At 35.8% G+C, this 72,089-nt stretch overlaps 5 protein-coding genes across 7 annotated transcripts in view; 3 read left to right on the top strand and 2 right to left on the bottom strand.

Annotated features, from left to right (window-relative positions):
• The window catches only part of LOC132632769 (probable cyclic nucleotide-gated ion channel 16), a 13,715-nt gene extending 1,459 nt beyond the window's left edge, over positions 1 to 12,256 (bottom strand). The window contains exons 1-5 of the mRNA XM_060348840.1: positions 11,736 to 12,256; positions 10,832 to 11,041; positions 2,421 to 2,725; positions 1,121 to 1,232; positions 2 to 238 (exon numbers count right to left, since the gene is read on the bottom strand). Of these exons, the coding sequence (XP_060204823.1) occupies positions 2 to 238; positions 1,121 to 1,232; positions 2,421 to 2,725; positions 10,832 to 11,041; positions 11,736 to 12,173 (1,302 nt within the window). The 5' untranslated portion in view covers positions 12,174 to 12,256. The remainder of the gene's footprint in view (position 1; positions 239 to 1,120; positions 1,233 to 2,420; positions 2,726 to 10,831; positions 11,042 to 11,735) is intronic.
• A 14,751-nt stretch (positions 12,257 to 27,007) lies between these two features.
• Positions 27,008 to 28,837, top strand: LOC132632768 (protein NUCLEAR FUSION DEFECTIVE 2). 2 transcript variants are annotated; one of them, XM_060348838.1, is made up of 3 exons: positions 27,008 to 27,182; positions 27,279 to 27,358; positions 28,224 to 28,837. In XM_060348838.1, the coding sequence occupies exons 1-3, from the start codon at positions 27,117 to 27,119 to the stop codon at positions 28,630 to 28,632; spliced, it is 555 nt and encodes a 184-aa protein (XP_060204821.1). In that variant the 5' UTR covers positions 27,008 to 27,116; the 3' UTR covers positions 28,633 to 28,837. The 2 variants fall into 2 exon arrangements, with proteins under 2 accessions (XP_060204821.1, XP_060204822.1); XM_060348839.1 differs by lacking the exons at positions 27,008 to 27,182; positions 27,279 to 27,358 and adding an exon at positions 27,427 to 27,981.
• Positions 28,838 to 37,576: 8,739 nt separating this feature from the next.
• LOC132634247 (uncharacterized) lies at positions 37,577 to 38,267 on the top strand. The gene has a single exon (XM_060350528.1). The coding sequence runs from the start codon at positions 37,625 to 37,627 to the stop codon at positions 38,027 to 38,029; it is 405 nt and encodes a 134-aa protein (XP_060206511.1). The 5' UTR covers positions 37,577 to 37,624; the 3' UTR covers positions 38,030 to 38,267.
• A 1,309-nt stretch (positions 38,268 to 39,576) lies between these two features.
• On the bottom strand, positions 39,577 to 48,696 carry LOC132632767 (RNA-dependent RNA polymerase 2). Of its 2 annotated transcripts, none has more exons than XM_060348837.1 (4): positions 48,365 to 48,696; positions 41,758 to 43,661; positions 40,897 to 41,047; positions 39,577 to 40,827 (listed from the first exon to the last, which is right to left on the bottom strand). In XM_060348837.1, exons 1-4 carry the CDS (start codon positions 48,518 to 48,520, stop codon positions 40,069 to 40,071), a joined length of 2,970 nt encoding a protein of 989 aa, XP_060204820.1. In that variant the 5' UTR covers positions 48,521 to 48,696; the 3' UTR covers positions 39,577 to 40,068. The 2 variants fall into 2 exon arrangements, with proteins under 2 accessions (XP_060204820.1, XP_060204819.1); XM_060348836.1 differs by having other exon boundaries at positions 48,072 to 48,694.
• Positions 48,697 to 51,742: 3,046 nt separating this feature from the next.
• Positions 51,743 to 53,201, top strand: LOC132634246 (NAC domain-containing protein 78-like). Its single transcript, XM_060350527.1, has one exon. The coding sequence runs from the start codon at positions 52,353 to 52,355 to the stop codon at positions 53,025 to 53,027; it is 675 nt and encodes a 224-aa protein (XP_060206510.1). The 5' UTR covers positions 51,743 to 52,352; the 3' UTR covers positions 53,028 to 53,201.
• Positions 53,202 to 72,089: the final 18,888 nt, after the last annotated feature.

The raw sequence follows: 72,089 nt of genomic DNA, 5'->3' as shown, positions 1-72,089 counted from the left end.
CACGACGAACAAGTGCAAGGCACAGGTGCCTCTGAATCTGGCGCCTTAGATCCAAGGGTAAGGAACGCAAAATTTCTTCTTCCTCTACACCTCTTGTAGCTAACCATTTATACTGAACAAATCGACGAACACGCTCCTGTAGATCTTCAGGCAGCTGACGGTGCCTCATCCACTCCTCAGTGTCCCTTCTTTTAATTCTCCATTGTTCAAGTCTTGCTGTCATGGATTGTAGATAGCTCTTCACAAAATACAATAGTAGAAGCATTGTCACTTACAAATTCAACAAAATATTCATTTCCACTGAAACAGTACCCCTTTTGCTCCCCCCCCCCCCCAAAAAAAAAGGCCTTTCTACATAACCTCAATTCTTATTTGATGAATAAGTACACAAATCACTAGCGATTAATCCCTACAACCGACCATTTTTAAAATCAATAGCCATCGCCTTTGCAACCTCAACTTAAATAAGTAATTACTGTAATGATGTACATTGATCCTCCACAAAAAACTTCAGCTTTGTTAAGTTGTTTCAAAAGATAATAAAGAACAATGTGCATTTACACTATGTCATTGTCTACCATTTCAGTATCCTGCCACCTTGTATTTCAAAAGGAAATTATTGTTTTAGATAGTATACCACTTTCTGTACCACATGGTCCATGAAAAACAAGAGTAGGGAGGAAGCATCAAAAGTGAAATATAAGGACAGATCTCAAACCAAAAAGTGGTCTCTTTGAGATATTAGGGGATTAGGATAACTCGAACTTTTCAGGTGTTTCATGGCTTATCTATGAAAAGTCTAGGATTCTTATGTGATGTCAGATCTCTTCGTCGAACATCTCCTCTGTCCTTGTCAAGTATATTGCAAAGAGTCTTTTACTAAATCTATATTGCTTCAAGGGTGAATGCATTTATTGATCTTTCTTGAAAGAAACTAACATTGTCTATTCAAGTTGTCCTCTTTGAAATCCAACCAAGTTTTCCTGCTTTTAGTCAATATACAGTAGCTTAGATGTAAGTTTATCAACATACATCAGTTTAAGGTAATAGTTGTAAAAGAATAAGAAGAGAAGTAAATAAGAAAGCACATCGCGATTTAGTCTTTCACATGAGAAAATACCTGCATGTTGCCTATCAGCAGTGCAAAGAACACCAAACCCAGAAGACAAATAAGACTGGAAAGGAGTGTCTCGACAATGTTCGTGCTTGTTTCAATACTTTGTGCATATGAACTGCAAATGAAGATATTGAAGGATCCATTAAGCACAAATCTCAATGAAATGTGGGAAAGAATACTTTTATAATAAATATCTTGCTCTTGTCACCGATAGCTTTTAAGGATGAAACAAAGAACCATTTAAGCTAGACTAGCAGGTCATGGACTTTTCGCCATATTTTACTTCAAAATTGCTCCATAAGTCATATTACCAAAGAAAGTTAAAGAAAAAGGTTTTATCGAAGAAAATTAGCTTTAGTGTTACAATAACATCAACCTTTCTTTTCTATTCGTTCTCAAAACAGTTGGTGCAATGCACCACACATTTTTCTGCCACGCCATCTATCGTTCACCATTTAATCAGAAAATGCTATGCTTCACAAGCTATTTATAAAGTCCTACAGACAGATAAAAGACTGATAGGGAACACAAATTTGTCATAAGAAAAAATCAAGTGAAAATTAAATTTAACATTTACTTCTACAAGTTCTGTAATAACATAAAAGATGAAATGTTTCATGCCACATTGAAGACACCTTTCTTTTTTCTCGTAAGGAGTAAAAATGGTGGTCCAGTTCTTCAACCTGACTACATGAGCAAATTAAAAGTTGCAACTCAGATACTTAAAATTGAGAAAGAGAAAAATCTAATATAAAAGTCCCAATATCAGAACGGATATAAAAGACCAAACCCGCTGTCTAAGCCAAGCTTCTATTCAGGGAATTATCTATATAATGGTCAAAAATCGTACGGTTATGTACGCAGTATGGCAAATATTCTTCTTCAGCAAGCTTGGTTTAAATGAATGCACAACTCTGATATTAGGTTCTGCTTCAACTTTAAGGACAACCTTTCGAAGGTGAAGAATTTGTTTTACAGTTTTCTGACAACAGTTGAAATAAATCTTTCTGAGGAGAGAGTGTTGTCAGCAAGCTGACTCAGGAGGAGTAGTTCCTGAGCTACTTATCTCTTTCCGCTAATCAACAGACAGCACAAACAACTTTTTAAGCCCTGACTCACAATCTACCCCCACATTGTTCCGCTAAGTATATTTGGACCACTTGATATGAATTTATGGAGGCACAAACAAAGTCCATTAGATCGAGAAATTTTAAAATTGATATGCAGATTATCTTCTAAATAACTTAAATTAGAAAACAAATTAAGAGAGAGACCATAAAAGATTTGATAACAAGGAGAATACCTTAGGCTCTTTAAACCCCACCATAAGCAGTAAAAGTATCGAGCAAAGAAGGCAGCAGATGTAACTTCTTCTTTATTTGCATCACCAAACATTCCAAACTCAAAGCTTATCTTGTTATTAGCACTGCAATTACCGAACACGCCAGTGGTTTCCGCCCACTCCTGACGCCCAGGTTTACCAAGTGATGAGCAATCAAGGTAGTCTTTATTACAATCTGGAGCACCTTCCTGCTTCTTTTCGCACTCATCCTTCCAGCATGAAAAGTGCCTCTCAATAGACATCAGATACCATATAGCTCCTAAAACCTGCACTGACAATTGAAAAAATAGATTAATCACTGTGTAACTGATTAATCCCCAGTGAATAAAAAAAAATAATGTCACAATCCAGCTTAAGGAGAAAAGGTGATAGTTGTGTCATGGATCATAACTGTTAGGAACTCGCATATATCAAAACAAGACAGATGTAAATAAGCGAGAAAGAAATTTGAAAATGCAATAGATGACATAGAGATTTAACGTGGAAAAGCCCAAGTCAGGAAAAAATCACGGGCAACAATGAGCAAAATTCACTATGTAGAAGGTAGAGTACAATCAAGTCCTCAAGAACTTGAAAATGCAGGAATTAGGACAAAAAGAAACCTCAGTATATTCCTACTGTCTTTCTACTTCAAGCAGTAGAAAAAGTATATGAGCGTAAAAGAAAATGACCCAGAAAAATAGGCTCCACGTCCAGGAAAACAGTTGGCCAATAAGTTGCACAACCTTCACCATGATCTTCTCAACTATCCTAAAATTGTGCAAGCGCCAAGAAGAGCTGACCAAGTCTTAAATAAAGAACTGGAGCATGAAACACTTGGGCCGGACTGGAATATGTTGACATAACGGGGCAGAATAAGCAGTAAGAAATTTGAGGCAACCTTGACAATCTCCACCTTGGATCAAATTTTATAGATGCCCGTCGTTACCATAAAAGCCTCGAAGGGCAATCAAGTGTTGAAAACACCAGCTAAGTTCAAAAAATGTTTGAACTTAGCAATGGGAAGTGGCTTAGTAAGCATGTCTGCAGGATTCTCCAAAGTGTGAACTTTCTTAACTACAATCTCTCCCGCAATCATTGTATCTCCGATATAATGATATTTCACACTAATATGCTTAGTCTTGGAATGATAAGCATCGTTCTTTGTGAGATGCATCGCACTCTGACTATATGAAAACACAACAGCAGTATCTTGTGAAACACCAAGCTCAAGAATAAGACCACGTAACCATGTACCCTCCTTTACACCTTCCGTGGCTGCAACATACTCTGCTTCTGTAGTGGATAGAGCAGCAATGAATTGCAAAGATGCTTTCCAACTGATAGCACCAGAACATAAAGTGAAGATGTATTCGGAGAGAGATCGGCACATATCAAGATCACCGCCGTAATCAGAATCAACGAGCCCAACAACATCATTAGATGTCACCTTTTTCCTGTCAAAAACCAAACCGAGATTAACTGTACCTTTCAAGTACCGAAAAATCCACTTCACCGCATCCTAATGATACTTGACAGGATTGTGCATATATCGACTCACCATACTCACTGCATATGCAAGATCAGGTCTAATGAAAACCATGGCGTACATAAGACTACCAACTGCACTAGAGTAGGGAATACTAGACATCCTTTCAACCTCTTCCTCAGTTTTCGGGCAGAAATCAGAAGATATCTTGAAGTGCGCAGCAAGAGGAGTTGAGACAGGATTGATCTTACTCCTATTGAACTTGTCAAGGATCTTCTCAGTGTATTTTTTCTGAGACAAGTATAGCTTACCGGCTTGTCGTTCTCTATGGATCTCCATTCCGAGAATCTTCTTTGCTGCACCAAGATCCTTCATCTCAAACTCATTACTAAGTTGAGACTTCAGCTTGTTGATCAAAGACATGTCTTTTGAAGCATTTAACATGTCATAGACATATAATAAAAAGTAAATAAAGGAATCAACCGACACCCCTTCGTCGGAAAATTACACTGTGTAGCTAGGAATTTTTTTTATTTTTATGTATATATACTACATATTGACACTCCTTAGCTTCTTTGTGAATTTACTTCTTTATATTTTGACGCCCCTTAGTGAAAATTCTGGCTCCGCCACTGCCGTTGAAAGTACACCCAATTATCATATTGACTCCGTGTGTAGCCTTGATCAACCATAAAAGCATCAAATCGCTTGTACCACTGCTTAGCCGCTTGTTTGAGTCCATACAGGGACCTTTTCAAACGACAAACACATTGCTCATTGCCAGGAACAACAAAGCCCTCGGGCAGCTTCATGTAAATTTCTTCCTCCAATTCTCCGCGTAGAAAAGCAGTTTTAACATCTAATTGCTCCAATTCCAAATCAAATAGTGCAACAAAAGCAAGAAGCACTCTAATGGAAGAATGGCGAATGACGGGAGAGAAAATTTCATTGAAGTCAATACCTTCCTTTTGATCAAATCCTCGAACAACTAATCAAGTTTTCCATCTTGCTTCTTCAACCCCAGGAATTCCATCTATCCATTTGTAGATCCATTTGCAGCTTAATGCATGACGACCTTTAGGAAGCTCACATAAATCCCTTGTCTTATTCTTATGCAAACTTTCAATTTCTTCTTGCATTGCTATAAGCCACTGGGATGAATTAGAACTAGAGATTGCCTCTGAATATGAAGTAGGTTCAACTCCTTCAGAATTCTCGTGTGCAACTGTTAGTGCATAGGCAATCAGGCCATCATTATCACTGTATCTGCTCGATTTTCTAATAACTCTCCTTGGTCTATTATGAGCAATTGAATAATCATCAGCAGATTGTGGTTCAATACGTCCCCTAGATTTAGATCTGAACTTCTTTTTAGATGTACTTCCTTTGTCTTGTGATCTACCTTTAACAAACAATCCCTCGGCTTTATTCTCAGAATGAACTTCATGATCAAACATCTCTTTGGACAACAAATTAGATTTAACGTCTTCATAAGCCAAAGTTTTATTGTTTCCATATAACATAATCTCCTTGAAGTGTTTATAGGTAGATGGTAGAGAGACAATTAACAACACAGCCTTGTCCTCATCCTCAATTTTAACTTCTAAACTTTCCAGATCTATCATAATTGAATTGTATGCATCAAGATGAGATTGAATGGAAGAACCTTCAGCCATACTAAGCGTGTATAAACGCTCTGTGAGACGGAGTTTGTTGGCAAGGCTTTTGGTCATATAGAGAGATTCAAGTTTCAACCAAAGACTTGCAGCAGTAGTCTCAAGAATAACATCTCGTAGAACCTCTTTGGAAAGGCTAAGTTGAATTGCGGAAAGCGCCTTTTCATCCAACTCCTCCCATTGCTCGTTGTTCATAGAATCGGGCTTCTTGGACTTGCCTGCTAAAGCCTTCTTCAAACCATTCTGTGTGAGAACAGCCTTCATCTGGATCTTCCAAATACTAAAGCTAATCTTTCCATCAAATTTCTCGATATCAAACTTGGTTACAATAGACATCCTCGAACCTTGCTCGGATACCGCTTGTTAGGAACGCGCATATATCAAAACAAGAAAAATGTAAATAATCAAGAAAGAAATCTGAAAATGCAATAGATGACGTCGAGAGTTAACGTGAAAACCCCAAGGCGGGAAAAAACCACGGGCAACGATGAGCAAAATTCACTATGTAGAAGGTAGAGTACAATCAAGTCCTCAAGAACTTGAAAATGCAGGAAATAGGACAAAAAGAAACCTCAGTATATTCCTACTGTCTTTCTACTTCAAGCAGTAAAAAAAGTATATGTGCATAAAAGAAAATGCCCCAGAAAAATAGGCTCCAGTTCCAGGAAAACAGTTGGCCAGTAAGCTGCACAACCTTCACCATGATCTTCTCAACTGTCCTAAAATTGTGCAAGTGCCAAGAAGAGCTGACCAAGTCTTAAACAAAGAACTGGAGCATGAAACACTTGGACCGGACTGGAATATGTTGACATAACGGGGCAGAATAAACAGTAAGAAATTTGTGGCAACCTTAACAAAAACAATATCACGGCGTTCATAAGATCCATAACAATGAAAAAGACATCTTCGACATAAGAAATTTACGCTGCATGTTAGTCTCTTTACTTTTTCCTCTCTTTGCTAAAGCACAATCAGCCAATGCAACAGGCCACATTGTTGACACCCAATTTTGTCCCTCTTTTATTTAGTTTACTCGGATTCCTAAATTTACTGACGAGCTAAATACTTTATTTTTCACAATATTTTATTGCTACTACTATTAATGTCGCTACTTATATTTTTGACATTATGAGCATTACTTTATCATAAATTTTGAACAGTTAGTCATCGTTTTCGTTTCAGGTTCGGATTCGTTAAATTAATTACAAGACAACACTTTGTAAAATCCTTACTTTCTATATACTAATTACTATTTATCTTCACATAATAAATATTGTACTAGTTACTAAATTAGAAGCCCAAAGATAATTAAAATAGCGGAGGAAGGACCAACAATTTTCAGCCAAATTAATGGCCCAAAATACAAATACAATATCATTTTCATACCCAAATAATTAGGCCACATCTTTAATACTTAACCCGCATTTTCAACCCACATTTAAATTAATAGGCCAGCCCAAACGGACCAGCCCATTCTTTTGACCCGACCCGGCCCAACATACTAATACCCTAACCTATCATCTCTTTCTTTTTTCCTCATTTTTTCCGCCTCCTCCATCTTCTTCATCTCTCTCTTCTACCTCTCTCTCTCCTCACGTTTCTCCCCACCATCGCCATCCCCACCCTCCCTGCCATTCCACTCGCCCTTGTCCCCCACGCCTCTGCCATCTCCACTTTCCCTTGCCCCCCACACGCTGTTCCCCATTCCTTCTCTCATACGCTCCTCTCTTTCTTCAATATAAATGAAACCCTATAAATACAAGGCGGGGGGAATCATTAAAGAGGGGGGATGATTCAGTGTTTTTTTTGGGGAATTCCATTTTGTTTCTTGACATCAGTTCGAAATTCAAAACCTTATTTTTGTTTGCTCTTTTATTATTTCGGGGTCGAGTATGTAAAAGTTTTGGGGGATTGTTTTAGAAAGTGGGGATTGGGAGTATTTTGAAGGATTTTCGGATTTTTAGGTGATTTTTTTTTCCAGTATTTGGAGGGATTTTTCAAATTTTGAGATTTTAGGAATTGATTCAGTATTTTGGGGGCAGAACAGATTTACTTAACATTTTAGACGAGTTTTACTTAGCGATTTTCAGGAAACGATTATTCGGCGTTTCCCAGAGCTCGCCCTCACATTTCGTACACTTTTGATCAATCATCATCTGTTCTTGAACATTTATTCAACATAAAATTTCTGGTCTGTTTCGATCTGAGGTTCGAATCGTTCGTCGTGTTCGGGTCTATTTATAACGAGAGAGTAGAATCGACGACCTCGACACCCCAGTTCACTGCACCAACAAGAGCAATGAAGAGTCTCACGAAAGACTCGACGAGGACGCTACATCGGAACACAACCATTGTATTTCCTCTCGTGTCCAAATTCATTTCTTCAATGGATCACATCTTAGATATCCAGGGCTCTTACTTTGGGACAGCCTATACAAAGGCCTTCCTGCTATTTTGTGTCGATCTCTTTTAATTGCTTTATTTGCCCTGCCTGTTATGGGACCTTTGAGTGTGTAATGGGTAACTTATTCACAGTCTGTTCACCTAGAATTATTATTACGGTTGAGATATAATCCAAGAGCTTAATCAGTTAGAGGTAATAAAGAATTAATTGGTTAGTATCACCTATTCTACATCTATTCATTCATCCCTTCAGACAAGTTCAGAAGATTTTCTCATAGGTGATTTGAGTCACATTTTGCATTCATAATTTAAACTAGCATGGAATTCTTGGTCTCAAGTTTACAGATAATCTCAATGTCCAGAAAGGGATTTTGTTTGGCCTAACTTTCAACCAATAATTTAGTTAGTCCTTTTCACATTGTTTAAAAAGATTAATCTTTAGAATGACATTTTTTGCTAGCTAGGATTAATTCTCGTTTAAACGTAACGCTGATTTTCCAACATATTCGTGATCGATTACTTGGAAAGTGATGTTTAACTATTGTCTTAATTTAACTAAAAGGGTACTATTCATTCTATGTGCTATATAGTTTTATATACTTTATATAACTCACGTATAGTCAGCTTTAATTAATTAATATAAGTCATATTTTTACATAGCATTGGAAATACTCTTTTATATAAATTATTACCTTTTACAAATCTTGTTCAAACAATATTTCTATATATATTTATCTGTGACTTCAGTTATATTTACAAAGCTATTTTTCTTTCCTATAATACTCTATTTATACTTAGCCTAACTAATCATAAGTCCGGTCGGTTAATCATTGTTAATGGGTCTTAAAGGGTGCCTAATACCTTCCCTTTAGACTAATTGAACCCTTACCTAGAATCTTAAGTTTCGCAGACCTTAAACACAACCAACTTTAGATAACTACTTTAATAAACTTTAGGTGTCCTAATTCACCATAAATAATTAGGTGGCGACTCCTTAACAACACAAAAAAAACAGGAATCTCCAATATGTCGTACTTCTACTTTTAACTCCCGGGTTAAAATGGGGTGTGACACACATAACCATCAAATTTCATGCAAATGCAACTGTAATTTTAGCTACTACCACCAAAACCGCTGCAACATCTATTACCACCTAACACCTACTTACTACACCAGATAGAATTCTAACCTCCTCTAGCTCAAACTATCCCAGATACTGACTTCCTAATTCACTGAAAGAGCAAATGTATATAGACACCCTGGTGCCATTATCCTTCGATTACCAGCAGGACTTTTTTTAAGGCATAAATCTTGTAGATATTCCACCAGCATCGGTGGTGAGACCTAAACTTATGACATCTATCTACTTAATTGTATATTGAGTTCTATAGTTTCACATTAGTTTTCTATAAAGTTTCTAGTTTCCACATCATTTAATAGCTTGAGTTGTTTGGGAAATTTTAGACTTAAAGCTTGAGTTATTAGAGAGGATTTTTTTTTTTTAATTTACTTATTTAATCAGTTCTTCAGTAACAACCCTGTGGCATTTTCATCAGTAGCCTAATTCAGCGACTTGCCATCGTCCAGGAGTCAAATTACAAAAGTATCACTTCTTCCTAAGGTGAGGTGTTTTCACTATCTGTTAGGTGTTGAGAAGAATCAAATCTTGAAAAAGAGAATGAAACTATGTTGACAGGGATTAAATATGACGAGTCAAGCAAAAGTGAAATCTGGTGTTTGGATAATGGATAGAATAGCTTCTAATTTGTCAGTTGAGAATATCAAGGAGGGAGTAATGCATGGAATATGGGTAGCCAAAACAGGTAACACCACCAAAATGTGGACTTGGAAACATTACTTGTAAATACTAGTTTTGTTTCTCTCATTTAACCAATTTCCTAAGATTTTTCTCTAGAGAACCTTTACTTAAAGGCAAAATCTTTTAAAACCTGGGAGATTTCCCAACTATATACACAGTAGAGCTCAGCTCATATCGGCATTACATGAGTAAGGAGAGTAACAAGACTTTACATTGTACAAAATTGCTCCTTAAAAAACGAGACATCACTAGTCTATGAGGAGTCGTATCATTCTTTATTTGTTTTTAAGTAATAGAGCTTTGATTTAAGGCAACAAGGGAGGGATAGGCTAAATTGTAAGACCCTCCACATCCAAGGATTCAAGTCACAACCAGGCAAAGGGGGAAAGGAACAATTGGGAATGAGCACCAAAACATTGCATTTTGAAAGATTGGTTCACTTCTCAAAACTATAATTCATACTCTGAAAATTTGTAGTTGATGAATTCAAAGCCTCTTTATTGCCCTTAAAAACGCATTTTAGGTTGATTAATGTCCAGACCTAATTGTGCACTCTTTATCACCATACAACTTTCTTCACAGCCTGCTGGTTCTCAAATTCAAAGACAAACTAACCACCAAAATTCAAATGTTTACTCATTCAATCTGAACTTGTCTCTTTTTCTAATCGATCAATTACCATTTCACTTTCATCCAATAAAGAAGCTGATTTTCCCCCTGCATGCTATTGTGTGCTAGTGACACCTTTAACCTGTCCTAAATTAGTTATGTCTTGTTTATGGGTATCTAAATTAGCTAACAGGTCTATTTATTAGTATCACTTCGAGATTAAAATGGGATAAGCAGTATATGGTTTATCGACTTACTTTAGCTTAATCTCTTGTTGACAACTCCCACTCTGTACTTTCTGGGAATACCAAAACAAGTATCTGACTTTACGAAGGGAGTTGTCTTTTGCACTGTTTTGATAAAGAGGAAAAAAAAAATCAAAGAATGCAGAACTTACATGACTTGCTAGCAAATACAGGAGGAGATTGTATGCGGCACCGGACCAAGCTGTCTTTGCCACAACACCTGTATTCCTAATAATCTTTGAATTTAAGGGGAAAATGACTAACAATCTTGGCACGTACTGAAGCATAATAATCAAAGAGATGGCATGATTAGCATGAGTGGCTGATGATCCATTCAATGGCATAATAAACCAAATAACAATCTGCAAAATCAAAAATAAGACAAAGTTACTAGTCAACATGCCCCCTAAACATTCTTTTCTAATAAGAAGTTCATAAAAACAGAGTACATTCATAACCAAAAAATTGAGTCCAGCCTTGCAAGTCCAACAAGATGAGAACATTTCACGAAAAGAAAATGTTGGGTGTGCGGACAAAAGTCTCACGTTGGTAACCAGAGGTGGATCCAAGATTTAAACTCTATGGGTTCAATCTTAAGATTCTTAGCATTAAACTCATTATATTTTTAAAGCTATGGACTCATATCTACTACTATTTATTACTATTTTAGTAACTTTTTACACAAAAATATACGCTCCGCGTCAAAAGTTATGGGTTCAATTTATCCCCTACCCATAATGCTGGATACACCTCTGTTGGTAGCTGAAAAGAGAATGAAGCTACATAAGGTGTAGGCATAATCTTGATGATATGAGGCCTTTTGGGGAAAACGTGCGGTCTTGATCCAAAGCGATAATATCATACCATGCTAAAAGTATCTTTGGGCTGACTTAGCCTAATAGACCGTTGTAACTATGGATTCATGCAGATGCTAATAATCGATATACCATGTTTTACTAACATAAAACCCAAAACTACATTACAAACAAACTATTATGATTATAAAGAAGACAAAGAAACATCATATAGTATTATAATGTAATGTAATGCACTGACTTGTGGGAGTGGGAGGGCAGCAGCAAGATCAATGACAAAGTCGTTTTTTAAATAACGAATAGCAATCAAGCGGTTATCCATCACCAGCTCACCCTTGCCAAAAACCCGTGTTTTCTTGGAAACATAAGCTGTACGAAACTTCAATATGATCTGAAGGATGGCGAAGAGATCAACCATAACGCGAAAGGCTACAATGAAGAATCCCAATAATTTGTCTGTGCTCATGCAGGTTTCCTTAATAATGGGAAGCAACAAAAAGAGAGGATCGACAAATAGACCGACAAAGGAAGTGAACAAGAAAATGTGGTTCCATCTTGTAACGAACTCGCCATTAGGATCATGAATCTTCCAAAAGGACTTTTGTTGATGGTCGTATTGAAGGTCGTAAAGCAACGAAGGCTTTTTGAAACGGTGGAGATGGTGTTGGAGAGAATCCATTCTTTGGTTACAGAAACCTTAGAAAGATGCATGGCAATGGAGATTTTAGTACATTAATGGTTGGAGAAGGAAACGGACAGCCATTACCATATGTTGCTGCATTGTCCCCGATAATAGTTGCGATATCTACTTCACTTTTAATTCAAATCAGCTCAATTAAAAGTTTATGCTTGTTTAAACTGTTATGTGCCCATAATTAAGTCATAATTAAAAAAATTATTACTCTCTCCGTTCAATTTATATGACATTATTTCTTTTTTAGTTAGTTCAAAAAAGAATGTCATATTTCTATAATTAGAAACAATTTAACTTTAAAATTCTTTAACAATTGATATCACTTGATAAGAATCGGGTTACTTGAACAAAACAAGATTATAATGTGAAAGCGAAAATACAAAGATTAAAGACAAGAATGTAAAGATAGGCGAAATTCAAGAATAAAATCCCCAAATTTCAAGATTAAGTGATAAGAACCCTAATTGGTCTTAGTATTCAAAATTTGCGGATTAAGACTAATTAAGATATTAATAGAGTCAATTAAAGAAGTCATATCAAAAGTTGATCTAGACCCTTGTTTCAGAACATGCATCTAGATATTTCACAAGCATGATACTTATTAGTACTAAGATACAATATTTACACTAATACGCACAAAAAAAAAAAAAAGAATAGCAACATATCAATTGAACGCAAATTCCGTATTACTTTAATTTTTCTAGGCTTAAGAACCCATCTTAACTTGGTAATCATCAAGTCAAAATTTCATTGTCCTTTAAATGCATAGTTGAAAATCCAAGCCAGCGAAGCCACCCTTATATTTAATTACCTCTCGCTCGATCACATATTGGCATATTGACGATGCATCATAATCAAAAGGCTTTAAAGTAATAAAAAATAAAAAAAACGTATGCATCAGTGTGTCTGTTGGGTGTGCGAACAAAGTATCACATTGATAGCTGGAACAAAAAAGAGTTACTTATAAGGAGTTGGATACTCTTAATGATGTGAGGTCTTTTGGGGAAAATCGTGCGGATTTGGCCCAAAGCGGACAATATCACATCATGTTAAGAGTATCTTTGGCCGTTTTAGCCCAACAACTGGTATCAGAGCCAATGGTTTGGCGGGACGAGTATGAAGATGGCGGAGTGTGGCGTGGGGCCCGGCTTAGTGTCTTTGCCCGTCTATGGGCCGGTTTCCGACCTTTACCCGTAGCTTAGAAGACGCATTCACAACCTTTAGGCTTCGGTGACCGTAAATACTCTGACGATGTGGATGGCACACAGACATGTTGAATCTCTAACCCGTGGTATGAAAATGAGCCACGTGAAACTTAATTCGAGGGGGAGATTGTTGGGTGTGCGAACAAAGTGTCACATTGGTAGCTCGAAAAAAAAAATGAGTTACTTATAAGGAGTTGGATACTCTTAATGATGTGAGGCCTTTTGGAGAAAATTGTGCGGACTTGGCCCAAAGCGGACAATATCACATGTTAAGAATATTTTTGAACCGTTTTAGCCCAACACTGTCATGATCACATATTAGCTCGATTTTATTAGTGGCTTGAAGGCGAAATTGTCTATTTCTTAAGGCAAAGGACACTCCATCCCCTTTTAACTCCTTCCACTTCTCCTGGGAAAAGGCATTGCGTACGAATTGACTTTAGTGAAAAAGTTTGTGGGAACCCTTCTTCCAGGACGGATAGATAGTGAAGGTTATTCCTTTGCAGCGTTGAAAGCGCAAAGTCAAAAGCTGGCTGAAGAAGAAAAACTACATAAAATGATCTCTGAAATTATCTTAAAATGTCTTTTATAAACTTATAAAGTTGCAGTCTACCCTTTACCCTCTTATTCTTGTTTGAGGTGGAACTAACAACTCTTTAGCGATGATTTAATTAAAAACGCATGAAAGACTGGAAAATCGTAAAAACTAATTGCATTGTCCAAGTAATTTTCAATTGCTTGTTAACAACTAATTATAAGACTTAATCTCAAGAGAACATAAGACTAACTTTAAACAAGAAGATCACTAATATAAATATTTTTTTGGGGACAAATTTGAGATGTAAAATATGTATTTTTAATTTCCCTTGATATAATTTTGGGAAAAGAACACGAGTATTCCTAAAAGCAAATTATTTACACACTCATACCCCATTACTTTGGCGTCTCTATACATTTACCCTTGTGCCCCCCATTTCCCATTTTCTTCTTCGCACTGACAACATCGTGATGTCATCGTTGCAGTGTACTATGTTGGTCTCTCCTTACGCAGTACTTTGTTTGCTTTTTGTCCTTTTCATCCCAGTTCTTCCAAAGAAATAGGATACATATTTTTTAGAGTAATTTACTCAATTATTAAAAGAGTGAATATTTGATACAGTTCACGCGTAGAAAATAATGTTATCAGGTGTGGTACAGTGGTAGACAAACAAATTGCTGAATTTATAGTTATTTATTTCGCCGCCTTCCATGACTTTTTCCAAAAATTGTTCTTTCTTTTTTGTTACTTTAAATTTTTGTTAATTTTTCCTTTCTTTTTGGTCTTTTTGTTTTACTTTTTAAAAATTAAAATTAAAGATAAAAATAAATATAGTATCTGAATATTTTTAGATTAATAAAAATATTTTAAAAAAATAATATTTAGACTACAACAAGAAGTAATTAAGAAAAATACTAAAATCGCTAGATTATTTATTAAAACCTAAAATAATAGAAAATATATTTGTATAGATCAAAATTTTCTTTTTTCTCCTTTTCTCATTTCATTTGTTTTCCAAATTTTTTATGTTTTTTTTCATAATTTAATTCTACATACCTTTTGGCTTTTTTATTTTCGTTCTTTTTTCTCTTTTTTCTACATAAAAAGATAATTGATCTAGTACTTTTTTTTTTCTATATCTCAAAAAAAAAAAAAAAACTTATTCTAGCATATAGTATACCAAATCAATAGCAATTGAAGTATACTGTTGCAGTAGATTATGATACCCATATGATATATATCATATAAGAATGAATTGTTAGTCCTTTATGATACCTTATATACTATATGAGTAGCATAGAGGATTGAGTAGTCTATATGCCTACACGGTATACCATATACTGGCAAGGTATCATAGAGGACTGGTTCATTTCTTAAAAAAAAAACACTCTTTAATCCTCTTTCATTCCCACATGGTATATATCATATATTATATACTTATAGAGTGTCATAGCGAACTGGTCCATTCCTTCAAGAGAAACATAACTCAATCCTCTATGATATCCACATGGTATATATCATATAGGGAATGAACTGCTAGTCTTTCATGATACCCTATATACTATATGAGTATCATAGAGGATTGAGTAGTCTATGATGCCTACATGGTATACCATTTACTGACAAGGTATCATAGAGAACTGGTTCATTTTTTCAACAAAAACACTCTTATTCCTCTTTGATACCCACATGGTATATATCATATACTATATGCTGATAGAGTGTCATAGCGGACTGGTTCATTCCTTTAAGAAAAACATAACTCAATCCTCTATGATACTCACATGATATATATTGTATATACTGACAGGGATCATAAATGATTGACCCATGATATATCATATACTCAACAGATATCATAGAGGACTGAGTATTTTTCTCGAAGGAATGAACTGTTAGTCCTTTATGATACCTTAAATACCATATGAATACCATGGAAGATTGAGTAGTCTATGATATCCACGTGGTATATATCATATACTAACATAGTATCGTAGAAGATTAGATCATTTATTCAAAAAAATATACTCGGTCCTCTATGATACCCACATGATATATCATATACTGAAAGGGTATCATAGAGGACTGACAGTTCATTCCTTCAAGAAAAGCACTCAGTTCTCTATGATACCAACTTGGTATGTACCATATACTGAAAGGGTATCATAGATAGCAAATTCATTCTAACATTACTCAGCCCTCTATGATGCCCACATGGTATATACCATATACTTCAATTTTTTAAGAAAAATACAACTCAATCCTTTATAATGCCCACATGTTTATCATATACTAACAGGGTATCATAGAAGACTGATTTGTTCCTTTAAAAGAACTGGAGTCTTCTATGATACCCACATGGTATATATCGTATACTGATAGGGTATCATAGAAGATTAATTCATCCCTTAAGAAAATACTCAGTCTTTTATGATACCAACTTGGTATACCATATACTGACAGGGTATCATGGAGAACTGGTAGTTCATTCTTCATGAAAAGCACTCAGTTCTATATGATACCAATCTGGTATATATCATCTACTAACAGGGTATCATAGAGATTGGTTCATTACTTCAAAAAAAAAAAAAAAATCCTCGGTCCTCTATGATACTCACATGGTATATTCATATGCTGACTGGGTTTCATAGAAGACTTGTTCATTCGTTCTAAAAGAAAGCTCAGTCCTCTATGATACCAAGTCTGGTAAATGTTATATACTTATAAGGATTATAGGATTGATTCATTCCTTGAAAAAAAAGTTCAGTGCTCTATGATACCAACCTGGTATATGTTATATACTTATAAGGTATCATAGATGATTGGTTTATTCCTTCAAAAAAAGCTCGGTCCTCTAGATACCAACCTGGTATATGTTATATACTTATAAGGTATCATAGATCATTGGTTCATTCCTCAAAAAAAGCTCAGTCCTCTAGATACCAACCTGGTATATGCTATATACTTATAAGGTATCATAGATGATTGGTTCATTCCTTCAAAGAAAGCTAAGTCCTCTAGATACCAACATAGTATTATCATATACTAACAGGGTATCGTAGGAAACAAGTTCATTTGATATTTAACTTTTATATTATTTTTAGCAAGTTTTAATTGTGAAAAAAAAGAGTCATATTTTAGATATACGTTTTATTTGCATTTTTAAAATAAAATAAAATTATAAAAATATGTTTCTATCAACTTAGATTTTAATGAATTAGCTAGTGACATTGTCACACCCCATTTTTAACCCCGGAGGGCTAAAGTAGAGTACAACATATTGGAGATTCCTGTTTTTGTTTTGTTTATTTTAAGGAGTCGCCACCTAATTATTTATGGTGAATTAGGACACCTAAAGTTTATTAAAGTTATGTTTAAAGTTAACTCTGTTTAAGATCTGCGAAACTTATAATTCTGAATAAGGGTTCAATTAGTCTAAAGGGACGGTATTAGGCACCCTTTAAGACCCATTAACAATGGTTAACCGACCGGACTAAAAGTCAATTAGGCTAAAATGTAAATATTTATCTTATAAGGAAGTTGATTTAAACTAAAAAAAGTGGGAATTAGCGTTAAAGTGAAAGGCGATGACTAAAATGTATTGTGGGATTTTAGCTCCTTGTTGGCAAATTTCATTCTTCATAGGTATGAAAACCTTTCTAACTTCTCACAAGTAATAGCAAAACACAAAATCCCTTCAATATGTCCTAACGGATGTTGAACTTAACTTCCAAATTTTCAATCTTCTTTGCTTTTAGAAACCCGACAGTTTAATCTGTTTTCTTGCTCACAATTGTGAAATAGGATCTCCTTTTAACCTAGTAACAGTTGTACACTTGCAGGAAGAGCAGTGTATATGTACTTCAGCTAAAAATTTTATGCTCACATAGTTTTTGGAGTTACAAACCTTAGTCTACAAAATTAGAAAGAATCTAGTAGTTTGTATTTCTCTAGATATCTAAACTGGTTTCAGTTAATTTCTAAGGCTTTAAGTTCGGCCAGGTCACTGAAAACAAACAAAGCAACAAGTATCTACTATAATCACAGAAGAGAAAAAAAAGAAAGTTTTTGAGTATGGTAATGGAAAAAGCATATTTTGGTTGCTCGTCATTTCCTTTCACCCTTCGCTTCCTTTGGTTTGGATAAGTTTCGAAAAGGATGAGAGATATGAGTAGCATGAAGGAGGAGGTAGATGCGCATTTCAAGCCCTCGCGGGGTGACGTCGAGTCTTAAAGTAAGACTCTTCCACTCCGGTGTACATGTCAAAACAAAAGAAATAACGGAGGATTAGAGTAACGATATGATTCTTTTACGAAATAAGTAAGCGAAATAAAATAACACTATGGTTCAATTCACAACCCATAAATTCAAGAAAGTTATTACAAACATATACGTGAATGAGGACCTTAAAGATAGGAACAAATAATCAAGTTTTCATACCACAATAAGCACGGAACATGCTCCATGTGAAGTTGCAAATGTATGAGTAACCTTACGAATTTATTAAACTTTCAGTGAATTTAATATTCTTACATTGCTCTCATGTTTTCTAGTGCCCAAACAAAATGCTCATAAAACTGAAAAAGACAACATTTTTAACTGATATTCATCTAGAAATTAACTGGAGCTATGGGTTTAAGGGAACGTTATCCTAGTTTTGTCTCCAGTAGTCTAAAAAACAAATATTGCTACAATCCAAGGTGTACAGTCATTGGAGTTTTGGTAGTTCTGGTTATAGTGAACATAAAAAAAAAAAAAAAACCAAACCAAGTTTATAAAAAAGAAAAGTTCACAAGTTGTTCTGACAGTAGTCTTTCTTGTCCATACTTGTATTGAGTCAGATTCATAGGTGAAATACATCTAAAGAATGGACAAACATCCCTTTCTATATACACCAGTATACCAAACAGTGACAGCAGAATTAACATAGGGATTAACTATCCTTGGCGATGTCGAGAAAGAAATAAGAAATGACCATGAAATCATAACAATCCTGTGAGACATATTAACATTCATGTCACAACCAACAGTCCAGCAGCATGATTTATATACCAACACCATATACTTTCTTTTAAAAACAGTTTCGGATCTCGTTTACGTTTAAATATGTTCGGAGATTGAATTTTAACAAACTATAAGGCCTGAGAGATACTCTTTTTGAAAGGGGTGTAATTACGGCAATTCATGACCATAAATGAAACAGAAAATGGCTAAAATGCAACGGCAATTTCGAACCCGAAATACCGCGGCAAAACGGCTGAAATACACCAGCAAATCCAGAACAGAGGGACAATATACCAGACAAGTTCAGTTATGCAAAACATAAACAGCCTCAGTCAGCAGATACAGCAGAATCATAAAACAATAAATTCTTGTAAACGAAATATGCCGGCAGGTTTCGATTAATTCTATTATTAATAGATTTTGACTTCAAATGGCATGTCAAAGTATTTATTGGACTCATCAATCAAAGCAGCAACATGTAATGCTTATTTAATCACAGCTTCTAAAATAGTAAGGATACTTAAACAACTTTCAGATTTTCAATCCCCAAGTCCATTTTTAGATATGACTTAAAGCCATTTCTATCAATACTGCAAACATGCTAGCAATATTTTCCAAGTTATCCAAACACTTAGTTAATAGTTAAACCATATCTAGATAGTAGAAGAGGACTGGATGGGATTAGCAGTCCAAAACAAGCTCAAAATACCCAGTTTCACCAGAAGTGGCATCCAAAGTTGACAAATGACTTCTTATCTTACTTTTAGAGGAACATATCACTCAAAACAATGCTTCACATATCAAGTAAGTGTATTGCTTTAAAATGAATCAAATGATACATGCTGATCACATTTAACTAGACTAAAACCAAAACGAACCAAACAACTGCAAATACTAATTCCAGATTTTCAAAAAAAAAACAAATAGCCTCATTTTAATTAATATAACGTCATCTTAATGAAACAACTCGAATATCCAAGACGTTAGTATTTAGACCATACTCCCACCCCTTTTGTTTTTGTCATTCTTTTATTTTTTACGAATCTGACAGATTATAAAATTTACTTAGCACTATCTACAAGCACCTTGATATGATTAAACAGGAACTTCAACATGCATAAACACTACTTAATTACCAATAAGACCTCTTCGATTACACCCACATAGCAGATTGCCTAAACTCACGAAATTACTACTAAATCGATTCACAAAAAATCCCAAACAAACTAAACTACTAGAATGAAAATAAACTAAGACGAGGCAGAATTTACCCTTTTGTGGTACAGTGAAGTGGGTCTCGAGATCTCGAATCTACGCTCGAACTCGACGAGCTCGAAATCGATTGAAGAAACTAAAGTTTTAAACAGAAAATGAAAGGAAAATAGAGTAATTGTTCGCTGTCTTTGTTGATTAAAACTTGTGTTTGTGGGGGGTTTTCGTTTCCAGATCTTCCTCCTCAGTTCCTTCCCCCCATTTGCAATTCAATTCCCCCAGATTTATAGGGTTTCTTTTGGTTTTAAGAAAAGAGAGAGAGAGGGGAGCGTATGAGAGAAGGAGTGGGGAACAGCGTGTGAGGGGCAAGGGAAAGTGGAGATGGCAGAGGCGTGGGGGGACAAGGAGAGTGGAGAGGAGCGTGAGGGAGAGAGAAAGGGGAAGGGGAGCGGATGAGAGAGAGAGGTGAGGGAAAGCTGAAGTGGGGGGCTGCGGTTTGAAGGAGAAAGAGAAAGAGATTAGGGCTCTTTTGGTGTGGATGATGAATAAGTGATGGTGGGCCGGGTCGGGTGAATGTGGTTGGGCTGGACCGGGTAGTTTAGGATGTGGGCTGAATTATTTTGGGTAGGGGAATAATGTGGGCTGGTTATTTGAGATCAAATGTTGATCCGAAAATATGGGTCCTTCTTCCTTTATTTAAATTATTTTGGGCTTCTAATTTAATAACTAGTACAACATATACTATGTAAAGACAATTAATAATTAAGATGTAGAAAAATAAAGGATTTAACAAAGTGTTGTCTTGTAATTAATTTAACGAGTTTCAAACCCAAAAAATGAAACGATGACTAACTGTTTAAAATATGTGATAAAGTAATGCTCATAGTGTTGAAAATAAAAATAGTGATATTAATAGTAGCAGCAATAAAATATTGTAAAAATAAAGTATTTAGCTCGTCAGTAAATTTAGAAACCCGAGTAAATAAAATTACATAAAGGAGGGACAAAATTGGGTGTCAACAACATTAGTCTAATTATTTTTCTTAATTACTTCTTGTTGTGATTTAATTATTTAATTTTTAAATATTTTCTTAGTCTATAAATAATTGGCTTTTCACTGGGTGTGTTTTTGTTGTATAAATAATAAGCTAATAGTTATATTATTATATATTTTTTTAACCTTGAAAAGAAAGACAAAAAATAAAAGGAAAAAGATCAAATAGAAAGAGCTAAAAACATCTAAAAAAATATGAGTAGGCGTTTGGCCATAAGAATTATTCACTTTATTTCGGAATTTTTTTAACTTTTTTCACTTTTCAGCATTTGGCCATAAGAATTCCGAATACAACTTGAAGTTGTATTCCGGAACCAAAAACTTATTTTAAAAAAAAAATCACTTTTTTCACTTTTTTACAACTACATTTTATCAAAAACTACAATTTCAAAAACTATGACCAAATACAACTCCAACTCGACAATTCCAAAAAAAAGTGATTTTTTTTTTATTTCTATGGACAAAAGGAGTCGTAGAAAGAGACAAAAAACATATAAAAAAAAGAACATACAGAGACCATATGGGCATTTTCTCCACGTGTTAGTATAAGGAAGGAAAAGGCCTCATCAGTCGGTTGGGTGGGGTAAGGCTGGGTAATAATGATTAGGGAAAAGCGTCAAATTTACCCTCCAACTATTATTTATAATAGTTACCTCTTTCGTTAAGAAACTTATTACATATGCCTTTATAACTAACGAATTCCTGACTAGAAGATCTTATTTATCCACATAGACACTATATGTGTATATAATTTTTATTTTTATTTTATATCATACAAATTGAATTTTACCATATAATTTTTTTAATAAAATAATACAATATCTAATCTTCTTCTCTATTAAACCACCACTTCTCCTTCTTCCTTTCCGTCACTGTCACCGCCGTCCACCACCCTCCACCGCCGTAATTTACTAAAAATTAACCCACTACTTCTTCACTTTGTTACCCAAACCCAATCTAGGTTTATCAAGTAATCTTCTTTTTCCCATCGTTCATTTTCACTGCAATACACACACACAACACATATAGATACACACACCACTGCTACATAAAAGAAAAACACCATTAACCGTCCGACCCATCATAGGGAATTCAATACCCGACTTACCATCAAGTCCAATTCTAATTCCAAGAGAAGTCATAGCTGGAACAAAAATTGATGAACTTGGTGTTGAAAATTTTACGGAATATACTTCATCACGAACACTTGTAGGGACTTTTTTTTGTCACGACCACTTGTAAGGACTTCTTCTAAGCTTGAGGAAAATACTTAATCACGAACAATTGTAGAGAATTCTTCGTAGCTTGAGGCATGCCAATGACACTGTCCTTAAGGATATTTCACCCGGTATGGGTGTATCCCCCAGGATTCAACAAGCTATTCTAGTACAAAACTAGGAGCCAGAATCTAACAAAGATTTCACAAAGTAGAAAACCCAACATAGAAGGAAGAATATATCTTTGTATGAATGTGTCTCACTCGTTTCTTTTTATCCCCAAAGCAAAAAAGTTGTACTGTTTACTTATAGGTAGAAGAACCACCAAAATAGACCAAATAATGTTAGAAAACGTTCATTCTTAAAGACATTATAGTAAAGGTCATTCAAGTCATAGTAATAGTAAAGACCCAAACATTAATCTGATAGCTAACGGCTCCAATTGTTAACAAAATAATGATTAGTCAAAACAATTAAGTAGTATATTAAAAACTAATTAATATGATATTAATAGTATGAATGTAGATATAATTTGGACCATTTCTTTTTGAGATACTAAATTCATTTTTTCACAACAATCCCGTACTATCTCAAAAAGAATAATAAGAAATAGAATGAATTAAGAAGTTTTGTTGGGTTTTCACATAAGAGTATAATGCGTCGAATCTGGTGTCTCGTAGACTATGAACCAGACCTAGATAAAATAAGATTAAACTTACAGAATAATTGGTGAAGTTTAGAACTTCTATAAACCAAAAATTCTTTTGTAAGTCTAGGGTCTTATTCTATCACATTATACTCGCACAATCTTTGTCGTTATCGCGATTTTGCGCTAAGAGATCATGCGCGTGTCCTGGTATTCATGAGTGCTCTAGAAATCTGTCACAATTTCATAGAAGCGGCACCACTCCACACTCATATAGGTCCACCCATCAAGTGTACTCTGCAGAGCAATACACCACCTATAAAGGATATGGTAATGGATTAAGAGTTTATAACTCAGCCTTACTTTACCTTGCAGAATTGCACTATATTCACACACCATAGGAAGGGATATAATTTTATAGTGCACACTTGATCAACTAATGACTTGTTATTACCCATATGAACATAATTCATGGGATCTCCAATCATATATGTTGGGTTACGATCATTGTTGATCTTCTCAAATTGACTTAAAAATCCATTCCCCTCGATGTTTCTTATAGTCTGTGAATTGATAAGATTCACCTTCGACTTCACATAATTTACATAATTAATTTCATTTCATAGCAACTGCTTTAACACATTATGTCTCAAATACATATATCTATTTTTGCCATTCAAAAATTTATATTTCACTACAGTTATTGTCGCTTGACTACCACAATATATAGACACAAAAGATGTTGACTTTATTCCAATTGGAATACTCACTAAGAGGTCTCTTCAACATTTAGCCTCATCACCAACCAACTCCAAAAATTCACTATATTTAGTACCATAATTATAGTACCTCTCAAATATATATTTTTCCAAAATCGAGGAGCATAACATTATAAGACACCCCCTCACTCTCAAATATTTCAATCTAAACATAAATATATATAGATGAAAATTTGCGAACATCTTATCATCTCAAAACGTCTGATAATATTTGAATATAATGAAGACCATAAAAACTCATCAAATGGTGATTTAATTTGTCAAACTAAAATTCAACGGTCACCTTTTTTTCCTCATGTTTAATAAGAGCCATTAACGCCAATAAAACTAATCATTCAACACAAAAGAGTCAGTATGATGAACATCAAATTCTTATCTTTAAATTCAAATGTAAAACTGTCACAACTATTACATTTAAAAACCATTCAAATGATTGCAGACTAATATAATATCCAAATAACGTATACAATTAGGCATATAACAAATAATGATTTCATCATTAACACCACATAAAGATTATTGAAGGCGATTTAATATATTAAATATTCTGTTATAACTTTGCACAATTTGAATAGAGAGACCATTCAACTGGTTTGATAAGCTTTTAAAGCTACGTTTGAATTGTAAAATAATGCTCCATTAATATAATATTAAAGTAATAAATCTAGACAAAAACTCTGCAATATCAACTTTATCTATTTCAACAAGAGAAACTTGAACTTGTATTTTCTTAGATAAGAAAAACTAATATATCCAAGTCTAACTTACCATAAACTAAATGAAATAATCATGTAAACACAAGTACTAGCATTTTCACCTTGGAAGATATTAGGCACAAACAAATCATGATTACAAAATTCTTTGCCAATAAAAACATTGTTTTTGGTTAACACAATTACGAGGCTCAAAATAAACTTTCACCCCCACTTTTCCTAATAATCTCATAGAAACTAAATTGGTTTAAAAATCTTAGGAACATGCATATACCACCTCAGTTAGTGTCAATGTTTTTCCAAATATGTGTTCAAGAAGAGAATTTTACATTCCAAGAACTTGAGTAGTTCTAGAATCACCAACATAAATCAATCATTCTTTTTCTTCAACTTGGGTGTAGAACACAAAATTATTTTAGCACAAATATGCTTAGTAGCACCAAAGTCTAACACTCAATCTCTCACACTAGTCACAAGACTCGTTTGAGAAATGACCACAACAATTATATCATCCGCTTAGCCACACTTATTTTACTCAGCGGGATTATCATTTCTCCGAATCTTCTTTTACATTGAGAGATATAATGGCTTAGTTTGCCACACATGTAATTATAGAGCCCGTTTGGATTGGCTTATAAGTTGGTTTATAAGTTATTTTCAGTTTTTTTGAGTGTTTGGCTGGCCAGCTTAAAGTCATTTTATGCTTAAAATAAGCTCAAAAAAATAATTGGATCCATTTGACTTAGTTTATCTAAAGCAGCTTATAAGTTGAAAACAGCTTATAAGCCAAAAAAAATAAGTTGGACTACCCCAACTTATTTTTTTCAGCTTATAAGCTGCAAACAGCTTTAAGCTGTAAGCCAATCCAAACGGGCTCATAGTTATTTTCACAGAAGATTTTCTTATTGACTTTGTGTCAACTAACCACGTTTTCTTTTCTCCAAATATAAACATAAAATATTGTCATACCTTATTAGCCTTTCCAAGACATGCACATATAAAGTTCTCAGCCTCTTCTTGGTACTTCCCAAACACGGGTGCATGGTTACTGACATTTTCCTTGCCTTAGGAACTTAGCAGCAAGAGGCTGGCCAGCAGCAACATACTTGACGTCCCAGCCAAACTTGTCGTGGACCAACCGATTCTACCAAGTGCATCCCCATTGTCCCCCAAGTAGTTCATGTAATATTTATCGCTAGATGCCTTGTTGGAAATATTATAAACCGTATTCTCCGTAAGAATAGAGTATAAAAATATCCTTAAGATTGTTGGAAATTTTACGGAATATACTTCATCACGAACACTTGTAGGGACTTCTTTTTGTCACAACCACTTGTAAGGACTTCTTCTAAGCTTGAGGAAAATACTTGATCACGAACAATTGTAGAGAATTCTTCGTAGCTTGAGGCAAGCCAAGCTCTTCTAGTACAAAACTAGGAGCCATAATCTAACAAAGATTTCACAAAGTAGAAAACCAAACATAGAAGGAAGAATATATCTTTGTATGAATGTGTCTCACTCGTTTCTTTTTATCCCCAAAGCAAAAAAGTTGGATTGTTTATTTATAGGTAGAAGACCCACCAAAATAGACCAAATAATGTTAGAAAACGTTCATTCTTAAAGACATTGTAGTAAAGGTCATTCAAGTCATAGTAAAGACCCAAACATTAATCTGATAGCTAACAGCTCTAATTGTTAACAAAATAATGATTAGTCAAAACAATTAAGTAGTATATTAAAAACTAATTAATATGATATTAATAGTATGAATGTAGATATAATTTGGACCATTTCTTTTTGAGATACTAAATTCATTTTTTCACAACACTTGGAATAGAGAAAAGATGAAATGACTATCTTAGGAATCTAAGTTAGGAAAATGAGAAATTGTATTTAAATAGCTGTTTGATTGGAGTTTTCTAGTTGTAATTTAAGAGGAGATCAAGAGGGAGAGAGACAAGGGAAAAGAGAAATGTTTTTTTATTATATATACACACACCATTAACCAGCAGCGGTGGAGGGTGGTGGACGGGGTGACAGTAGCGGAGGGGAAGTGGTGGTTTGATGGAGAAAACGATTAGGTATTATATTTTTTTTATAAAAAAAAAAAAGAAAATTATAAGGCAAAATTCAATTTGTATGATATAAAATAAAAATAAAAATTATATACACACATGGCGTCCATGTGGATAAATGGGGACTCATAGTCAGCAATTCGTTCGTAATGAGGATAAATATAACAAGTTAACATAAGGGTAAATATGAAACAAAGCTCAAAAGGAGAGCAAATCTAAACTATAAATAATAATTGGAGGGTAAATTTGACACTTTTCCCTAATGATTAGCCGAAGGAGCAGGTAATGTAATGAGTTTACTTGAGGGCAAATACGGGTAAATATTTTGATGTCTATGGGTATTTTATGTTGTTTTCCCTATAATAATTTTGGCATAACAAATGCCCAAAGTAGTATAGTTTTCTTTTGTTCCTTTTTCATCCGAAGAGTAAAGTGGATTTACCCAATTTTTTCACCTCGACTCTTGTCGCCATCGACTAGGAAACATGTTCCATCTCCGGCAATTCATTTGCTTCATCTTACTTGCTTTCGTACTCTACTCTTCTCTTCAGGTAAAACCCTCTTTAAAAAATTGAAGAATAAAGTCTTGCTTATTCTTGTTGTAGTAATGTTAAACCCTAACTTGTATTTGACAACTTTCATTGCAGGCACAGGCAAATCCCTCTATCTCTTCAAGACCCACTTCCCGTTTCTCAATCGCTCTCCAAACCCTTCAAAGTCGAATCCAGTAAATTTCTCTCACTGTATTAATATCTATTACTCTCTCTATTTCAATTTATCTGTCTTATTACTTGCCTTTTTAGTATTTTTTCAAAAAAAAAAAAAATGTCACTTTCTATATCCAGTACTTCCTCTGTTCTACTTTATGTGGCACGATTCGAATTTTAGGAGTCAAAACAGTTTAATTTTGATCGTGAATTTGAGCATGACATCTTTTAAGTTTCTTAAAAATAAAATTTACATATTTAGAAACTACCGTAGAAAGTATTTTAAGTCACGATAATTGACAATTCAAATGTTTAAAAGATATATGAAAAAATTATGGTCAAAAGAAAGACTTGTTTGAATCTTGAAATCTGAAAGGTGTCACATAAATTGGGACAGAGGGAGTAACTCCTTAGCTTATTCTTAGTTTTCTATTACTACTTGCTGTCTCTACTGCTACAGTTTTCTTACTATCCTATTGTGTTACTGCGTATGTTTTATGATTGTTGTGTTTCTGCTTTACTTGAGCCAAGGGTCTATCAGAAATAACCTCTTTTTCTGCCAAGATCGGGGTAAGGTCTGCGTACACTCTACCCTCTCCAGGCTCCACTTGTGGGATTACACCGAGTATGTTGTTGTTGGGGAGTAAGTCCTTACACCTATCGTACATGACATTTTTAAGACCACTAGATTCAAAGGACATTTTGGTACATTACACACAAGATTCAAAAGTTTTTTTTATTTTCTTAAACTCCATGACGAGTCAAAATAAGACAACAAATTGAAGAGGAGGGAATCATAATTTTAAATTTTATTAATTGCTCTGTTCAGTTAGCCATACCCTGGTTGAAAACTGAGTTCCTGTGTATGAATACTTTTGCATTAAGGTACACATTTCAGGATGTGGAGTTACTGCGACGTGCGATGACGCACGCATCATACTCTGGAGAGAACAACAGAGCTTTGAGCATTTTGGGTGAGAAGGTAATTGAGGGTTCGGTTTCTCTGCAATTGCTCAGCAAGAACATCGATATGTCACCCAAGGATCTCAACCGGGCTATTGTGGATCTATCTTCCAATGTGGTAACATCGTGTGTTGCTGACGGAGAGCGCCTAGATTTGCAGAAGATAATCAGGGTATCACGGAAGACCAATTCGTCGGCTCCTGCAGTGGTTTGTGGTGCTTTCCGGGCAATGTTTGGAGCAATTGCGATTGACAAGAGTAGCTTGGATAGTGCTGGAAAGGTATTCTTGAGCGTTCATGGGAAAGGCATGGAGAAAGCTGTGGCGATGTAAGTAAAGTGATGTTGATGTTGATGTTGGCTGATATATTTCTAGTCAGAGGGAACTTTGTTTATTAGAATGTCTTAATGAGTTGCCAGCCACTCTGTGTTTAGCTTAGTATGTGCTATGTAACTAGTTGACTTGGTAATATTTAAACTTATGCTGTGTATCTAAATTGTTTGTGTGCACTGCAAGTGGAGACCTTTTTTTTATATAACCGAGAGATCCGCTGCGCATCGTTCAAAACACTCTGGTTCGAAGTTAATATCTTTTGAGGCGTAAAACTAGTATACATATTGACATGAGCCATCTGGGATAAGTGCATGCCCACTGTCTAGCAATCTTTTATTCAAACAAATGTTATTTTTCACAGAGATCATCCGGGTTTTATAATTAAGATATTGAAGCAGGTATGCTTTTTTGAAGTGGAAAAGATTACATTCTTCTCTTTGTTAATATTTAGAACATACTGGGGGCAAATTCCATTATTCCATATAATGGTAATGCCAGTAGGAGTTTGACATGATTTTTACTGGTGATCACAAGATTAGTCGAGTAAATTTATCATCAAAAAGATTAGTCTGAGTAAACGAATACTGTCTTTCCTTGTAATTTTTTAATTTATCAGATTTTCTGGTGCATTTTGCCAACTAATCTTGTCAATCAATACGTGTATTTTGATCATTTCGTAGATCAGGCTTTTATTACTATTTGAATCACTGAACATGACTGGAGGCGATAAGCAAGTGCCGAAATGCCCTACTCTATACATACATGAGTTGCCACTTTTCTATTATACTAGCAATACATGCCCGTGCGATACACGGGCCGAACATGCCTATTCACTTTAATTAGCCAGTCTCTAAGGTTTGTATTTTGAAAATAACATTTAAAAACATTCTAATTGTTATTATATATAGCAACATATACAAAATGTATATGATGGAATTAAGTCTATGAGATGGAAAGAGTCGGATTTTTTTCTCATTGTCATAACAATTTAAGTTGTTCATCGATGTGAAAAAGAAAATTAGTAAGAATATGAGGGAAAATTAATATTTTGATTCTAGATTTTTTCTTTTAAATTATTTAATATCTTATATGTATACCGACATGTTGATATCCATCTCAATTAACTAACTGTTCAGATCCAAATATAAGAACCATTGTTGTATATATTGGATTTTTTAAAAGCAAAACTAATAAAATATTTTTATTAAATTAATTAAAAAATATATTATAATTTTTTATATTAACAATTATAGATAAAAAAAAATTGTTACAAAGAAATTGAAATTAGAAAGATATATGTTATATCGAAAATCACCAAATTTTAATTCCGAAATGAAATATAAAGTAATACATTTTATAAATGTAAAGAAACAATAATCAGAGACTGCAAAAAAGTAAAATAAGTAAAGTATTGACAAAGAAAGAAAATGGGGATAAAAGTCACTCCCTCCCTTCACTTTTACTTGTCGACATTAACATATCAAGAAAAAAAATCTTCTTATTTTACCCTTCACATTAATTACTCATTTCCAAATCATTTTCTGAGGCTATTGAGACTATACACCAATAAATATGGATATTATGATAAAATATATATTTCATTTATTAATTCTTAAAGAACATGAAAAGTCAAAAGTGGACAAGTTATGTGTAGGAAAATTAAAATTGAAGTGCATACGTGTCTACATGAGAAGAGAATAAATACTCAGTAATATGACATATGTCCAAGTAGGATAAAAAAGTAGTTGGTTAAAGTGTATAATTTATATAATTTTTGGTACAAATTTGCATTGCTATTGTTCATTCTCTCTTCATGTTTAAAGTATTGACAAAGAAAAAAAATAGGGATAAAAGTTACTCCCTCCATTTACTGTTACTTGTTCACGTTAACATATCAAGAGAAAGAAATTTTATTCTTATTATTAATTTTACCCTTCACATTAATTACTCATTTTTAAATCATTTTCGAAGGCTATTGAGACTCACACCAATACAACAACAACAACAAAAACCCAGTGAAATCCCACAACGTGGGGTCTGGGGAGGGTAGAGTGTACGCAGACCTTACTCCTACCAAGGTAGGACGGCTGTTTCCGGGAGACCCTCGGCTCAATAAACACATAAAAAGAGGTCAGATAAGGCTAAGAGATTCAAAGCGATATGAAAATGAAGTAACGCAAGCGAAAGAGACTCACACCAATAAATATGAATATTATGGTAAAATATATACTCCCTCCGTTTCATATTACTTGTCACTTTCCCTTTTGCATGCCCCTTAAGAAATCATAAATAAAAGATGTATTTTACTATCTTACCCTATCTCTCTCCAATAAATACATTCTAATCAAAATTGACTATTTTCAAGAACATTTATTAGTAAGGGTAAGATGGGAAAGAATTAATTAACTTCATCTTGGTTTTGTAAATGAACAAGTAATTTGGACATATATTTTTAGTAATGTGGCCAAGTAATACGGGACAGAGAGGATAAGATGGGAAAAATTTAATTCATTTTATCTTGGTTTTGTAAATGAACAAGTAATTTGGACATATATTTTTAGAAATGTTGAGTACTTCATTTAAGAACAAGTAAAAGTGCACGGAGAAAATAAATATATGTCGGAGAATTAAAATTAAAGTGCATACGTGTATACATGAGGAGAGAATAAATATTCAGTATTATGACATATGTCCACGTGACATAAAAAAGTAGTTTAGTAATGTGGCCAAGTAATATGAGACGGATGGAGTACTTCATTTATTAATTCTTAAAGAACTTGAAAAGTCAAAAGTCAACAAGTATAAGTGCACGGAGGAAATAAATGTGTCGGATAATTAAATTTGAAGTGCATACGTGTATACAGGAGAAGAGATAAATATTCAGTATTATGACATATGTCCATGTGGGATAAAAAAGTAGTTGGTTAAAATGTATAATTTATATAGCTTGTGGTATAAATTTATATTGTTGTGTTAGTCCTCTCTTCACACTTATATATATTAGAAATATAAGCGTGGAGGAGGGACGAACATCGCTCCTCCAGCTTGTACCATGAGCTTCGCAAATTGTACACGCAATGATTTCTTGTACCATAAGCTATATAACTTGTACACTTTATCCAACTATTTTTATATCTCACATAGACATATGTCATAGTACTTAATATTTATTCCCTTCTCATGTATAGACGTATGCATTTCAATTTTAATTCTCCGACACATTTATTTCCTCCGTGCATTTTAACTTGTTCACTTTTAACTTTCCGTGTTCTTGCCGAATATTTATTCTCTTTTCATGTATAGACATATGCAGTTCAATTTTAATTCTCCTACACAAATTTATTTCCTCTGTGCACTTTTATTTGTTCACTTTTGACTTTTTATATTGTTTAAGAATTAATAAATCCCACGTGGATATATGTTATAGTACTGAATATTTATTCTCTTCTCATGTATACACATTTGCATTTCAATTTTAATTTTCCAACACATATTTATTTCCTCCGTGCACTTTTACTTGTTCACTTTTGACTTTTTACGTTTTTGCTGAATATTTATTTTCTTCTCATGTATACATGAATGCACTTCAATTTTAATTATCCGACACATATTTATTTTCTCCGTGCACTTTTACTTGTTCACTTTTGACTTTTTACATTATTTAAGAATTAATGAATGAAGTACTCCTTCCGTCCCATATTTCTTGGCCACATTACTTGGTTTTTCACGTTCTTTAAGAATTAATAAATGAAGTACTCTCTTCGCCCCATATTACTTGGCCACATTACCATACTTGATTTTTCACGTTTTTTAAGAATTAATAAAAATAAAGTACTCTTTTCGTCCATATTACTTGGCCACATTACTAAAAATATATGTCTATTTTTCTATTCTATATATTTTTCTTCTTTTCTATTTCTAATTTATGTAAGTGTGAAGAAAGGACTAACACAGCAATAGAAATTTGTACCACATGCTATATAAATTGTATATTTTAACCAACTACTTTTTTATCCCACGTGGCCGTATGTCATAGTACTAAATATTTATCTCTTCTCATGTATACACATATGCACTTCAAATTTAATTCTCCGGCACATTTATTTCTTCCGTGCACTTATACTTGTTGACTTTTGACTTTTCAAGTTCTTTAAGAATTAATAAATGAAGTACTCCCTCCATCCCATATTACTTGACCACATTACTAAACTACCTTTTTACTGAATATTTATTCTCTGCTAATGTATACAAGTATGCACTTCAATTTTAATTCTTCGACACATATTTATTTCCTCCGTGCACTTTTACTTGTTCATAAATGAAGTACTCAATATTACTAAAAATATATGTCCAAATTACTTATTCATTTACAGAACCAAGATAAAATTAATTAAACCTTTCACATCTTATCCTCTCCGTCCCATATTACTTGACCACATTACTAAGAATATATGTCCAAATTACTTGTTCATTTACAAAACCAAGATAAAATTAATTAAATCTTTCCCATCTTACCCTTAGTAATAAATGTTCTTGAAAATAGTCAATTTTGATTAGAATGTATTTATTTGAGAGAGATAAGAATAAAATAGTAAAATACATCTTTTATTTCTGATTTCTTAAGCGGCGTGCAAAAGGAAAAGTGACAAGTAATATGGGACAGGGAAAGTATATATTTTACCATAATATTCATATTTATTGGTGTAAGTCTCAATAGCCTTCGAAAATAATTTGAAAATGAGTAATTAAAGGGTAAAATTAATAATAATAATAATAAACACACACAAATATTCAGTCATTAATTCCATGGAAATTAATGGCCAGCCCCTTCTGCATGATTCTCCCCCCCTCTTCTTGCGTTGCGTAGCTTAATGGTCCCCATGATAAATAAAGGAATACAAGAAAAAGGATGACATGTATACAAATATGTACACCTATAATATATGCGTAATCGTTATCTTTATACACAATCAACATAATTGAAGTTTCATACTAATTAATAATTATCATATTGGTTTCTTTCTCTTGATATATTAATGTGGACAAGTAAAAGTAAACAGAGGGATGACTTTTATTCCCGTTTTCCTTCTTTGTCAATACTTTAAACGTGAAGAGAGGACGAACAATAGCAATGCAAATTTGTACCAAAAGTTATTTTAATTCTCATGCACATAACTTGTTCACTTTTAACTTTTCACGTTCTTTGAGAATTAATAAATAAAGTATATATTTTATCATAATATCCATATTTATTGGTATATAGTCTCAATAGCCTCAGAAAATGATTTGAAAATGAGTAATTAATGTGAAGGGTAAAATAAGAAGATTTTTTTTTTCTTGATATGTTAACGTCGACAAGTAAAAGTGAAGGGAGGGAGTGACTTTTATCCCCGTTTTCCTTCTTTGTCAATACTTTACTTATTTACTCTCCTTTGCAGTATATGATTATTGTTTCTTTACATTTATAAAATGTATTACTTTATATTTTCATTTCAGAATTAAAATTTGGTAATTTATGATATAACATATATCTTTCTAATTTTGATTTCTTTGTAACAATTTGTTTTATCTATAATTGTTAATATAAAAAATTATAATATATTTTTTAATTAATTTAATAAAAATATTTTATTAGTTTTGCTTTCAAAAAGACCTATATATACAACAATGGTTCTTATGTTTGGATCTGAACAGTTACTTAATTGAAATGGATATCAACCTGTCGGTATACATATAAAATTAAAGAATTTAAAAGAAAAAATTTAGAATCAAAATATCAATTTTCCCTCATATTCTTACTAATTTTCTTTTACATTGATGAACAACTTTAATGGATTGGACTCCTCTCCATTTCTCTTCTCTCCATTTTCCCCAAGTTCTATCTTTAATTAGAGACACATGGCATGAGTTAGAATTAATGACTAAGATTTAATTGACTAAAACAAGGTCCTAACCATGATTACATAATTAATAACTTATTCATAATTATATTAGAATAATTTTCTCTCTCTTCCTATTTACTTTTCCTACCCAGTAAAATATATTTTCTGATTTATCCGATTAGTTTTTGCCACTTATTTTTTTCCCCCTAATAGACCCAATATTCAATTGGTGATATTTTTCATTTTTTCAATTATGATGCTTACTAATTTACATAATATAGAGCCCATTATTCAATTGGTAATTATATATTTTCAAAAGAGTTGTCTATATTCTGGAAAATATCACCATTAAAGTGTTGTCATGATTGCAAAAAAAGATGGAATATTAAAATAGGAAGAGAGAGAAAATATTTTAATATATTTATGGATAAGTTATTAATTATATAAACTATGGTTAGGGCCTTGTGTTTAGTCAATTAAATCATAGTCATTAATTCTAACTCATGTCATGTGTCTCTAATCTAACATAGAGCTTGGGGAAAATGGAGAGAAAAGAAATGGAGAGGAGTCCAATCCAACTTTAATTGTCATGATAATGAGAAAAAAGTCCGACTCTTTCCATCTCAAAGACTTAATTCCATCAACTCCATCTTTTAATTATAACTAAAGACATGGTACATAAAATACATTTTGTATATGTTGCTATAAATAATAACAATTTGAATGTTTTTAAAAGTTATTTTCAAAATACAAGCTTTAAAGACTGGCTAATTAAAGTGAATAGACATGTTCGGCCCGTGCAGCACGCGATGTATTGCTAGTACACTTGATATTGCTTTTCAATATTTCCTAGCACTACTCTAGTACTCTGTAACAACAGGAGTTGTCTTGCCTTCTAATTAACAAAATCCATTAAGAAGGTCGGGCTAACATGAAGAAAATCAGTATTATTGTCAAACACATTTCATTCTCAATAGATGTTCTGCTAAAGCACTATTTTGTTCAAGCAGATCGTTCAGTTTATGGTTAGTCAATGGACAATCATTTTTTTGATAGCAATATCCGGTAGGGACAAGGTGTAACATGTTACTACTAGTCTATTTGAGTTTGGTAACACTTACCATCTTTATGGGCAAAGTATGTCCAGATGATGAGACTTGATAGTTGCTTTTGCTAGCTCGGGATGTAAGTTTGAGTCTATAGAAATATCTTGCTTCAAGACTTATCACCGGCAGCTTAAACTTGTCTTTATGTATGAGAGAGATTAATCAAAATTCAGATTTTGGTCGCTTTCTTGACAAACAACCTACGTCGGATCTTTTGTAATCCTTGTGAAACATTCTTGCGTTTATTTCAGATGTAGTTCTATGTTTCTTTTCTCTCTGTTGACAATGATTAGACCTTTTTTGCTCGCTATGAATAGGCTGGATGCCATCTTACTCATTGCTTATTAGGTACATTAGAAATGTAGTACAATTTGAGTATCTTCACTTGTAGCATTCTTGTTATCATTTACCGTAAGCTTTTGCTAACTATTCAAAAGCTTTCAAGTACTATCAAAATGAGCAAGAATCTGTGACTACTCTAAGCCTACTTGCCTTTTGAAGTTTCAAGTTGATGATTGATCTTTCAAGTACTTTACTCACGGTTAATTTTATGCACCCCCAACTTGATAGTTTTTGATGCTTAGGTGGCCGGTGCCATCTTTTAGCATCAATATGAGTTGGAAACTAAATCACATTTACAAGCTGATAAAGTAAAAAAGATTGATATCTTTGTCCTTGCTTTCTATGCCATTGGGAAAAAAGATTGATATCTTTGTCCTTGGTTATTTATGCCATTGGAATTTGACATCACCTGATACTTAGTGCATGTCCATTTCACATTTCTCAACATGGTGTGCTTTTCTGTGTTGTTTTAGGCTTGTACTGACTTAAATAATGTCTCTGCTAAGGATGAAAAGCCACATTAGAAAATCATCTGAACGTCTTTATGGTTTAAAGCAGGCCCTTCTGTTGTTCGATCTTATCTGTTTGTCATCTGAACCTTAAGCAAACCTTGACTTCAATTGGTCGGGAATCTGACGAGTGGTTTCTTCTTTTCATTTTAGATTTTTTTTTAATAAGGGTGACGTCACCTCGTTCTGTTGATTTTACATTCTAATCAAAATCCAGTGAGGAGGATCCACAAAAAAGAAATTAAAAAGCTGAGCGAAAAAAAAAAGAGGCCCCTTCATCAGTTAGAAAAAGAAGATTATCCATTGAAAGTTTCTACAAAAACACTTGATTCCTTGTGCATAATGCATAATTATGTGTTGGAGAAGCGTAGCAGAATATTGTGTGGTGCTCAACCCATCTTCAATAACAAGGCTGGATATTTGTACAAAAAGCCAGGATTGATATTTAATATTTTAATAATGGAACAGCACTCCATCAAATTTTTTTTTTTCAGAAGAAAAGAAAAAAAAAAAAGTGTTCCTAATCTTACACGTAGCCAGGGGCTGATGCCACCATTTGGCATAATAATGAGTTCCGTATTTTTTTATGCAAACATAAATTTATATATGAAAATTTATTAATATATAATTTACTTATATCTATTAATGTTTAAAAAATTATATATTAACAAATATTAGATTTAAGCTTATAATTTATGAGTATAATAATATAATTTTAAAGACTTTAAAGATAGAATTATCAAATTTAAATTTTAGATTCGTATCTTTTCGAAACACTGGAGATTACATTATTGTTGTCGTGGTCTTTTGGCAACACGAAATACAATTTGAGGGAATAATGTGTGTTTGTCCCTAATTTTGCAAATAAAGCCACTGACAGGTGGTGACAGCTGATTAGAGTAGCTGTACATACGTGAACTACTTGAGTGAAGTCCCCTTAAAAATATCCACAGAGCCGGTCATATCTCCAAGAATATACTCAAAATAAGCAGTAAACCTATATTATTTTAAACCGGCAATTCCCAGTGCCAGTCACCCCTTGACAGTTACAGCTTTACATAGGACAACCCTCCCACTATAAAACCCTGAATCCTATGCCGCTTTATATAATAAAAAAAAAAAAATATTCCTACATTGAAAAAAATATTTAGCTATGGAGGGACGTGAATTTACACACGCATATGCAGAGCCAAGGGATGAGACAACATCAGAACAGCTATTCCAAAAACGGCGTTGCTGTTTTTTCTTCCCGTCAGTAAAAGAAGGTACTGTTTGGCTTAAAGGAATTAACGTTGTAAAGAAGTTACGTGAGTGGTCGGAGATTGTAGCTGGTCCAAGATGGAAGACTTTTATACGGCGTTTTAATCGGAATAAAAATGGGACACATGCGAAATACCAGTATGATCCTTTAAGTTATGCATTGAATTTTGATGAAGGGAATAATGGAGAGGAAGATGATGAGTATGGGCTTAGGGATTTTTCGACCAGGTATGCTTCTATTCCGGCGTCGGCTAGAGGGTCCATGGATTTGGGCAGAGATGGGCCTAATTTTGTCTGATTGGACCAATAGCCCACAAAGAGTTTCAGTGGGGGAGAATGTGTGGTGGTGAAACATCAGAGTCCACAGGTCATTATGGCTGGTCTTTTTTTCGTAATTGAACTGTATAATCGATTGATATACTAGTATATTTTAGTATTAGTTTTATACATTGCTAATGAGTTGGTCATTTTGTGCATAAATAAAGATATTGAATGATAAATGAGGGATTGGAGGAACATGCAAGTTTTGTACTTTATTATTGCGGTATTATTTATTTTTGGGAAATGGTTAGATTTGTCCCTGCACTATTTTAGATTGAGTAACTGTGTTCTTGGACATAGGTTAAACTTTTAGTGTAATATTACCTACAACATTAGGAAATAATTTCATTTTTTTCGTTGACCCTTAATGCCTAATGGAATTCCATTTTGAAGGAATTTTTATATCATACTAGTAAGAAATTGAGGGGTAAAGTTTGGACCTCTTTCTTTTTAAGAATTTAATTAGACATGTTCGTTCATGTTTGAGCTTCATTATGGTAAGGGGAAATATAAGATGATCTGATGACGTTAAGAGTATGAGGACAGCCCGGTGTACAAAGCATCTTGTGTTAGCGAGGTTGGACGAAAGGTCACACCCCAAGGGTTTTGATGTCAACCTATCCTAAATGCAAGTATTAGTGGTTGCTCCCATGGTTCGAACTTATGACCTACAGGTCACATGGATATAACTTTACGTTGTTCTTAGGCTCCCCTTCAACGATAAGGGTATGAATGAACAAAACATAATACAAGGATGAAACTGAATAATTTCGAATAGCACGACAAATTTGGACCTTTTAGCTTTATCATTCCTTTTTTGTTTGGAGATAAAGATTTAATGGATGAAAATATAGTGTTGTTCATGGAGTTATCAATTTTACGTAGTATGAATGGACAAAAGTGCAATGAAATTAAGTAATATTGAGTGATTTCGACTAGACAACGATAAATTTGGGTTTTTTTGCTTATTGTTCCTTTTTGTTAGGAGATAAAGGTTTAATGGATGAAAAAAAGTGTGCAGTTCATGGAATTGTCAATTTTACAAAGTGGAGATAGTCCACCTTATCCAAAAGAAAAAGAACACAAAGTGGAGATAAACCTTTGCCTTTCTCCCCTCCTAATTTCTATAATTTCTTTTTGGGGTTTTTTCTCTACTCCACCAACTTGTCAAGCACTAGCATTGCGCAGTGTTTCCAGTTTTTTTATTTCTAAAAAATTAAGTTCATTCGAAGAAGATAAGGAGTTCTTGGTAAGATAATATAATTTAGAAACCTGGATAAATAGTGGCCCCTCAACTATAACATAAGACTTCCATTTGCTTTTTTACAGTTATTATAAATGAAAAAAGGCACGCAATAGCTTAAACTATTGTTCCCTTGGAATAGTTTAAATGTGCTCAAGTTGATTCGAACATTACTGCTATTAGAAAGATAAGAAAAAGAAAGCGAGCACGAGCTTCCTTTTTGTTTAATTGGAACCTACACTTGAATTCAGAAACATTTCTGACATGTTTGACAAAAGAAATAGCACGAATTTCCCTTCGAATGGATGGGTCTTTAATTTTGCCTATCAATACTAGGCATGAGTTCTTTAAGAACAAAAGTCATGCAGGCATAATTTATAGAATATTATGATGCGAAAATATAAAATTATGCGAAAAAGTTACTTGTTATGAGGGAAAAAATATTAAACATCAGCACAAAATAGGGGCATAAGTGCCACTGACCCCGTCTGACATCTATGAGCACAGAAATGTTGCATGTCGCTATCATGCTCATGTTTGTTCCATTTCGAGGGTCTCCAGGAAATTAAGATCAATTTTGTATGAAGACTGCCGTGATTCCAAAGCAATTACACATCTAATTGTTAGGTACAGGTGCATGATTGCTTTTATAGTGATCAACAGCAGATTTGAGTTGATGGCACTTCTGGCATGAGAGTTAAAAGTCTACATTAGGATTACACATTTTTCTTGGTAAGCCAGGATACACAAAAGTTTGCCAGCATGGTTGAAAACTAGGGGTTCATTTTGCTGGTATTACGCGACTTTATATCCAGCAAAATGTCACCAACAACCCAGGGAAAGCCCAGACAATTAGCACTTCCTTGGCAGTAATTAGGATGATAAGTAACATGATACCATGCTGATGCCAATTTCTGATGATCATCCTCCTTGCAGCAACCAGTGAACCATCCTTTGACCTCCTTCCGTAGACTTTTGGCAGAAACCAAGATGCGATCTTTTAGCTCAAAATACCTCCTGTTGTCCCGCTTCAAATACTCAGACTTCTGGCACAAGTTGCCCGTCAGTATCTCAACCTCCTTCTCTGCTCCATAGTAGTTGAGTAAGCTGCTCATTTTATCCAAGTACATTTCTTTGTGATTTTTAGCATTTTCAAGGAAATCCTCATAACCTTCTACTAAAAGGTCATGATCATAAGCATCCTGGATAGTGCAAAGGTCATCTGCGTTCCTACGAACAAAAGACTTGACAATACCACGATAAAGCTTTCCTAGTACCCCTTCAGAAATATACATGGGTTTGTCCCACCTCTCCATGAAATCAGGAAACTCTCTTGGTTTTAAATACCTTGGCATCTCAGCTGCAGCTCCAGTTTTTGCAAAGTCCACAGCCATAGAGTGAAGGGTTGCTAACTGGAGGCATTTTGGATTCAGAGCTTTATCTGGTTCACGATCTGCATGAACCAAATGTGCGGTAGAGATCGCACCTAGAGTATCGCTAATCATGTAATCAACGAAAAATCTCTGAATTTCCTGCAAAAATCAGAGAGGTATTCAGAAATAAGGTTTCTTGACTATTTGAAGAAATAGTGTTCAAGCTACCTCTAGAGTGACTTCATGATCCATTATACGAGGTCTTCGCCCAGTGTAGTCCATGGGTGTCACAGTTTGTTTAGGAATGAGATTTTCATCCCAGCTTATGAAATAAAGATCTCCATCAAGATCACCACCAGAGCATTCATTTGGATGAGGCCTGTACATGACAATTCACTACTCTAAGTACTCTACAAGAAAAAATGTCGAAAGCAGACCTCTGCTCCAAGACTAGCCAACTCTCTATTCATGCCTCTTTTCAACTCTTTACACATGCTAAAATTTCACGATGAAATATTTTATGACGAAAAAACATGAAAGACAGTCTTTGTGAAAGGGCAACGAAAACAAACGTTTCAGTGTTCAAGCAAGCCAGTTATCATTAACAAAAATCTATCACGGAAGTGTGGCAGCTGCATATACACAATAGGGTAAAGTTTGTGGTATAGCTTCATGATACCTGAACACCTCCAAAAAAAACATTGTAAGTAATATCATAGAATACATGAACCTCTAGCAAAAAAACAATAAAAAAAAAAAATTATATTCAGTGCAAATTTTTGAGGAAGATGTATTCAGTGCAATTACTAGAACCTATTAGTACTTACAACAAGTACTACACCTCAATCCCAAGGTAGTCAGGGTAGGCTACTAGAACTGATTTAAAAAGAATAATAGAACCTATTAGCACTAGCCACTTACTTTCTGTCCTAGTTTTATGATTCCAAAACTTTGCAAAGAGACTGGAAAAGGGCAGGGTATGGTAGACGAATCAAATTATGTAAATAGTTGGGATATGAAAGTTCCACTAAATATAGTGTACTGAACATTTTCTGCTCAAATATCATACATTGAGCATTTAAACTCTACCTTTCTCCTTTCTGAGGAAAAATAATGCAATCCACCCAGGCCTTTTCCTCTAATGCCACCTCATACACAGCATCCAGTACTCTTATATCTCCTGGATGAAGACAAGGGTTTTTTGTTACTACAACCTTGCCTCTTACTACTGCAGTTTTTTCATCCACCTTCTCAAAGAAATTCTGGGGACCATTTTGTAGCTCGGCCTTATTCATGGTTATTCGTACATAAACCTGGCCATAATCCAATATACCTGTTTCATCTAGGCATCCTACTAGAACTCGCCCTTTTGGGATGAATATACGACACCTACTTCTTAGGTCAGAAAGCTGATTCTCAAAATGTGATTGAAGCATCATCGAAAGATAAGGCTCCAAATTGGGTGCGTATCCTTGAAGCAACATCCTCATCAAGATTTTTTTTACGTCTCCACCACCTATACTCTCCAAAACATCTAAAGCTGCCTCGTTAGTGGTCAACATCTTGCCCAGAAGAAGGAGATGATTATCTAGCAGTTCTTCTAAAGCTTTATCCTCAACTCCCAAAGTAGATAAAAGGATAACAATCTCCCGGTTGAGATAGCAAGGCATGGCGTCACTCCACTTGGTAATATTAAGCATCCTGTTCTTTGATTCAAATTTGAGCATACTGCCACGAAGTGACAGCTTGCGGAAGGAATTACGGTCAACAGCTATCACACCTTTATAACCACCATATCGTATTTGAAATGCTGATGGGATATCATCCAATCCACATTTTTCAGCAACTTGTCTGGCAAAAGCTTGGGAAATCTTTCCAATACCATCTGAGAAGCAATAAGTAACACCATCAGAGGTTACTTCAATATCTGGAAGAATCTCAACATGCTGCGGTTGGACCTCCATTGTTTGAAAAGAGGTGCTAAACAACTGACCCATCCTTGCAGCACATTTCGAGACACTACGAATCTTGTTGAAGCACCCCATCCACTCTCTGATATCTTCTGCCTTGACATATTCATTAGAAGCAAACATCCAAACTGAATTTGAGCGTAGCTGACTGGCCGAGAATGCCAGGAAAAAGAATCTTTTAGTTCCAATAACAATCCCTTCTCGAAGGATAGACAAAATCCGATGATATATTTTTGTTCTGTAAGGTTTTGCAAAGATACCTTGTTCAACACTCATAGAAATGGCATTAGGAGAAAGTTTACTCCAATCCTCTTCTACAAAAGTTACTCTCAAGAAATCAGAAGCATGTGATGCAAAGTTCTTCACGATGTAATTGGAGGTTTCAAGCTCTGGACCCAAGCAGTAAATCTTTGATGGTGTTACTAAGACTCTGTGAACACTCATCATGTTATGATTCACTAACCTGCTGTAAGATGATGAAGGTTGGTTCTTACTGCTTTTACCCGAAACATGCAATCGTGTCTTGATGAATGTCACAGGCTCGAAGCAGGTTGACTGCAACTTCTGCATTTTTTGAAGGAACATCACTGCAGTATCCAATTCTAATTTGCTAAGAACTTCAATGAGATCAGTATCAACAGCACCAAGACTAATTTTTTGAGCATGTACGAGGGAGTTAAGCTGGAAAAGGATCTCGTATGGTAGCTTCAGATCTGATCGGAAACTCACAAGGGGAACGAATTCAGAAGCAGAATAAATATCTCCAACTTTAACCAGAAATAGATGTATCACATTGTTGTTGTAATATGGCAAACTAGAAAGCAAATCTGAACTTAATAATCTGTCTTCAATTTTCCAACAAAGAGAAGATGAACATCCGATAGACTTTATGCCGGAAAAATCAGTTGTCCGAACCCAAAGGAACTCACAATCTTCCTTGCAGATATGATACCGGTCAGCACTGAACTTGGAAGCAACAGCGGTTCCAGAAACTCTTTGGTATAGCTTGGGTGCATGTTTTAGCTGAAAGCAAAACTACTGAAATGAAAATGACAAACTTGATTTGTTTCTTTTTTCTAATAGATTTTTATAGAAGATCGTAAGCCAATTCTAACCCATCAAGATACAATACATACTGGAAGGTAATAAGTGGTCCAATTTTTCAAAAAAAAGAAAGGAAAAAAAAAAAGGGAAGGTACATATCGCCCAAAGAAATAGCTTTTGCCTCAGAAATAAAGGTTAAAGGATCGAAAAATTCAGCGATGCCAAGATTTCATTTCAGCAAAATGTTACTCCATTACCCGTCAGAGGATTTTCACTTTATCTTTTTGGTTTTCTTACGAAATTTTGTTTCTCTTTTCAAGGTTATGTCAGGGGTATTTTTACACAAAGTTCACTCAGGATAGGATATCATCTATCGTTGTATTTTATTGCATGTATCACATACATAAATGAAAAAAAAAAAAAGGGTTATCCCTTTGTTCTAATGGATTATTGGAAAAAATTAAACTCAGACTTCTTTAGAAGTCGGAGACTAGTCAATACATAATAAAAATGTTCTTAGACCAAATAGTGACAGAAGCATCCATGACACATGCACAATCCCATCTAATATAACATGCCACGACTATAGCCTTATTAGCCCGAGTTATTGTTAATACTTTTACTGATCCTTCCCTACCTTTTCAATTTAAAAAATGGCTTTTAGTGATCTAGCATCCAAGTACTTCAGACTCCTCCTGTTCATTAGTCAAAGCTGCCGCAGACTTTTGGTAGGATCATTCGAAAACTATTCAGAAACCATGCAAATTGCGCAAACTGTATAATCTGTATACAAGTTTCGTTAAAAAAAATCAAAAGGTAACTGGTTCCCTCAATTCAAAACAGCAGAAGAATGCTCTGAACAGTATTGATTCCTCTTTCTAAGTTTTACCTCTGACTTTCTATATAATATAACTTTTCCTTCTCTTCACTATGTAATATCCTTGACGTTGCAATGTAACTAAAGGTCTAAAAATGTCGTAACATCTAATTTTAGAGTGAAAGTGAAACACACTACAACATAATATGTTTTCCCGGAACACACTTAAGTCACATCTTCCCCAAAGCATGTGCAGCTCACAATCTGCACAGATTTTGCAGCTTATTTTAACTTATGAATGACTATTAGAGGTCATTTGGTAGGATGCATTAGAGAAAATAATACATGCATTAACTTTGTGTATTACTAATCCCTTGTTTGCAGGGCCGAATCTAGGATTTCTGGAACATGGGTTCACCACTTAAAAAGGAAAGGAGGAGAAAATGTATTAAGAGGGACTTGATCCCTAGTCCTTTAGGTAAATAACCATTTAGCCTTTTAATAGTATGGGTTCCAGCAGATAGTATTATACTAATTTTAGAAAATATATACATAAAATATCTAGTTTTTCAGAGAGACCATGTGTTCACGTGGCCCAAATATAGTACCTAAAATCGCCTCTGCTTGTTTGGTATACTTTTTCAACATATGTATAACTAAAGTATTAGTTACTTTAGTTATACACTCTATTTGGTACTATCCTATGTATAACTAATACATAGCAAACCATGATATTAGCAGTACAAGGGTTTTTAATACATGCATAAACATGATTAAAGACGCAATTGCCCCTGAAGTCCCTCAAAACCTTTTCCAAATCCTTTCCACCGTATGATTGCAGCCTAATCATCTTCTTCTTCAGTTTCTACTTGGGTTTCCTCTTCAGAAATCAAATTCACAAGGTCCGATTTACAAATTTAAAATAAAATTAAATGCAGAAGGAAATAGGGAAACTTATGAGGCAAATCTATACACCCACATAGTAAATCTAGTGTCTTACAAAACATAAATGAAGGCTCAAAAGAGAGAGAGGAGGAGGGGGGGGGGGGGGGGGGGGGGAGACAGAAGAGGTCACGGTCAAGGTGCGTGGAAAACGAATGCATTTTTTTAAAGCGAAGTTCATGCCAATTTGCACTTTGATAAGTTAAGAAATCACGCAACTGTTTTGGAAACCTACTAGTTCAATTAATTAATTTACGGTCGTTCTAATATAACTGCTACAACAAAAATAGTAGTGGAAGAGAGAGTAAAACTGCTGCAATAAAAATAGTGTACAAAGCTAAAGAATGTGGAGGGTATTTTTGTGAACAAACATTTTTTTTTCAGAAACTATGCAAGTCGTTAATACACCAAACTAAACAATAGATAAGAAATAATGCCGGCATAACTAACGCCACCATAACTAATCCCAACATTACTGATACACCTTATTCAACGCTATTCTTCTACACCCTACCAAACGACCCCTTAATTGCATAGACAACCAATACTGTCCTTCTCCTTCAAGTTGGAGATTCTCCCAAAAGAAAATGTGCAACTGCAAGTGAGGAAGAAGAAAAACATTTTTTATGAGATATAACTTTATAGGCCACTCCATAAAGGTTATCCTTGCATCCTTACTAAATCATACAATGTGCTTTTGGGCTAATTGATACAAATAAAAAATGGAACTGGATGTAGGAGGTTTTGACTAGCGTGCAAGGGTGGTACGTTCATGTAGTTGTTGGGTTCAATAAGAAAACTCAGTTGGTTATACGTTTGGGGATTTAACCTAAGTTGCTCGGACTCGGGTGTCCGATACGGGTGAGGATCTAGAGGTCGGATCCTTCATGATCTAAATTTTAAGATTCGGGGATACGGAATCTTATGAGGCAAACCTATACACACACATAGTAAATCTAGTGTCTTACAAAACATAAATGAAGGCTCAAAAGAGAGAGAGGCGCCGGGGGGGGGGAGGGAGAGAACAGAAGAGGTCACGGTCAAGGTGAGTGGAAAACGAATGCATTTTTTTAAAGCGTAGTTCATGCCAATTTGCACTTTGATAAGTTAAGAAATCGCGCAACTGTTTTGGAAACCTACTAGTTCAATTAATTAATTTACGGTCGTACTAATATAACTGTTACAACAACAATAGTAGTGGAAGAGAGAGTAAAACTGCTGCAATAAAAATAGTGTACAAAGCTAAAGAATGTGGAGGGTATTTTTGTGAACAAACATTTTTTTTTAAGAAACTATGCAAGTCGTTAATACACCAAACTAAACAATAGATAAGAAATAATGCCGGCATAACTAACGCCACCATAACTAATCCCAACATTACTGATACACCTTATTCAACGCTATTCTTCTACACCCTACCAAACGACCCCTTAATTGCATAGACAACCAATACTGTCCTTCTCCTTCAAGTTGGAGATTCTCCCAAAAGAAAATGTGCAACTGCAAGTGAAGAAGAAGAAAAACATTTTTTATGAGATATAACTTTATAGGCCACTCCATAAAGGTTATCTTGCATCCTTACTAAATCATACAATGTGCTTTTGGGCTACTTGATACAAATAAAAAATGGAACTGGAAGTAGGAGGTTTTGACTAGCGTGCAAGGGTGGTACGTTCATGTAGTTGTTGGGTTCATTAAGAAAACTCAGTTGGTTATACGTTTGGGGATTTAACCTAAGTTGCTCGGACTCGGGTGCGGGTGTCCAATACTGGTGAGGATCTAGAGGTTGGATTCTTCATGATCTAAATTTTAAGATTCAGGGATACGGATCCAGTTATGGATACAGGTGCGGGGATTCGGCTACAACAAATTCAAATATCTAAAAATAGAGTTATAAAACCTAAATTATGAGATATTATGTCGAAAACTTGAGGAAAAAATATTGATCAAGGGGAGAATCCAGGAAGGAGATAAAAGGAAAAGGAGTGACATAGAAATTTCTAGATACAAGGTATCCATTTTCTTCAATTTCACCTTAGCTTTTGTTTTGATTAAAGAAATCATTGAATCTGTCCCCAATTTCTCCGAAGATTTTGGTCAAAGTATCCAAAATCGGTTGAATAGATCGGGTACGGATCCCACACCCACACCCGTGTCGGCGGCACGGAAAGTGAAGAGTCCGAGTAACATAGGATTTAAAGCCTTAATCCCGGATACTTTCACATTAGTAGTTTCCATTAACCATTAATCTCAGTTGATTTTCTTTTATTGAGACTCCGTCCTCGTGATTTAGTGATTGTGTGTGTTCAGCTGAGCATGCTTTGAGCTCGTGCTACTCATCTATTTCTTCTTATTTAAAGCATTGTAACTCAATTTGTAGAGCTATAAACAGCTCTTACCAATAGTTTCTACAGCTGATCTTATACTCTTCAATTTTTATTTTCTTCTTCAACCCTTGAGATTGTATCACTATTAATAGACAGATACACACACAAAAACTCATACTATAAACAAAAATCACAATACTAAGAAAGCACTGAACTCCTAGCACTTGCCACATTAACTCTTGCCAAACCCTAGATGTGAAAAATAACTAAAAATTCCAAAAATGGGTAACAGAAAAATCAAACCTTCAAAAGAAGTGCAGGTTTTTCATCTTCCAAAGAACACTCAGACGCCTCAGCAATGTCACTAAACTGTACTTCCAACCTATAACACTCCCCAGCATCACTAACCCAAAATTCAAGACTCTTTCTTTCAGGCATAATCAATGTCTTAACATCTCCCCAACTCTCCAAAACCTCCATTAAGTCCTCCTTCACCATTACCCCACTATGCAAGATTCCATTTTGAAACCTGTATTTAGGTTCAACAGGCCTGGAAATAATATCATCAAAAGAGGAAACAAGAACGAGTTTGTAACCTTTAAATACAAGCTTCCCTTGTTCTGATAGTAATAAAGATTGTGACTTTGCTTCCAATGTTTCAAATTGGACTCTACCATGACCTCTTGATTTCCAATTCTTGTGTTCTGAGAATATATCGCAAGCAAAGACTGCTCCTTTACCAATTGAAGCATCGAAAAAATCGAAAAGATCTTTGGCTATGGCAGATTGAGGTATGTTTGTCACCTTTACAGTTGTTGTAGCTCTCTTCTCTATACCCATGGTTTGGCAATGGCGAGTTGGAAAGCTCAATGGGGTTTTTAAAGGGTTTCTCCTTTTTCTTTTCGTCCCTTTTCTTTTTGTTTTTGTCCAAACAAACATGTGTCAAAAAAGTAAGAAAGAAATATTACTCCCCATACTTTAATTTTTGGATGTAATATCACTTGTGGAATTTATTTTCCTCATTTTCAGGGACTTATTTTCTTACAAAAAATGATTTTTAAAATACTTTGACCAACAAAACATGAAAAAATTGAAATCAAATGTTTTCCTCCCAAACACACCCAGTATGACTAAATTCACGATCAAAATACAAAAGTTTAACTCTCGAAATCTAAAGTATATATTTAATCGTTATTTGCTAATAATTTTTTTTTGGTAAGTAAAGATTTTATTACCAAAAGTAAGACACACACAGCTCAAGGAAAAAACAAAATTGTACAGGGATATTGAAATGCACTGAGACTGGACATTGCACCCCAGCACTAAGCATTCACTAGCTTTCACTGTTAATAACTCCTACCTCCTGCCATCCTAACTACAAAATTTTACTGCATGCTACTCTCAACTTGCTATTATAGGACACTACCTAAGAGTGTTCACTAGCTTCAAATTCTTCCTTCCTTTAGCAAAGATCTCTTGGATTACCATTGCTCACAATTTGATCACCTTGTTTCTGCTTTGCTTGGAATATCCTGAGATTTCTTTCTTGCCACACGTAGTAGATACACCCAGCTAATGCCATTTTGTATATCTCCTCCCTTGGCCTTCTTCGGTTCTTCCTTTCACTTGGCAAGTGGCCCAAGCTAGCTCATAATTCTATTCCATTGCTCTTCTTTGGATACCTTGCCATTGCAACAATTCTCCCATACTCCAGCTGAATAGACACATTTGAAAAATAGGTGGTGAACATATTCTTTCTTGTCATAACATAATGGGCATATCACCTCATTTGTTATCCCCCATCTCACTAATCTATCTCTCGTAGGTAGACTTCCATGAGCAGCAAGATAGAAGATAAGAAACCCATCTATGCAAGCCTAGATTATGGCAAAACAGTTTCCACCAGTAGATTTTCTGAAATTTCCCTCTCATCTTCAAATATGTGGACTTTATAGAGAATGCAGGGATGCTCAGGAACTGTTCAGTGCTAATTCCAGCATCCTGCAAGTACTTCTTCGCATGAAAGATTGTCCTAATAATCACCCATGATGCTTGTTTGACTTCATCCTCCCACGAGTCCTATTCTTCCCATAATAAGTGTGAACGCACTGCCACTGCACCCATAATTTGTCATTTTTCTGGTGCAAGTTCCATAGTAGTTTGGTTATTTGCTAATACTAAAACTGGCAATTTTTACCTACTTCATCGAAATTTTTGCTCTTTAGAAATATTGATAAACAGTGAGGTGAGGTCGGTGGTGGGGGAGGGGGGTGTTGTTTTATTTTGCTCTTCTTAGATTTGTGATACTTTGGACTATACAAGCAAATCGACTTAAAGTAAATCACCGAATAAAAGGAGGAACTATACTCAACGCAAATTTAAATTAATAACTTCTAAATATCGAATTGTTAATAAAATGTTGCAATTAGCTTTGTCCACAATCTAACTCCATTTGGTAGTTGTTGAAATTTGTGATATATCGTATATTCACCACTGGTGATAGCATATTTAGCATGGACATCTCATGACATCATGTTGCACTTCATATGGCAGTGATTAATGTAGCAATTAGCTTTTGTCCACAATTTATATAGTATTATGATATCCCTTAATTCCATGTTATTGGCATGACCACTCCTCAGCATGTTGGCATATGTAATTCATGATCTGTTATTGGTTAGAGTTAAGTTAATTTCAAGAAAAGGGTGTCTCAACAAGTATATACTCATATATAGCTAGCGATGACAAAACTCACGTTTTCTTTTTGTTAATTTTTCTTAAAATAATTACTACAAGATAACACAACATTTTGCACCTACGTAGTCATATTTCCAGTTTATATTCGCATAGCTAAAAAAAAATATTTATAACAATGTTTATTTATCCATATACATTTACATTAATATTTGTATACTTCTATAAACAATGAATTTACCTCATATAAAAGTGTATATAATAGTGGGTTACCTTTCTAATATGATTTTATCACCAAAATCTTATAATATTGGGACTCTAACCACGAATTGAGCTCTTTTAAACACAATAACCAATCGAGTTTGTCAATTAGAGGCTGATGGTTACAGTTAAAAATTAAAAGAGAAATAGAGAAAGTAACTTACCTTTCAAATTATATACAATCAGGGTCGGCTTAATATTTTTGGTGCCATAAAGTCAAACTTTAACGTAAGGCCTAATTTTTTCTAAAAGACAAAAGGGAACTTCCATACATAGGATAGAGAGGAAACAAATGTTCAATATCACTTATGGAACTTGTTTTTCTACTTCCACTTGGAAGTTATTTTTCTCATTTTAAGGAATTTATTTTCCTATAAAAAGCTATTTTCCAAAATTTGACCATCAAAATACGAGAAAGCACAAAAAATATTCTATGAGAAATGTTTTTCTCTATACCAAACACACCCTTAATCTTTTATTATTTGTTAAAATTATCAAGAGTTCATTTTGGAAATTGTATTGAAGATTCATTTTTTTCTATTTGTTTGTTATTTTTAAATAACCGAATTCATATTTCTAGTTGAAATATTTAAACTGTAAAAAATAACTTGTACCTACGTAATAAAAATATCAAGAAAAACAAATTTTAGATGGAAAAAATATGATTTACACTTGAAAGTATTTATATATTTTTTTTTAAATTAAAATCTTATATTGGTAAAAAGTGTGGGTGCTGGGAATCTTAGTAGTTCAGTTGGTTAACTATCTGAATTTTTATCTTGTTGATGAATATTCGATTCCCTACCTTGTAATCCCCTTCCCCTACCCCAATTTAAAAAAAAAAAAAAAAAAAAAAAAAAGGCGGGGGCCCAAAAATTGGAGCCTAAAGCATGGGCTTTGGTGGCTTTACCCAATAGTCGGCCCTGTATACAATATTGGCCAATTCAAATAAGAACCGAAAAGTATGGATCTTTTTTGTTATAAGGTTGAGCTAGGTGATTGAGAATGCATAAATCTCTTCTTTTTTTTTTGGTGGCATAAACTATTTTTCCATTTCTTGTAAAAAAAAAACTGTTAATTTAGAAATTTCCCATCCGACACATTAATTGAATTTAGTTAAAATAAAGGCTTGAAAATGAAAAAGCGGGACGTGTAAAAATAACCTTTCCCTTTTGTTGAAAAAAGGGATGAAACGCACAAAAATAAAAGCAAATACCTATCAAAAAGAAAAAGGAAAGTTAATTAACTTAGAGCCCAAGTGTAGCCGAACCGCCAAAATCAAGAATTCCCCTGTTTTTCCTAATTACCGAGCTTAATTGTAACCAACAATTTCCATACTTTCCATAAATGTTTCCTAAAATTAGTACTCCGCGTGAGTTGTTTTATGGAAACTTCACATCTTTATAAAGAACCTCAACAAACATTACTTGTTGTACTTGTTCTTGATTAATTCTTTCTCTTCTTTGTAGCGTACTACTGTTCTTCATATTGCTTACTACTTTCTTTCTTCTCTGTTCTTTAACAGTGAGTCAATTTCTAATTCATTGATTAGAGAGTACTAGCGGATCATCGATTATTAAAGGATTTTCTCTTGTGATTCTTGACTCGTTCTTGTTTTAATTTTTTTCAATGCGTAACATAAAATCAAAGACCATGTCACGGCTTCGTAAGGGTGTTCGATTTCACCCAACTGAAGTGGAGTTACTCAATTATCTCAAAAGGTTCTTGAGGGGTCAATCTTTACCGAGTCAATGCCCTATTCGGCATGCGGATATCTATGGAGATCAACCTCCATCGGTGATTCTTGGAGAAGAGAAAGTAGGCTACTTTATTTCACGGTTGAAGAAGCTGAAGAATTCAGATGAAAGGTTCCGTCGAACTTGCGCCAACGGGACTTGGACAGGCCAAACTAGTGGTATACCTATCGACAATCTCAAGGGAACTGTTATGGGCTTTAGAAGAAATTTAAAATATACTAGTAAGGAAAAAAAGCAAAACAGTACCACTAGTTGGTTGATGAGAGAGTACTTCGTGGGGGATGATTTCTTCCTGAAAAACAATATTCCTAAGCAAGATTTTGTAGTGTGCCGAATCAAGAAAATTATAAAAGAGAAAAAGATAAAGGATGTTGCGGTAACCGAACAAGATGTTGCGGGAATTATTGAAGTTATGTTGCTCCGGGAGACTCAGAAGACCAAAGAAAAAGAACGTAATAGCAATCTAAGTGACTGCTTCGAGGAGATTGATTGGGCTGATGATCTGCTCATCAACATTGACGATTTTGGTGATATAATTGGTCGTTAATTCACAATTTTGAATTGTAAATCTAAGAAAGTAAAGATTGTTTTACAATTATTGTGTTATTGAATGAGAAAGATAGCTTTACAAATTTATTGTTTTGTTTTGAGCGTCTGGTAGAAATTATTCTTCTATATATTCTAATAGATTGATTACTCTACTTCACTTAAGGTTTCTAGTCTTCAAGATTTTTGCAGATTAAGTATTCATTTTTTTAAACATTCACGTTGTGTTATTGCCTGCTGGGAGTGAATTAAGATATACAACGAAAAATCGTATCTTTACGTGATCATTAACTAACTTGCACCGACTAAAGTTGTTGAATAAGTCGAGCCAGTCCCTTGTCTTACCTAAGGCGTTATTAGTCTCTGTTACATTGCCTTGCATTAACTGTCTTGAAATACGACTGTTTATTTATGCATCAGTGGATTGTTTCCTTTACTAACTAGCCTACTTCCAACAACTAGAAAGTGACTGTTGCTCTGCATCTGAAGCAGGACTAAACCAAGAATTCAGCTGAGATGATAGAATATAATATAGAAATTTCGAAATTGTCAACTAAGACTCAGATTAAAAGGTTTGAAAAAATAAAGGCATTAATAACCCACAACCAAAAGAAGGCATAGAGGTAGCAGCAGAAGGATGATTAACAAAATCCTAGCCCTAAATAGAAAGTGCATAATCTTAGCAGGTAACGAATAAGTGTAGCAGATCCTAAAAGCACGATGTTAGTTAGTATCAAATGTTTACTATCATGCCAAAAGCTATAGCTGATAGTAAGGATATAACTCTATTTCTTAACCAAGCGCATCAAGCAAACACCATGTTCAATCATGAGCACTCCAACCCAGGCCATCACCTTGCCATATCAGCAGGTATATAAGCTCAAAATGTGTCAAAAATGACATGATAGACGGTTAATTTTTAAAGGGTATAAATGATCCATTTTTAAACTGCAAGAATATATTTCGTCCCATTTGCAAACGGAGGGTATAATTGCCCCCATTTTCGATAGTTGAGGGGCAAATTTAACCCTTTTCACTAAAATGTATGTGAATGGTGAAATAGTTTTAGACAAATGTAGGCACAAAGGATTTTTTATTTTATGTGAAATACATATTAGTTTCATTAATCTACTACAGAGGTAAAGAAATAGGTTAAAGTCTAACCCTCTCATATTTAAGTTGGTAATTATACAGTTGGGGCTTTATTATTTTGGCCAAAAAATTATTTGGGTAAAAGATAATGGAGCTTTAATTAGTTATTTTTGAAAAATTTAGCCTGAAAAAAAAATACACAATTGAAATAAATCGTTATATATTGTATCTAAAGAAGAAAAAAGTGCAAAGTTTTAACTTCATTAGTTTGGCTATACCTTTTTCGGTGTCTAAAAATAATGGAGCTATAGCCAAATATTTTTTTACTAATTTGAACCGAAATAAAGATACAAAATCAAAATAAATAATCATTACATCTAAAAAGGAAATAACAAAAAGCGCATAGTTGGTACTCCATTATTTGAGCTAAATGCCTAAAACGGTTTTCATTTTGCTAAAAGGATGGAGTTCCAACCATTTTTTCTAGGAAAAAGAAAAATACATAATTAAAGTAAATTGTCATTGCATATAAAAAGAATTTGAAATAAATGTGCATTGTATATTAAGATAAAAACAAAAATACTACACAATTAATAAAGATAAACTACAGAATATGAGAGTGTGACAATAAATGATAGGAAAATAACTACTTGAGAGCTGGTTTTTCAATTTTTCTTCGTTCATATGCGCTTAAAAGTGTGTTTATTCACTCTTTTGCCACATCAACATCAAGGAAATTAAAGACTATCAACAAATTCAGAAGAATAATTAAAATTGCACATAATTTAACGATGCAACTAATAATTCATATAAAGCACTGTTTTAAATGCACATTTGGAGCGAGTTCCGTACAGGATATAGTAAAAACGCACTGGGGCAATTTAAGAGGGCAAGTCATTATTCTCGAGGTAAACTTAACTGTTGCAAGAGTTTTTATTTTGGGACGTAGGGGCCCAAAAATTCTCTCCTAATTAGAATCAAAATTGTTAAACAAGTCCATAATTTAATACCAAAAATACAAAATTCAGCTTATTATTAGATTCTAAGAAGTTAAAAAATAAGTCAAAGGTATTTTTTACATAACAGTATTTTTTATTTTTCCTCTTTATCTTCTAAGGGTAGAGAGGAAAATGATCAATTTGCAAAGCACAAAGAAAAACGTGTCATTCTTCATCACTTGCTCCGGTTCGATGCTTCTAATTGTAAGTTCCTTCTTGACTTATCTTTATTTTTCAGTTAGTCTATAATTTTTTTTTTCAAAGTATAATTAACCTCTTAGATGAAGCAGTTCTAATTATTATTTTTTAGTTGATTGTTGATTTTGTTTTAGAGTTGTAAGATTAAATAGTTTTATATACATTTTCACTTATTCAATATTTTCATAGAATTTCTACAACTTTACTCTTTGAATATTTATTTTCCTTATATTAATTTATAAAATATTAAAAATTAATGATTCATCGAGCTTATGCCCATCACCTTAAGGGGTTGTTTTGATACTCGGACTAAATTATCCCAAATTATAATCCAAGTTTGATAGGATAAGGTGAAATGTCTCAGAATTAAGTTTGGCTTCATTTTATACTCTACCTTCTGTCAAACAGAATATAAAATGAAGCCTAAACTTAATTATGGTTCCATGTACCAAACAATCCCTAAAGCTTACTCATGCACCCTCAACTCAATAAGAAGCCTCACCTCGCGCTCTGCTTTTAAAAAAACTGATATGAAGTGCAGTATAAAAAGTATTTAGATATTATGCCAAAAAGACATGTAACCAAATGTGAAAAGACATCAAATGACATGAAGCTTGTCTGAGAAGCCATTCTCCTAATTGTCGTTTGATCAAGGCCATTGTTGCTCTTCTTGTATACGGTAAAAACCGGATGTGAGTCAAACCGGTGAAACGAGAAACCGGAAGGAGAAGGGAACAAGAACATACATGAAGAATCTCATTCTGAACCAGAGGAACGCTTGTCCGGAGCTAATCGGGGGGACCATTTGGTACAGTTCCTTCCCCACCGAGTTGCTCGAGGTCGTTACCCCGAGTATCCGTGTCGTTGGTTCGGTACAGCCGTTGCACACAAGCCACGCGTCAGTAGCGTCCTGCCATGGTCAACAACCAACCATGCGTGTGTCAGACCGTACGGCCAACCTAATCCCACGAAATCCGTTCAGAGTTGTCCTTATTATTATTATTTCAATGATTTTGTATTGATGGAGGCAACACTATAAATAGAGCTCATCCCCCTCCTTAGAGGGGGTTGGCTCTTTGATTTCCTAAGAACACTTGTAATAGCTGTCACACCCCATTTTAACCGGGTCGATTTTAGGGAGTATGACGTATTGGTGATTCCTATTTATTTTATTTTTTAGGAGTCGCCACCTAATTAATTTGACGGTGAATTAGGACACCTAGATGTTAACTAAGGCAAAGTTAAAACTAAACCTCCGTTAATAGTCTGCTTAACCAGTGTGATTCTAGGTAAGGGCTCTATATTATCCTAAAGGGAAGGGGTTAGGCATCCTTTAGAATCCGTTAACTTACGGTTATCCGACCAAACTTAGGTTAATTAATTAAGATGAAAATTTATATAAAAGAGAACTTTGAATGCCATTTTAAATAAACTCGTAAATATTACTAAGGCTTTAAATCAAATGCTATTTAGAAATAAAACTTATAAAAGATAGTTTGCATAAAAGATGATTTTAGATGCTATTTAAATAAAGCTTAAAATGTTGCTAAGATTTTATATGAAAGTAATAATGATGTCGTTTGAAATAATACTTGTAGAAAATATGATGTATTGCATAAAAGAAGATTTTAAAGGCTTATTTAAAATAAAACTTGGACATGCTAAAACCTTGAATGAAAATGTAATGATGTTTTTGACAATAAGACTTGCAAAAAATATAACAACTCGCTATAGCAAAATGTAAACTTTAGACAAAATTTTGTATTATATCAATATGGTGATGTAAAATACCTAAACTCATTTTCTTTAAAATGTGATGGATAGGGTATGAGTTTTCGTTCTTTTATATTAACTATACTTGGCTAAAAGAAGTATATTATTGGATAAACTTTGAAAAATTATTCATAGAATGTATTTGAACTTATATTTGCATATTAGTGATGTTTTGGAATTTCTAGGATAGTGAGCATGAAATATGATTCTTTTAACTCAATATATAAAGTCATGCTATTTTGCAAATCAATTATGCTAAATAAAATAGATATTAGACATTATAAATAATTTTAACATGAAAAGTAAAAAAAAAGAGAATAAAACTTATGGAATTGATTGTTAGTCTTCCTTAAACTTACTACCCATTACTAAAACTAAATCTACTAAATCGTTAGGATTCATCTAAGTTAATAAAATAAGATAAGGTTAGTCATACAAAGCAAATAAAAATACACAACAATAAAATAAGGAAGAGAGAGAAAGAAAAAGATGAAATGAATCTGGCCCATTTTAAGGCCCAACTGCTGGAACATGAATGGGCTCGGCCCATTTTAAATTGTTGAGATCACTGTTTGCTATTGGGCTTATTTGCTGTGAAAAAGAGAGCTGGACGGAGAACTGAGTCATGTTGGGCTTTTGGCCCAACATCAAATGCGGAGGAAAACGAGTCCTCAGACTCGTATGCGATGATCATGCATAAAACGAAAGGAAAAGGATTAGTATACGATCAATGGATAATGTTAAACATGTAAGATATAAACTCAGAACAGATCTAAACTTAATGAACAAATTAATAAAGGATTTAAGTAATAAATGCAAACATGCATAAATTATGTATTCCTATATCTATGCTAAGTGTATGTACTGCATAAAGTGGAATGGAAACTAACTGAACACAGGCCCAAAAAGACAGAAATCAGAAAAGCAGACCCAAAATACAAGTTTATAAAGTAATAGGCCCGAATCTAGGATCAGACAAAGATAACAAACCCAATAAAAAGAAACATAAAAATAGGCCCAAAGCCCTGCCACAAAGTATGCAGGATAAGAAAAATCCCCAGTTCAACTTAATGATATACAAAATATACTCTCTTATACACAACGAGGTGTATATAGACTGTATATACCTTGTATATTGCATGTATACTACTGAAGCAAACAAAGGGCAGTCTTTTCACCAAACTTAGGCCAGTACCAGGTTATATATCAACTCATACTTGGGATGTTCTGAGTTCTATTGAGGCCTATACATGTTATATTGACATTCAATACGTAAATGCGCAAATTCCCGATTCTAAATTAGGCAAAAAGGCAGTAATCAAAGGACATGGAAAAAAGAAACTATATAAGAATACCAATAAGTTCGAACTCAGGGGACTTAATGGCGATAAGAATCTTCGAGCAAACACTGAAGTATTGTGGACATGGCAGAGATGGAGCAAAGTAGATAAACAAACCCATAACAGAGCATAATATTGATATAGTAAAAGAAGGACACCCGCATGCTTTTGACTCAACAAAAGGTTTATCTCATATGGCTACTAATGGGGAAACAGTCCTAATGATAAAATGTTCATCAATCTTAATCAACATATTTCATAGTTGTAACTGATTGCAGACAGGGTAAAAAATTCACCACAGAACCACATCAAACAAGATCACTGCGTAGAGGGTTCAATTTTAGACTCACACACATTGCAGATTCAACCGATTGAGACCAAAGCTAAACACACAGAGTAATAGCACAAGTTTGGACTCTTATACTAGTATACAGGGACTCAAACAGATCTGTAAACAAATGAACATTTAAACTAAGTAATTTAGCCTTAATGAAAGTCTCAACATAAGTAGGAAAGACAAAGTAGACATAAATCCCCTATGATGAAGTAACCAGAGACTTAAAACTCATCTTTCGTTCCTCAAATCAAACACTTACTAATCCAGGCTATGATACAAGCTTCTCATTCAAACCAGATTTAAAGAAAAAGAAAGAAACAGTGCTTCTCCTAGGATCCTATAGAGTATTTAAAGCAACATATGAGTTAACAGAATAAGGAAGCATGAGCAAAGGTAGGGGAAGGCAACCTTGGACATACTAATTGATCTAAAGGGACCTAAGTGAGATCATAAACAGATCAGAAAATATACTCAATAAGAATAAGAAGAGGTTATTGAACCAAAAGGGTATGATTATACTAAAGAGATAAGCTATTAATCAGTAACTTACGTTTAATGACAGATTAAGACTAGACCAAACATTAAAAAAAAAAAAAAACTCAAATCAGGCATCTCGCCCATATAGCAACATACATAATTTAAAAGAAGGTGTACTGCCAACCTATAATACATGCCAAGTCTAAACAGGGCAGATTTGTGATTTACAAAGCACCCACTGAATTCAAGAAGGATATTTTAGCATGCAGGCATATTCCAATTTACATTCTTTATATTAACAAGGCAAGATACCAATAGTTATAGCGAAATCATCTCTGCCAGTGGCTTAGAAAGGTTTGGACCTGTCCTCGAAATGGAAAGGGAAAGAAGGTAAGCATAGCTTATACAGAATCGCGAAGTTGAAAGGTGGTGATCATACTAAGACTAAAGTAAAAATCCTTTCCCTTGTTTCTTCTTTAAAGAAAAAAAACAAACAGGATTCATGACCATTCTCTTTGCTTTCCCGGAACAGATTTTAATACTTGAAACAGTTATATATTTTTTCACATTTTTTCATATTAATAAAAAAAAGTAGAAATTATATATATTCCTCATGTATCCTAACAAACAATGACCCCAAGAATTGTATTAACCAACACGTAAACTCTCTATATAACTGTTAATTCGAATTCAATTGCAACAAGATTAAACAGCTAACTCAACAATACTTCAAGTTAAGGTAAGCCATTATTAATCCTTAAATTACTCCCTTATGTGTAGAACCAGGAAAGCTGAAAAATGACTACTTGCGCAGCTTTACTTAAACAGCAAATATTCTGAACTTAAACACCTAATTTATAACTACGTTTCACATCCATATTTACCCAATCATATCAGAACCGAAGCTAAATCATTTTAACAGTTAGCCAACAAACCAACACACACATAACCTTCATCATACAACAAAGTGGTTTCGATACTTCACACTAATCAAACAACAGCACACTAATCAAACAACATCGCAAACAAGTACTGAACACACTAATCATCCTTCAAAAAAAACATAAATTAGGATTGAAACTAAGGGAAAGGGAACTAAGGATTACATATTAAAGCAGGAACTAAACTAAAACATAGCTGATCTCAAGAAGTCGAAAATAAACAGAACTGAAAGAGCAGCGTGCTTTGAACAAACTGAGCTATCCTAGAATCTTCCAAATAAGTATTCAAACTTACAATCACATTCCTTATCAGAGAGGAGACAGAGCTTAAATCAGATATGCACATATATTAGTGTTGACAAATAGAATAAGGATCTACAAAGACATACATGATCATTTTTTATGCGAGTGCCTTCTCCATCTCAAATTGACTCAAGTTCTAATTAGACAAAGGCCAAGTAGCTTAGGCAGAACTGAGTTATAGTTTACATTAGAATGGATAAAAAAATATACATCAAACTATGTTTCTAAGCTATTCACAGATGGAGCATGATAGCAAAAAGCAGCCAGCAACTTAACTAAAGAGAGTACGTCAATTAGGAAGTTCTTCAAAGATAAAACATTACGTTGACAGACCGCTTTCAAGCTCTCAAGTCCTGAACTATGTATTTCAAATCAAACTAAAGCGGTGACCTCTTTTCGTGAGAAACTACTTTCAGGTGTTTATAAATTGTGAAGACGAGATTTCTTAATTAACCAACTAAAAAAAGTATAAATGAGAAGCTCGAACATGTCACATCCAGAAGAAGAGAGAAGGAAAAAGATGGAAACATTATACTCCTACATACTTGAATAACAACCAAAATGAAACACGAAAACAGATCTGAATTTTTTTTTCGAAAGTGTTTAACATTGATATTCGACCGAAGTGAAACTAAACAAATACCTATGGGTTTGAACAAACCATCTAAGATTAAATTCCAAAACACGACAAATTTGAACCGAACTATGAATTCTACTACCATATGCTACAGCTCTTAAATCAGTACTTAGAAACAGCATCAAAATGAACATTCTTTTGTAGTGAATTCATTTCTCCATGAAAAGCAGACTGATTTGGGGTGGTTACCTAAGAAACAGTTTTAATGTTCGAACTCGAAGGTGATTTTCCTATAATTATGATCTTCTCAAACAAAACCTTTGGACCAACATAACAAACAGTCTTATAATACACCTCAGCATTTTGGCTATTTAGGCAGAACAAACATTCTTGTAATCACAAAAGAGAAAAACCAGCTGGTACTCATGACTTTGTTCATATAACTGATAACAAGGAATGACAAGGGAAATGCAACACTTATATTCTACCTGGACTATAAGGAATATTCAGTCACAAGTTGGATTAAACTAATGAGATCAGACTCTGGACAGAAACATAGGCTTAGTGAAATATTTTGGTCATTTGGGAATAGGGGAAACATGTTCAGACAAGTATATCCTCTTCCTTTTACTCTTAAACTAGATCAGATATCCAATCAAAACAGCCATATACTAACAACAAACCAACGGTAGCAACAAACCAATCACAACAAACTGATTATTGATCATTGAACTAATCACGAAACTTCAAAAACCAAAGCGGGATTTGACAATAAACTAAGCATAAACACATGAACCAAAATAGAATTCAAACACTGAAATTACTTAAGGCATGAAAATTATTCACCTTTTTGGGGTGCAGCGAAGTGGGTACGGGGGCCTCGATATCCACTCGAACACTTGTCAAATCCGAGCTTGCAATGCTCGGATTCAAAGCCCAACCAACGCAAATAAAAAAAATGACTGGGTATTCTTGATATTCAACACGGTTACGACTACAGATTCAAAATCCTTTCTTCTTTAGGGGGGATTTTTGTGGATTTTCCAACTTTAATTTCTAGGGGATTTCTGTCGATTCAAGGCTTAATATTTTCAAGGATTCAAGGGGATTCGAGGTTTTTCGATCTTCTTTTTTAGGGGTCCTCAGGTTCTAGCTCTCCTTCCCAGGATTTCTCATTAAAAAATTCTCCCTTTCAAACGATTCATCTTCCCCTATTTATAGGGTTTTGTGTTGAATAAAAGAAAGAGGGCAGGAGCGGAAGAGAGAGAGAGATAGGAGCGGGGAACGGGGGAAGTGGGAGTGGGGTAGGCGGAGATGGTGGGGAACAGAGGAAGGTGGAGCAGGAGAGAAAGATGGAGAAAGGAGGAGGAAAGGGGAAAGGGAGCGGGAGAGAGAGAGTGAGGGAGAGAAAGAGATGGGGGTGGCGGCTTAGAGGAGAAAAGGGATTAGGGTAAAGGGAGGTGAAGAGGAAAAAATGAAAGGGGAAACCCTTATTGTGAACGGGTATGGGTCAGATCCGGTCCATTTATGGACTGGGTCAATTTTTGGATCGGGTATTAAAAGAATGGGCTAGCGAATTAAAACATGTACTGGTCTAAAAATTGAAATAAAAAACATGGTCTAGTCCAAAAAAATATTAGGAGTTAATAGGACTTTGATTTGGGGTCCGGTAAGTCAAAAATACGGACTACGTGCACAAAAAATAGTTTGGTTTCTAAATTTAAATAAAGACCTGTTTAAATAACTTGTGTTAAAATATTGCTCAATATGAGATATGCAATCATTAATGCTCAGATATAAAAAAAATGGCGTTGTAATAGCCGTGCAATAATATTTTGAAAATCCACAGTAAAATAAATACTATTATTTAATTACACAAAAAAGATAAATGCGATGTGTGTGCGTAAGCTGGTAAAATGTCGAAATGATAAAAAAAATTGTGAATTATAGTACTAATAATAATAATAATAATAATAATAATAATAATAATAATAATAATAATAATAATAATAATAATAATAATAATAATAATAAAATAATAATAATGATGATAGTAATCGTAATAGAATAATGAAGTGCCGGTATTGATAAGAGGCTAATAATTTAGTAAAAAATAAATATATATATTTTTTAATTTTCTAAAAATATTATAAGCGTAAATAGGTATTTTGGAGGAGAGGCGGGACAAAATTGGGTGTCAACAATAGCAAAACATATATGCAATCTCTCTCTAATATCAGATTCGGTCCACAACAAGTATTTTCATTTCCATTGTATCTCTTCAAGCAAGTATTGCATGTCGTTTAACAAACATTAATACTCTTCGTCAATTTCCTTGTTACATAGTGGTCATACACCCTATTCCCTATGGTATATATTGAGATTCAAACGCATATCCTATACCTACTTACAAATTCAATTGACTATCCAAATTCGGGGTAAACAGTTTGGCGCCCACCGTGGGGCTAGGATAATAGTGGTCTTTGGTCTTGATTTCTATCATATTCATCAAAATCAAAAACATCTCCTGCCTGTCTCTACGAAAACGGACTAAATGGCCGACATCGAACAATCTGGCCATGTCAACAACACCGAGATTGTGGCGGAAAATGAAGGCAGCGGACTACGGGTGTTGCCAAATCCCGCTGACCTGAACCTCGTCGATTCGAGGGAGGGCCTCAACCGGCAAAATACCGTGGACCAAGAGAATGCCGCCCTACCGGCCACTGATCCTCTAAATACTCACAATTCTGTTACATTGTCTCGGACCCAGGGCCGGAGGGAACCGGATGCACCAAATGACAATGTTAACTTACGTTTAATTTTTGAAATGTTACAGGAACATAAAGCGGCAATCGCCGAGCAAGGAATCGCGATTGCCCGGTTGCAGAGCGGAAAAGATGAAGCAGAGCCGGATAAGACAAAGGGTGTTGCCAAAACCGGAAGAAATGAGGCACGAATGGCTGAGAGCAACGGCTCCGGAGCCGGTTCTTCTACCGAGGTTCTAAAGATGCTCGAAACTTTGGCAAAACGGGTAGACTCAACCGAAAAGAGGGTCGAGACATACAATTCTCGGGTGGATCAGATCCCGGGGGCTCTGCCTTTACTGAAGGGGCCGAATTCGAAAAGATACATCCAAAGGCCTTTTCCTCCGAGCGCGGCCCCGAAACTGATCCCAAAGAGGTTCAAAATGCCCGATATACAGAAATATGACGGCATAACGGACCCACACGAGCACGTGACCTCATACACTTGTGCCAGAAAAGGCAATGATATGGAGGAAGATGAGATTGAGTTAGTGTTGTTGAAAATATTTGGGGAGACCCTGTCAAAGGGAGCGTTGACGTGGTACGACCACCTGCCCGAGCATTCGATCACTTCTTTCGAAATGCTCGCTGATGCCTTCGTGAAGGCTCATGCCGGTGCCAAAAAAGTACAGGCCCACAAGACCGATATCTTCCGAATAACCTAAAGGGACGATGAGTTACTGCGTGAGTTCGTCAACCGGTTCCAAAGGGAACGGATGGAACTCCCCCCGGTTCCAGAGGAATGGGTCGCGCAAGCTTTCACAAAGGGGCTCAATGTTCTAAGTTCAACTGCTTCGTTCAAATTAAAAGAAAATTTGCTGGAATACAAGGCTGTGACGTGGGCCGATGTCCAAAATCGGTATGAATCAAAGATTCGGGTGGAGGATGATCAATTCGAGCTCCCCCCGGTCCCAGTAAAAATGGATAGAAGTTTTGAGAAACCAATGAAGGGTTATGAAACAAAGGCCGAATCATCGAAGGAAAGATACCGGCCATATTCCCATTTGGAGAGGCAAAAGTTTAGGTCAGAAAAGTCGAGGGAGAGCCCAAGCCGTTTCTCAGGTCGGGGTAGCAAGCCGTCAAACAGCCGGGGGCTCTCGTTCAGGAGCGATGCCGGAAGTTCTGCCGGTAATAAGGGTCCGCCAAAGATTTCGGAGTACAACTTCAACGTTCGTACTTCGGGCCTCGTCTCGGCCATCGGCCGTATCCCGGATATAAGATGGCCGAAACCCCTTATGTCGGATCCGGGCCAACGGGATCCGAGTATGGTGTGTGAATACCACGGAACCCATAGCCATAGAACCGAGGATTGTCGCCAGTTGAGAGAAGAGGTAGCTCGGTTATTGAAAAACGGTCATCTCCGAGATCTGCTGAGCGAGCGAGCCAAAATTCATTACAAGGAAAGGGAAGCTCATCGAAGGGCCGAGCCGGTCGAACCCCAGCATACAATCAACATGATAGTTGGGGGTATTGACACCCCTCGGGGGCCGGTAATGAAACGGACAAAGGTTTCTATTGTTAGTGAAAAGCGCATCCGAGACCACTCAACCGGGGGCTCTATTTTCTTCAACGACGAAGACGCAGAGGGCATCATTCAACCACACAATGATGCATTGGTAATTTTTGTACTTGTCTTTAAAACTAAGGTTAAACGTATTTTGATTGACCCAGGTAGCTCGGCCAACATCATCCGATGGTGAGTGGTCGAACAGCTAGGACTGCTCTATCATATCGTACCGGTGGCCCGGGTACTCAGCCGGTTCAATATGGCGAGCGAAACCACGAAGGGGGAGATCTCATTGCCCGTGAACGTGGATGGCACCATTCAACAAACGGTGTTCTATGTGATCGAAAGGGACATGAAATATAATACATTATTGGGCAGACCCTGGATACATAGCATGAGGGCGGTGCCCTCAACACTGCATCAATTGCTGAAATTCCCCACCCCGGAAGGGGTGAAAACCATCCGAGGTGAGCAACCCGCAGCAAGGGAAATGTTCGCGGTAGAGGAAGCAGCGCCTCGACCCAAGGAACCAGCTCAGGAGGAAAAGGGTGCAACCGGAGGAGAGGGCGCCCAATAGCAATCAAAGTACACCGGGTCGGATCCAGTGCATGAAGAGGATGATTTCGAGGTACCCAGATCATTCGTTATGCCGGATGACTCGGATGCAACCAAGTCAACCGTAGAGGAGCTGGAGCAGATCATCCTGTTCGAGTACCTACCGGACAGAAAGGTATACCTAGGCACGGGGCTTACCCCGGAGCTCAGGAGTAAGTTAATTGAGTTTCTTCGAGCTAACGCCGATTGCTTTGCATGGTCGCATATAAATATGACAGGTATATCGCCGGAAATAGCAACTCACAAGCTCAGCTTGGACGAGAAGTTTTCCCCGGTGAAGCAAAAAAGAAGGCCCATGGCGGAGGCAAAACACGCCTTCGTAAAAGACGAGGTAACGAAACTTTTAAAAATAGGTTATATCCAGGAGGTGAAATACCCGGATTGGCTTGCTAACGTGGTAGTAGTGCCCAAAAAAGGAAATAAATTTCGAATGTGCGTCGATTATAAGGATTTAAACAAGGCATACCCGAAGTACTCATTTCCATTGCCTCACATCGATAGAATGATCGATGCGACGGCCGGACATGAGATGTTAAGTTTTCTCGATGCTTACTCCAGGTATAACCAAATTCGGATGCACCCGGAGGATCAAGAGAAAACATCCTTCATCACCCGATATGGGACTTACTGTTATAACGTCATGCCTTTCGGACTAAAAAATGCCGGTGCAACTTACCAACGCCTAGTTAATGGAATGTTCGAAAAGCAAATAGGGAAAACGGTAGAAGTTTATATTGACGATATGGTTGTTAAGTTCCTGGAAACAGAGAACCATTTAAAGCATTTGTAGGAAACGTTTGATGTGCTCCGCAAGTACAACATGAAGCTCAACCCGGAAAAATGTGCCTTCGGAGTAAGGTCCGGTAAATTTTTGGGTTTCATGGTGTCAAACCGGGGAATAGAAATCAATCCGGACAAGATTAAGGCCATCGAGGATATCGAGGTTGTGAATAACATAAAAAAGGTACAGAGGCTCACCGGAAGAATAGCAGCGCTGAGTCGCTTCATATCGAGGTCCTCGGACAAGAGTCACCGTTTCTTCTCCTTGCTTAGGAAGAAGAACGATTTCGTTTGGACACCGGAGTGCCAAAAAGCTCTACGGGAATTGAAGAGGTACTTGTCTAGCCCCCCGTTGCTGCACACACCGAAGGCGGACGAGCAGCTTTTTCTCTATTTAGCTGTCTCCAAAATAGTGGTAAGTGGCGTTTTGGTTCGAGAAGAATCAGGTACGCAATTCCCTATTTATTACGTAAGTAGAACTTTGGGGGATGCGGAAACCCGTTATCCCCATTTGAAAAAGTTGGCATTAGCACTGGTAAGCGCTTCCAGAAAGCTCAAACCTTATTTTCAATGCCACCCCATATGTGTAGTAACTGCCTACCCTCTGAAAAACATCATGCATAAACTAGAGTTGTCAGGTAGATTAACAAAATGGGCTGTAGAAATTAGCGGTTATGATATCGAGTATAAACCTCGAATGGCCATCAAATCCTAAATCTTGGCCGACTTTGTGGCGGATTTTGCCCCGGCTATGGTCCCCGAGGTCGAAAGAGAACTTCTGTTCACCTCGGGAAAGGCCACGGGCATTTGGTCTCTACACACGGATGGGGCCTCGAACCTTAAGGGTTCCGGACTAGGGATAGTCCTTAGGACCCCGGCCGGGGATGTCATTCGACAGTCCATTAGAACTGCTAAATTGACTAACAATGAAGCCGAGTATGAGGCTATGATTGCAGGTTTGGAGTTGGCTCGAAGTATGGGAGCCAAAATAATCGAGGCAAAGCGTGATTCGCTTTTGGTCGCAAACCAGGTGAACGGCGTCTTCGAAGTCAAAGACTAACGGATGCAGAGGTACCTCGAAAGAACCAAAGTGGTACTTCATCGATTTAAAGAATGGACCATGCAGCACATACCGAGGGAGCAGAACAGCGAGGCCGATGCATTAGCAAACTTGGGATCCTCGGTCGAGGGGGAGGAAATCAACCCCGGGGCAACGGTGCACTTATCAAACACGGCCATAGAAAACGGACACGCCGAAATATACACAATGGGCTTAACTTGGGATTGGCGCAACAAGTACATTGACTACTTGGGTGATGGTAAGCTCCCAAATGACCCGAAGGAATCACGGTCACTACGGACCAAGGCTGCCCGTTTTTGCTTGGTGGACGACCAATTGTATCGACGCTCCTACCTTGGCCTCCAGGCTAAGTGTTTAGGCCCCGGTGAAACGGAATATGTGATGAGAGAGGTACACGAAGGAACTTGTGGCAACCACTCCGGGGCAGAAGCTCTGGTCCGACAGATTATCAGGGCCGGTTATTACTGGAACCGGATGGACGAAGACTCAAAAAGCTTTGTCCGAAAATGTGACGGGTGTCAGAAACATGCTCCGATGATTCATCAGCCCGGGGAGCTGCTCCATTCGGTGGTCTCACCTTGGCCTTTCATGAAGTGGGGAATGGACATCGTGGGTCCGTTACCCTGGGCACCAGGTAAGGCTCGTTTCATTTTGTTTATCACTGACTATTTCTCTAAGTGGGTGAAAGCACAGGCCTTTGAAAAAATCAAAGAGAAGGAAGTCATCGACTTTATATGGGATCACATCATCTGTCGTTTCGGCATCCCGCCGAGATAACTTGTGATAACGGCCCTCAGTTCGTGGGTGCCGAGGTCACCAATTTCCTCGAAGGATTGAAAATCAAGAAAATTGTATCAACCCCATATCACCCGTGTGCAAACGGACAGGCGGAATCCACCAACAAGACGATAATTCAAAATCTGAGGAAAAGACTTGAAGCATCAAAGCACCATTGGAGAGAAATATTGCCGGAGGTACTGTGGGCTTACAGAACCACGTCCAAATCGAGCATAGGGGAGACCCCATTCTCATTGGTTTACGGGGCCGAAGCCCTTATCCCTATGGAAGTTGGCGAACCGACCCTCCGGTTCAGGTATACCACCAAGGAATCAAACGAGGAGGCCATGGCCGTGAAGCTCGACCTCACAGATGAACTACGCGAAAATGCGTTAGTCCGTATAGTGGCCCAGAAACAAAGAATGGAAAGGTACTACAATCGAAGAGCCAACTTTCGACATTTCCAAGTCTGGGACTTGGTGCTTCGAAAAGTTACCTTGCACACCAAGAATCCCAACGAGGGAAAGTTGGGTCCAAACTGGGAAGGCCCGTATAAGGTAACCGGGATAACGGGCAAAGGATCGTACCAGTTGGAGTCCGTGGACGGGCAACGGCTGCGTAATAACTGGAATGTGGCTCATCTGAAAATATATTACTGCTAAGGTATGGGCTCCCCGTGTTTTCTTATTAACCTTTCTCTTTTGTAGGGAGTCAAGAACGGGATGAAATTATAGTTTAGGCCTGAAAACACGTGTTGCACTCTTTTCCTTAGTACGGTTTTGTCCCAAAATGGGTTTTCCGACAAGGTTTTTAATGAGGCAACAAGTACAACGTGTTACTTGACAAAAACAAAGGACGAGCGTCCGGACCACCGAGGTCACACCCTCTGAGTGGGGACTTAATAGCACTCACCCGACCTTGCAGCTCGGATAAATACTAGGGGAATACTATGCCCACTCGAAGACTACCCCGGTAAAAGAAGACGGGGAAACTCATCACTTGCTACGGCAAAATTGACCCGGCCACCGATGTAAGGACCAAATGATCATAATGAATCGTGTCCCATTTAGCATTTGCTACGGCAAAACTAAGGCCCGGCCATCGGCCATAACCTTCGATGTAAGGACCAAACGATTATAATGAATCGTGTACATTTTATATTTGCTACGGCAAAGGTAGAAGGAATTAAAATTCTCATATGTACAAACATTTTTGCAAACACAAAGTTATCAAAAGTTTGGATAGCAAAATCTCGGGCGTCTTTTTGTTGAAAGGACTTTACCCCGATGATAACTATCGTATTTCGGCACTACCTCATTCACATACCCTATACCGAGTGTTGTGGTCGAAATTCGACAAAGGCAACAAGGTCACAATGATCCAAGCCAAAATTTGATAAACTCCCCCAAACGGGGACTGCTACGTCAAAAATTTAGCCAAGGCCGAAAAAATTCCGTCCCTAAAGGAAATGCCTATCGTAATTCGGAGACGTCTGAACTTATGAAGCATCGGATAAGCCCTACGGGCACGATGATTTAACGACTATGAGCCTACTTGTTCTAAAGAGGCATCAGATAAGTCCTACGGGAACAGTGAATTAACGACTACGAGTCGACTTGTCCTAAAATGGACCAACGATTATGGCAAAAGTAATAGAAAACATTCAAACAAATAAACAAGAAAGATGCACTTTTTATTTATACAAGGGATATTTTTACATCAAAAACAAAAGTCCTACAAAGGCAAAAAATGAAAAGATAAAAGCCAAATACAGGCCCTAAACTACCCGGAATGGCTGGAGCCGGAATGTTCGGACACCGTCCGCTCGGAATCATCAGAGTCAGAACCGAGGGCATCCTTAGCCTCTCCTTCGATCCTCTTGGCCTCGGCAATAAGGGCCGGAAGATCAGAAAAGCCATGCTCGGCTTGCTCAAGAGTGATCCTCCGAGATTCCATTTCTCGTGCTGAGCAACAATAGTAACTTGAGCCTCGGCGGCCTCTACGCTTCTCAGAGCTTCATCCAATTCGGCCTCGGCCTGGGCTAGCTTTGCCTCAAGAGCATCCCGAGCCTCCCCAAGAACATTCTGCATTTGAATGGCCGATTGAAGCTCGGCCAGGAGGGTGTCATTTGCATCAGCCGTTTCCTTGAGTTGGTTCTTCAGGTCATCGCACATCCGAGACCCGTTCTCCGCTTTCTCTTCGAACACCCTAGCACGCTCCTGATACCGGGCACTCTCAGATTCAAGAAGCTGGTTCCTCTCGGCCAAGCTGGAAGCATCCGACTTCACCACATCCAGCTCCTCCCGGAGCTGGGAGAAAGCGGTCTCTAGCTCACCCAGCCTCGAGGAAATTTGAGCGTTATCCCGGTTAAGGTCGATTTTCTCAGCTTCGAGGCTCCGATTATATTCGGTCATGGCGAGCAGTTCACTCCTCAACTGACGGTTCTCGGCCTTTGCTGCGTCAAGCTCGGGCTGAAGATGGGAGAGAGCAACTGCTCGACTCAGCTCCTCTTCCTTCTCCCGAAGAAGATGTACATACTTCTCCATTTCCCGGCCCTGGCGTCCAATTGGCCTTTAAGATCATCCATCTCTTGTTGGGCACGGACGAAGGCCTCGTTAACAAGCACCACACTCTGCAAAAGAAAGCAAGTTGAAAACTTGAACCGAGCGTGTGTTCCACCCGCAGTCTGCCCGAACCAGGTCGAGCTTATCCTCGGTAATAGAGGAGGGGTATCGTCTCACATCGAACCCCCTGTAGGACACCAACGAAGGCTTTTCGACCTCGAGGTCTTTTTTGAAGTTGAATTTGGCCGGTATGATATCCGAAGCTGTAGACTCAAAGGAGCTCTTTGCTTTAACCGGAGATACTGCCTCGGTTCCTGGGGATGAGACCGAGGGAATGTCATGAGAAGTGGTTTCAGACATTTCGAAAATATGAAAGGATGAAGATTAGGAAGAGGAGTTCAAGAAAAATGAGGGAACTGATGATTCGAAGGATGACAAAGTACGAAGCAAGCAACACTCGAGCAGGAGTAGTTAGCAGAAATGTTGACAAAGTTGATTCTTTCTCACGTAATATAAGGCAATGGATCAACAGCAGATTCGCTATGAAGATAATTGTGTACGATGAAGATGAAGAAATGCTGCAAAGAGTGTAAGATGAAGAGAAGATGGATCGTGAAAATGTTGGAATGAAGAGGGAAAGAGCCTTATATAGGCATGGGGCTGTGACGGTTACGATTCCCCAGCCAACCGGGGAGCGCCACGTGTCTCGTAATTAATGTGGAATGACTTGAAACAACGTGCATGCGGCGGTTGTCAGTACCGGCCATTCGGGATAAGATACGTGGCCGATAAAGGGGGGACGTGACGCAACCGTTCCTGCCAAAATGAGAAGATAACAACGAGCCGTTGGAGTCACCGATTTTGTGATTCATCCACTTCCCGTTACTCCGAAAGAT

This window comes from Lycium barbarum, chromosome 3 (assembly GCF_019175385.1).
Source record: "Lycium barbarum isolate Lr01 chromosome 3, ASM1917538v2, whole genome shotgun sequence".
Classification (NCBI taxonomy): domain Eukaryota; kingdom Viridiplantae; phylum Streptophyta; class Magnoliopsida; order Solanales; family Solanaceae; genus Lycium; species Lycium barbarum.
This window is presented reverse-complemented; position numbering and strand designations above follow the sequence as displayed.

Bases quoted from the DNA above. Each gene is read 5' to 3' on its own strand.
- LOC132632767 (XM_060348836.1), bottom strand. From the start codon at position 48,608: ATGGGTATAGAGAAGAGAGCTACAACAACTGTAAAGGTGACAAACATA. The intron at 41,048-41,757 runs GTAGAGTTTAAA...TGTCATGTACAG, and splicing joins TTTCCTCAGAAAGGAGAAAG to GCCTCATCCAAATGAATGCT. The intron at 40,828-40,896 runs GTAGCTTGAACA...TGATTTTTGCAG, and splicing joins ATCATGAAGTCACTCTAGAG to GAAATTCAGAGATTTTTCGT.
- LOC132632768 (XM_060348838.1), top strand. From the start codon at position 27,117: ATGTTCCATCTCCGGCAATTCATTTGCTTCATCTTACTTGCTTTCGTA. The intron at 27,183-27,278 runs GTAAAACCCTCT...CTTTCATTGCAG, and splicing joins TACTCTACTCTTCTCTTCAG to GCACAGGCAAATCCCTCTAT. The intron at 27,359-28,223 runs GTAAATTTCTCT...TTTTGCATTAAG, and splicing joins ACCCTTCAAAGTCGAATCCA to GTACACATTTCAGGATGTGG.
- LOC132634246 (XM_060350527.1), top strand. From the start codon at position 52,353: ATGCGTAACATAAAATCAAAGACCATGTCACGGCTTCGTAAGGGTGTT.
- LOC132634247 (XM_060350528.1), top strand. From the start codon at position 37,625: ATGGAGGGACGTGAATTTACACACGCATATGCAGAGCCAAGGGATGAG.